The sequence below is a fragment of the Hylobates moloch genome, unplaced genomic scaffold (assembly GCF_009828535.3).
Source record: "Hylobates moloch isolate HMO894 unplaced genomic scaffold, HMol_V3 SCAFFOLD_19, whole genome shotgun sequence".
NCBI classification, from domain to species: Eukaryota; Metazoa; Chordata; class Mammalia; order Primates; family Hylobatidae; genus Hylobates; species Hylobates moloch.
The window spans coordinates 14,969,528-15,034,789 of record NW_026652294.1 but is presented as its reverse complement, the minus strand read 5'-3'; the positions used below and the strand labels follow the sequence as shown (position 1 = coordinate 15,034,789).

The 65,262-nt window shown below is 53.2% G+C and overlaps 3 protein-coding genes across 4 annotated transcripts; all 3 read left to right on the top strand.

Moving 5' to 3' along the window:
- Positions 1 to 10,058: 10,058 nt before the first annotated feature.
- Positions 10,059 to 14,574, top strand: LGALS1 (galectin 1). The gene is made up of 4 exons (XM_032139952.2): positions 10,059 to 10,144; positions 11,414 to 11,493; positions 12,941 to 13,112; positions 14,375 to 14,574. Exons 1-4 carry the CDS (start codon positions 10,136 to 10,138, stop codon positions 14,519 to 14,521), a joined length of 408 nt encoding a protein of 135 aa, XP_031995843.1. The 5' UTR covers positions 10,059 to 10,135; the 3' UTR covers positions 14,522 to 14,574.
- Positions 14,575 to 22,675: 8,101 nt separating this feature from the next.
- Positions 22,676 to 30,110, top strand: NOL12 (nucleolar protein 12). 2 transcript variants are annotated; one of them, XR_004245531.2, is made up of 7 exons: positions 22,689 to 22,808; positions 24,243 to 24,348; positions 24,642 to 24,690; positions 25,180 to 25,322; positions 27,279 to 27,376; positions 27,762 to 28,012; positions 29,903 to 30,093. XR_004245531.2 is itself a non-coding variant. In XM_032139951.2 (6 exons), the coding sequence occupies exons 1-6, from the start codon at positions 22,726 to 22,728 to the stop codon at positions 27,922 to 27,924; spliced, it is 642 nt and encodes a 213-aa protein (XP_031995842.1). In that variant the 5' UTR covers positions 22,676 to 22,725; the 3' UTR covers positions 27,925 to 30,110. The 2 variants fall into 2 exon arrangements, 1 of the variants encoding a protein (XP_031995842.1); XM_032139951.2 differs by having other exon boundaries at positions 22,676 to 22,808; positions 27,762 to 30,110.
- Positions 30,111 to 33,253: 3,143 nt separating this feature from the next.
- Positions 33,254 to 61,330, top strand: LOC116459410 (TRIO and F-actin-binding protein-like). The gene is given in 8 exon segments (XM_032139950.2): positions 33,254 to 33,335; positions 33,834 to 33,942; positions 37,553 to 37,726; positions 45,866 to 46,005; positions 48,624 to 48,825; positions 51,180 to 51,348; positions 59,089 to 59,691; positions 59,694 to 61,330. Coding segments are annotated over 6 exon segments (2,865 nt in total). The 5' UTR covers positions 33,254 to 33,335; positions 33,834 to 33,942; positions 37,553 to 37,612.
- Positions 61,331 to 65,262: the final 3,932 nt, after the last annotated feature.

Sequence of the window (65,262 nt, the reverse complement as noted above, 5' to 3'; positions counted from 1 at the left end):
GGGACTTCAGGGTCTGGGAAGTCCTCTCCAGTATGATTCTTGGGAAGGGGGGGTGCTTGGCAGAGCCTAGATGCTTTGTGAAGTAGGAGCGAATGTAGTGCAGTTGTGGAGACTCGTGTTCATTTCGGACACTCAGTTCAGCCCGGCGCGGTGGCTCACACCTGTAATCCCAGCACTTTGGGAGGCCAAGGCGGGTGGATCACAAGGTCAGTTCAAGACCACCCTGGCCAAGGTGGTGAAACCCCGTCTCTACTAAAAATACAAAAATTAGCTGGCCATGGTGGCAGACGCCTGTAATCCTAGGTACTCAGGAGGCTGAGGCAGATAATTGCTTGATCCCGGGAGGCAGAGGTGGCAGTGAGCTGAGATTACGCCACTGCACTCCAACCTGAGCGACACAGACTCCGTCTCAAAAAACAAAACAAACAAAAACAGGCCAGGCACAGTGGCTCACGCCTGTAATCCCAACACTTCAGGAGCCCAACGCAGGCGGATCACAAGTTTAGGAGTTCAAGACCAGCCTGGCCAACCTGGTGAAACTCCATCTCTACTGAAAATACAAAAATTAGGCCGGCGCAGTGGCTCACACCTGTAATCCCAACACTTTGGGAGGCTGAGGCGGGCGGATCACAAGATCAGGAGATCAAGACCATCCTGGCTAACACGGTGAAACCCTGTCTCTACTAGAAATACAAAAAATTAGCCGGGCGTGGTGGCGGGCGCCTGTAGTCCCAGCTACTTGGGAGGCTGAGGCGGGAGAATGGCGTGAACCCAGGAGGCGGAGCTTGCAGTGAGCCGAGATCACGCCACTGCACTCCAGCCTGGGCGACAGAGTAAGACAATGTCTCGGGAAGAAAAAAAAAATTAGCCAGGCATGGTGCGGTGTGCCTATAGTCCCAGCTACTTGGGAGGCAGGAGAATCGCTTGAAGTTGCAGTGAGCTGAGATCACGCCACTGTACTCCAGGCTGGGCGGCAAAGCCAGACTCCGTCTCAAAAAAAAAAAAAAAAAAAAAAGCTCAACATGGCTAAGGCTTAGGGGGTTTGGTCTGCTCCATGAGGTGGTCTAGCACCCTCCAGGTGTATCCTTCCCAGTTCTGAATCCCCAACCAACATCCTAGGGCAGATTCTCATTGGCCTGGCTTGGGTCATAGCCCATCTGGATGGGACACAGCTATTGGTCCATGTGACCCTACCCCCCTTCCCCTTCCCCCTCCACCAGTAAGGAAATGGTTGCCTCCACACAGTCTTGCCTCAGCCTCCCAAAGTGCTGGGATTACAGGCGTGAGCCACCACACCCAGCCTAAGCACAGAATTTTTTTTGTTTTTAAGATAGTTTCTCCCTCTGTCACCCAGGCTAGAGTGCAATGGCGCGATCTTGGCTCACTGCAACCTCCGCCTCCCAAGTTCAAGTGATTCTCCTGCCTCAGGCTCCCAAGTAGCTGGGATGACAGACGCCTGCCACCACGCCCAGCTAATGGCACCACGCGCAGCTAATTTTTGTATTTTGAGTAGAGGTGGGGTTTCACCATGTTGGTCAGGCTGGTCTCGAATTCGTGACCTCAAGTGTTCCCCAACTCGGCCTCCCAAAGTGCTGGGATTACAGGCATGAGCCATCTTGCCCTGCCTCTAAGCACTGAGACTTAATGAGTTTAAAGCTTGAGTGTAAACCAATCACAGTAATTTGATTCCTCCGGGTCAGTGATTGGCTAATCTTCTGACCAATGAAACATGAAGACAGGTCTGGAATGTTTGCCTCACTATTTTTTTTTTTTTTTTGAGACAGAGCCTCTCTGTCACCCAGGCTGGAGTGCAGTGGTGCGATCTTGGCTTACTGCAACCTCCGCCTCCCGGGTTCAAGTGATTCTCCTGTCTCGGCCTCCTGAGTAGCTGGGGCTACAGGCGCACGCTGCCATGCCCAGCTAATTTTTTTGCATTTTAATAGAGACATGGTTTCACCGTGTTGCCCAGGCTGGTCTCGAACTCCTGAGCTCAGGCAATCCACTGGCCTCGGACTCCCGAAGTGCTGGGATTACAGGCGTGAGCCACCGTGCCCGGCTGTTTGCCTCACTTTTAAAGGACATAGAGGAGGGAGTCACTTTTCCTGGCTTTGGGTGTGGTGCTGGGAGCCGTTGCAGCCATTCTGTGATCAGGAGGTATGGCTGAGCATTTAACTCAGGTGACCCTGCTGCAGGTAGCAGAGCAGAAAGACGGCAAGAACTTAGTGGGTTTGTTTTTCCCCAACTTGTAATTTAGAAAAGTTTCAAATTAATAGAAAAGGTGCAAGGATAACACAATGAATACCGCTACATCCTTCACCTAGATTTACCAGTTGTTAATATTTGCCCAGTTTGCTTAACTGCTCTTTATATATGTTTACTTTTTGTTACTGTTTTAGAGATGGTCTCACTCTGTTGCTGAGTCTAGACTGTAGTGGCGCAGTCACAGCTCATTGCAGCCTCGAACTGCTGGGTTCACGTGATCCTCCTGCCTCAGCCTCCTGAGTAGCTAGGAGCACAGGCATATGCCACCACACCCAGCTAATTTTTAAAAAAATTTTGGCTGGGCACAATGACTCACACCTGTAATCCCAGCACTTTGGGAGGCTGAGGCGGGTGGATCACAAGGTCAGGAGATCGAGACCATCGTGGCTAACACGGTGAAACCCGTCTCTACTAAAAATACAAAAAAAAAAAAAAAAAAAATTAGCCGGGCATGATGGCGGATGCCTGTAATCCCAGTTACTCAGGAGGCTGAGGCAGGAGAATGGCGTGAACCCGGGAGGTGGAGCTTGCAGTGAGCCAAGATCGCGCCACTGTACTCCAGCCTGGGCAACAGAGTGAGACTCCGTCTCAAAAAAAAAAAAATTTGCAGAGACGGGGTTTCCCTTTTGTTTTTGTTTTGTTTTAGAGACAGGGTCTCAGTATGTTGCCCAGGCTGGAGTGCAGTGGCTATTCACAGGCAGCATCCCACTGCTGATCATCGTGGGAGTTTTGACCTGCTCTGTTTCCAACCTCGGCCAGTTCACTCCTCCTTAGGCAAACTTGTGGTTGCCTCTCCCAGGAGGTCACCATATTGATGCCAATCTTAGCGCACTACAGCCTACGATTCCTGGGCTCAAGCGATCTTCCTGCATCAGTCTTCCAAAACGCTGAGATTACAGGCATGAACCACTGTGCCCAGCTTGTTTACATTTTTTAACTGAACCATTTGAGAGTATGTTACAGATGCTAACACAGTTCACTGAAAATTCTTCAGCTTGTATGACCTAAGAGCAAGGACAGCCTACACAGCCACCATCCAGGATTACACAAGAACCTAGATATCTGATGATTTTATTGAGTCACTGAATTAATCTGGTATGGAAACTCCCAACTGCAGAATTTTTTTTTTTTTTTTTTTTTTTTTTGAGGTGGAGTCTTGCTCTGTCGGCCAGGCTGAGTGGCGCGATCTCGGCTCACTGCAAGCTCCGCCTCCTGGGTTCAAGCCATTCTCCTGCCTCAGCCTCCCGAGTAGCTGGGACTACAGGCGCCCGCCACCACGCCCAGCTAACTTTTTGTATTTTTTAGTAGAGACGGGGTTTCACCGTGTTAGCCAGGATGGTCTCCATCTGGCCTCGTGATCCACCCGCCTCAGCCTCCCAAAGTGCTGGGATTACAGGCGTGAGCCACCGTGCCCAGCCTTTTTGTTTCGTTTTTAAGACAGGGTCTTGCACTGTCGCCCAAGCTGGAGTGCAGTGGTGCGATCACAGCTCACTGCAACCTGTGCCTCCCAGGCTCAAGTGATCCTCCCACCTCGGCACCCAAGCAGCTGGGACTACAGGCATGCACCACGATGTCCGGCTAATTTTTGTATTTTTAGTAGAAATGGGGTTTCACCACATTGCTGAGGCTGGTCTCAAACTCCTGAGCTCAAGCAGTCAGCCCACCTCAGCCTCCCAAAATGCTGGGATTACAGGCATGAGCTACTGCGCCCAGCCTAGACTTCTTATGAAAAAGTTTTCCTGAATTTTAAAGTGATTTCCATTGACTTTTCTATTACTTGCAGCCAAAAACCTTCCTGATACACAGGCCTCAGGCACATCATTAGAAAACATTAAAATCCACTCATATCCCACATTAAATATATATTTTTTGAAGTATGTTTATGCTTTTATTTGAGGGATTATTTGGCAAGCAGGACCTAATTTAGGACGGACTAACCTCTAGGAATACTTGGAAATGCTTTTGAAGTAAGAAGACCCAAGCTACAAAGTCGTTTTCAAGTGTGATGACATTTTTCTTACTACCCAAGTTAATATAAAGTTTGAGCACAATAAACATTTATTAATTTCAGCTTTGCAGTTTAGTATTTTGGAGCCAATACATTTTTTTCTTCAGATCTCAAATATTTTCTAAGCTTTTTGTTTGTTTTTTGTTTTTGAGACAGAGTCTTACGCTGTCACCCAGGCTGGAGTGCAGTGGCGCCATCTCAGCTCACTGCAACCTCCGCCTCCTGGGTTCAAGCAATTCTCCCACCTCAGCTTCCTGAGTAGCTGGGATTACAGGCATGCCCACCATGCCTAGCTAACTTTTTTTGTATTTTCAGTAGAGATGGGGGTTTCACCATGACGACCAGGCTGGTCTCGACCTCCTGGCCTCAAGTGATCCACCTCGGCCTCCCAAAGTGCTGGGATTACAGGCGTGAGCTGCCATGCCTGGCCAGATATTTTCTAAACTCTTTTTTTTTTTTTTTTTTGAGACAGAGTCTTGCTCTGTCGCCAGGCTGGAGTGCAGTGGCGTGATCTTGGCAACCTCCGCCTCCCTGATTCAAGCAATTCTCCTGCCTCAGCCTCCCAAGTAGCTGGGACTACAGGCGCACACCACCATGCCCAGCTAATTTTTGTATTTTTAGTTAGAGACAGGGTTTCACCGTGTTGGCCAGGATGGTCTCGATCTCTTGACCTCATGATCCACCCGCTTCAGCCTCCCAAAGTGCTGGGATTACAGGTGTGAGCCACCGCGCCTGGCCTCTAAACTCTTAAAAAGCTTTTAGATTTCCTTTGTGTCTATAATTATTTTCAAAATCAAATGCTTACTGGACACAGTGGTTCACACCTGTAATCCTAGCACTTTGGGAAGCCAAGATGGGAGGATCGCTCAAGGCTAGGAGTTAGAGACCAGCCTGGGCAACATAACGAGATCCTGTGTCTCCAAAAATAAAAATAAATTAGCCAAGCACAGTGGTGTGCACCTGTAGTCAGTCTGAGCTCCTCAGGAGGCTGAGTCAGGAGGATTGGTTGAGCCCAGGAGTTTGAGGTTACAGTGAGCTATAATCCACTCCAGCCTGGGTGACAGAGTGAGACCCTGTCTCAAAAGTAAAATAATAAAATATAAAATAAAATGCTAAAAGCATTGTAAAGGCTCAGGCCTGAGTCTGGGAGGGCTATGAATGAAAGGGCCTGGCCTCCACCCAGACCTTACCTGAGAGGAGAGGCGGGGCCCTAACCAAGGGCTGAGGCCTGCAGTCAGAAGAGATACAGACAAGAAGCGGGAAGGCCAATGGAAGGTGTGGAGGGGGCTGTCTGGACAAAGGCTGGGAGGCGAGAATGGATGAGCAGGGTTGAGGGGGTGGGCTGCGGTGCCACCTGGCTGGAAAAGGGCCCAGGTTGCCAGGGGCATCCCCCACCTTCCTAGAGTAAGAGGGAAAATATAGCTTTTCAAGCCCAGGTATCTTTAGCTCAGCAGATGAAAGAGGGTCGGCCCTAGCTACCTGTGTGACCTTGGTCAAGTGGCCACCCTCTCTGGGTGGTTTCCCCGACATTAAACTGCATCATTAAATGGGGGAACAGGGCAGACACGGTGTCTCAGGGTTCCTCCCTGCTCTGACTTCTAGGACTCAGGAGCTGGCTCTGACCTCCCCTACCTTCCCTGGCTGGAGCAGCCAGGTTGGCTGCGGGTGTGGATGGCGCCTCTGTGGGCTGCCGTCCTCAGCACCGCCAGCTGAAGGAGGTACAGCTTCCCTTTCCCCGCCTCTGCCCCCTGTCCCTGGCAGGGCGGGAATGACCAAGCTGGCCTGGATGACTTGTCTAGACCAAGCTGAGCCCATTTCTCACAGCAGCAGCCAAGATCCAGCCTAGGACAAAGGAATTCCAGAGAGCTCACTGCCTCTATTTCAGGACAGTTATAACGTGGGGAGGAGAATCCCTGGGGTGGTGGCCTTAGCCTTGGGGGACGCAGGAGAGAGCACTAACATCGAGCCCCTCCTTAGACATCACTCCTATAATCCTCCAAGCAGTGGCCTTATTCCCACCTTCCAGGCCTGGAAACGGGTTCAGAGAAGCCAAGGACCTCAGCTACAGCTGCGGCCACTCAGCCCCCAAATCAGAACTCACCTCTCGTCTCATCTCCTGATTCTTTTTTTTTTTTTTTGCAATGGAGTCTTGCTCTGTCGCCCAGGCTGGAGTACAGTGGCACTATCTTGGCTCACTGCAACCTCCACCTCCTGTGTTCAAGCACTTCTCCCTGCCTCAGCCTCCTGAGTAGCTGGGGTTACAGGCACCCGCCACCACACTCAGCTAATTTTTGTATTTTTAGTAGAGATGGGGTTTTGCCATGTTAGCCAGGCTGGTCTCGAACTCCTGTCCTCAGGTGATCCACCCACCTCAGCCTCCCAAAGTGCTGGGATTACAGGCATGAGCCACCGTGCCCGGCCTCTTCTCCTGATTCTAACTGCAGCTTCATTTCCCTGTGCAGAAATTCAACCAAGTTGGCAGACACAAAGTAGGGACGAGGGGAAGATGAGAGGGGAGATAATGAAAGCAAGGCGCCGGGCTCAGGGCCTGGCAAGATAAGTGGGCGCTGCCGCTAGGAGGCCCTGAGGACTAGGGGGAGGAGGCCCACGATGCACCTGTGTCCCTGCCTTCCCTCCCCGCCAGGAAAACCACAGCTCTTGTCACAGGGGATACTGGAATCTGGAGAGACTTCTTGCCCCAACGTCGGCAAGAGGAGACTGTTGGGGACCGGTTGGGGATGACGTGTAGACCTCCCAGAGGTGCTGCAAAGACCCGGGGAAGGTAACAGCCTGGGAAGAGACAAGAAGGAAGTGAAAACCTTCTGAGCCTCCATGAAAAAACGAATCATCTGTTTAGTACAACAGACCTCAGTTCCACCCTGTATTCACCTCGTGCGAGGAAAGCAGGATTTCATCTCCCCAATTTACAGATAGGGAGACTGAGGCAAGTGGGAGAAGCAGCTTGCCAGGAGGCTCTGAGGGGACATAGCAAGCAGGGCCAGCACCCGTGTGTCTAGACTCCCAAATAGGCCTTTCTGGGGACCTCTTCACCATGCCACCCTGCCTCCCTCCCAGCCCCACTCATGCCAGACGCTGCAGAGGAGTAAACTGTCCCTCCATCCAACAGCAAACAGTCCCCGGTGCTGGGCCCATTTTCCAGGGTGAAGGATGCAGAAGTAGCTCCTGAGGCCACAAGAACCCAACTACTGGGCTGGGCTGGGAAAGTGGCCACACCCACCCGCCCGCAGCCCTTCGAGGACCACACCAGAAGCGCCTCTGACCCTCGGTCTACAACTCTACCTGAGATGCCCCATTCCTTGATCTGGCAGAGAGGGGAGGCATGGGGGAGGGGCAGTGGAACTAGGCTGGGCCCCATCCAGCCCTTCCTACGGTTAAGGTTTTTGGGAGGCCCGGAGGAAAAAGTGAAGCTGCTGTGGTTGGTTTCCAAGCAGCCACTTGGTCTGGAAGGAGGCGTTAAGGCACTCACGGGGGTGCCACCCCATCCCCTCTCTGGGTCTGCCTTGCGGCCCTACACACTCCCCTCTCATCCTGTACCAGAGTGGGCTTTGGGCATCTGGAGGAAGGTGCCCCTCGGGGGCAGGGTGGGTGTGTTGGCCTGGCCTCCAGATGTGAGTCACTCCTGGTCCGCATCTTCGTCCCTCTTTGGTGCCAGCAGTTTCAGAAGGGGGATGGCCAGGTGGAGAAGGAGGTCCCTGTGACAACCCCCCAGCATGCCCCTCATTTCGCCCAGTGCTCCCCACGCCCATTCCTCCACCAGGTTCCTGAGTGTAAGGTGAGCACCCTTCCCACCCACCCTCAATTCTCTGCCACAGTGATCTTCCCTACAGCCCAAATCTGGCCTCAGTACTCACCCTCCCTCTAGCCCTGGCTCCCCAGCCTCCTCCCGTACAACCATGTCCAAGCCCTGTGCCCAGCCCATGAGGCCCTCCATGATCCAGGTCCTGTTGGCTTCCCAGCCTCATCCCCGTTTTTCCCCCACATGCCCGGAACACTGTTCCTCAGCCCTGGCCTTCTCATTCCGGAGCTTCTGCCCATGCTGGAAAGCCAGGCACTTCTCCGCCCACCCTTCACGACCCACCTCCTTTACTCATGCAGCCACCAGCCCACCATAGCACTTTCTCATGGCTTCCCTTAGAGCCATCATCATCTACCTTTTTTTTTTTTTTTTTTTTTTTTTTTGAGACTGAGTTTCACTCTCGTTGCCCAGGCTGGAGTGCAATAGCCTGATCTCAGATCACTGCAACCTCTGCCTCCTGGGTTCAAGTGATTCTCCTGCCTCAGCCTCAGGAGTAGCAGGGATTACAGGCATATGCCACCATGCCCGGCTAATTTTGTATTTTTAGTAGAGATGGAGTTTCTCTGTGTTGGTCAGGCTGGTCTCAAACTCCCAACCTTAGGTGATCCGCCTGCCTTGGCCTCCTAAAGAGCTGGGATTACAGGCGTGAGCCACTGTGCCCAGCCCATCATCTACTTCTTAAAGTGGTTGTGGTCAGATTCCACCCCAACTATACGCTCCTTGAGAGTGGGGACTGGGAGGGGTTCAGCTTTGAATCCTCAGAGCCCAGGGCCAGGTACATGGTAGGTGCTCAGTAAAATACCTGCTGAACACTCAGGGAAAGGAGGGCTGTGCCGGGCCTCAAAGGAGATGTGAAGAGAGAGGACAGGGTGGCCAGGCATGGTGACTCACACCTGTAATCCCAGAACTTTGAGAGGCCGAGGAGGGAGGATCAACTGAGGTCAGGAGTTCGAGACCAGCCTGGCCAACATGATGAAACCCCGTCTCTACTAAAAATACAAAAATTAGCCGGGTATGGTGGTGGGGGCCTGTAGTCCCAGCTACTCGGGAGGCTGAGGCAGGAGAATCAGTTGAACCTGGGAGGCAGAGGTTGCAGTTAGCCGAGATCATGCCACTGCACTCCAGCTTGGGCAACAGAGCAAGACTCCATCTCAAAAATAAATATATAAATAAATAAAAATTTAAAAAAAGAGAGGACAGGGTGCACAGACCAGGACCCCTCCCCCTCCTGGCCTGGACCACCCTGGGCCATCTCCCAGGCTTGACACTCTCAGGCCTGAGGCTGTCAGGCCAGGGCGCTTTGACTATCCCCTGCATGCCCCTGAAGGGGGCCAAGCCCGAGGCCTTAGCCAAGCCCTGCAGCCTCAGGCTTGGCGCCCGGCCCAGCCTTTCTTTAGCCTTCGCGAAGAGCCAGAGAGCGAAAGCGCTGCAGCAGCCGCAGTCCTTGCTTCCGGGGAAGGCCTGGGTGGGGCCAGGGCATGTGGTTAACTCAGTGGCCCTCTGCAGACGCGCACGCAGCAGGAGCCACGCCCTGGTCCCTGCCTGGGAGTGGCCTGGTCTCCCCCAGCTCTGATTCCTTGAAGGACCCTACACCTCCTCAGCCATCTTCTCTGGGCACCCCCTGAGCCCAGCCTGCTGGCCACAGGCCCCTTCCCGCCAACTCGTGGGCCTAGCTCATCATCAAACTATTTTCCACTGGCTTCCCCCAATCTCTGCCACAGCACAATTTTGGTGGGGGTGGGGAGAGGTGGAGAGGGATGAAGGAGACTAGGAGGTGGAGCTTGGACTCTGGCCGGGGATGGGGGGGCGGCAGCTCGCCACTCTGATTGGTCACCTCTGCTCCAGAACTGGCTTCAAAATTCCACAGACTCCGCCCCCGGTGGCCCCCAGCCCTGTCCTGACTTGCAATTGGCTGAACTTTCAGGGGGTGGGGCTCACCCGGTCCGGTCCAGTTAAAAGGGTGGGAGCGTCCAGGGGCCCATCTCTCTCGGGTGGAGTCTTCTGACAGCTGGTGCGCCCGTCCCGGGAACATCCTCCTGGCCCCAATCATGGCTTGTGTGAGTGTGGGGACCCCACCCCAAGGTCCAGGGGACAGGGCAGGAGCTGATGGCCAGAGGAGAGCTGGGCAGATCAGGAGCAGGTTCTAGCCCCAGCTGTGTGGCCTGGAACCAGTGTCTTCTCTTTTCTGGACCTCAGTGGCCACATCTGTAAAATGGGGGTGGGTGCCATGGTCCCTCAAGGCCTTCTCTGCATTGATAATTGTCTGGATTCCTTCAGGGTCTGAAAGCACAGTTATTTCTGCCCAGGGTTGACATTCTGCAGCTCTCTGAGAAGTGAGCGTGAGAAGGGTGTGGCCAACTGGGGGACACCCAGGCCACTATCCCTTTCCCCCTTCTCCACCCCAAAGAGCCTCCTGTCCCTTCCCCCCTGCAGCTGTCCCAATCACCAGGCCAGGGCAGAGTCACCCTCTGCTCCGGAGAACGCTGAAAAGTCGCCAGGACCCGAGACAGGCTGCCCAGGATTGGCCTTTCTAGGTTGGGGGTGGAGGGTGGTTGTGTCCAGGCTGGTGGCGGGAGGGCGGGGGAAATTCCCTTCCACCACCCCCAAGCTGGGAAGTTGGGGTGGCAGGGAGGTGAGAATCTTCCTCGGGCCCCAGGGAAAGGGTTCAAGTTTCTGGCCGAAGAAACCACTCAAACCAGTTAACTCTTGCCCACCCACTCGGGGTGCCAGGGAACAGCAGTGCCCAGCAGTTTGCTCAATCTTGTTAACCCTGAGCCAGCCCAGCCACAGCCCGACTGCAGGGCTATTCTCCCTAATGCAGAGAGGCCGTGTTCTTCAGGGTCTCCTCGCTAGCCCCTGGGCCTCTTTGCAGAGAGGGGCTTGAAGGAGAATAGTGGGGTCGCCCCTAGCCACTTCCTCTCCAGCAGAGGGGCCGACCCCTCCGTTCAATGTGACCGTGGGCCAATTGTCGGCCCCTCCCCAGCCTGATCCTTTCCATCTGTGATGGGACAGAGCACCCCATCTCCCAAGTCACTCTTGAGTCCAAAATTCCCAAGCCAATCTGCAAAATCTTCTAGAGCCCGTCTTCCAGAACCTTCACGTTACAGATTGAAGCCAACCCCGGTGGGAATAGGGACTTTCCCAGGACCACATAGAGAATCAGAGGCTGGAAATCACAGCCCAATCCTTTCCCCAGGATTCCCCTTGGCTTGGTCAGAGGATGCCGGGCGGGAACAACCCCACTCCCACCCCCAGCCACCCCCGGACACTTCGGGCAGTGGAGGCCTTGTCCCCTAACCCGGCTGGGCCGGGGCTTGTCTGTGCAGGGTCTGGTCGCCAGCAACATGAATCTCAAACCTGGAGAGTGCCTTCGAGTGCGAGGCGAGGTGGCCCCTGACGCCAAGAGGTGAGAGTTGAAGTCGGGGTGGTGGGCGGCAGGGACAGGGGCTTGGTCCAGCAGGGAGGGCGTGGCCGGCCCAGCCCACGTCTCCTCCCTGGCCGGGAGCGGGTTAACGGCCAGCCGCCGATGCTGCGTTTTCTGGGTGACTCACTTCCCCCGCAGGGTCTGGGCGCCCCCACCGTTGCCGCCCCCTCCCCCGCTCCCTCCCTGCTGTAGCCTGTTAAACTAAACCAGCTGCAGCCTCGTCATCTATAATACCTTGACTCCCCCGCCCCCACCCCTTTCCGGCCTGGGCGGGACCTGTCGCTGGGGAGGGCGGGGAGAGGAGTGAGGCGGGTGTCACGGCCGCCTTCCCCCTGAGTCCCTCCTTCCTGCGTCTGGTCATTCATTCACTGGCTCAGTCCGGTCCTTCTTCCTTCGTTTCTCTTTCACTCAGCCGGCTGCCTTATTTTCTCGGCAGTTAGGTGGCCTTGGACCAGTCAACCAACGTCACCTAGCCTCAGTTTGTTAGAAAAACAAGGGGGGGAGGTGGTTGTGTGGAGGAAGTGAGATGCGGATGGCGCAGTGACGATGAGGAGGATGAGGATCAGCTGATATTGTTAAGAACCGCACACTTCTCATGCACTAATTTCATTTCAACCAAACCCTCAGAGGCAGGTATTGCTATTATTACCACTCAACAAATGTATTATTTTATTTATTTATTATTTTATTATTTTATTTATTATTTTATTATTTTATTTATTTATTTTTTGAGACGGAGTCTCACCCTGTTGCCCAGGCTGGAGTGCAATGGCGTGATCTCGGCTCAACACAACCTCCGCCTCCCGGGTTCAAACGATTCTCCGGCCTCAGCCTCCTGAGTAGCTGGGATTACAGGTGCCCACCACCACACCCAGCTAATTTATGTACTTTTAGTAGAGACGGGGTTTCACCATGTTGGCCAGGCTAGTCCCGAACTCCTGACCTCATGATCCGCCCGCCTTGGCCTCCCAAAGTGCTGGGGTTACAGGCGTGAGCCACCGTGCCCGGGAGTAGTAGTAGTATTATTTGTTAATTTGCCCCATAATTACTAAGCATCTCCTTCTGGTGTGCCCCACTTGTGCTGGGCACCGGGAATACAGAGATGTACCAGACAGGACGGGAGGTCACCATCTGGAGGGAGTCTCTGACCTTGACCAAAAGGGCTAGGACGCTAATGACTTCAAGAATCAAGCAAGCCCTCCTGTGCAGCCCCCATTGTACAGATGAGCAAACAGGGGAAGAGGGGCAGGGACTAGCTCACACTCACACAGTAAGCAGGTGGCAGGGCCAGAGCTAGAATCCAGGTTTCTTATCTCCGTTAGTGAGTTCTTCCAGCAAGGTGCGTTCATGGGATACTGAGTGACAGATTAGTCAGTCAGTGGGGCTGGAGCTGGCCGAGGTGGCCTCATGCCCACCCGTTACCCCCCAGCTTCGTGCTGAACCTGGGCAAAGACAGCAACAACTTGTGCCTGCACTTCAACCCTCGCTTCAACGCCCACGGCGACGCCAACACCATCGTGTGCAACAGCAAGGACGGCGGGGCCTGGGGGACCGAGCAGCGGGAGGCTGCCTTTCCCTTCCAGCCTGGAAGTATCGCAGAGGTGGGCTGCAGACCGGAACCGAGGACCAGGGACAGGGGCTGGGTGGGCTGGGGCGGGGCTGGGTTAGTGACTAGAGACCTTGGCCCTGCCTGCTCTTTCCCCTCCTCTTCCCTCCCTTCCTGTGTGATGGCCAGTGTCTGCCCCTCTTTGAACCTCAGTGGTTGACTAGAATAAAACAAAGGGGAAAAAAAAAAAAGGCTGGGCTCGGTGGCTAATGCCTGTAATTCCAGCACTTTGGGAGGCCGAGGCGGGTGGATCACCTGAGGTCGGGAGTTCGAGACCAGCCTGACCAACATGGAGAAACCCCGTCTCTACTAAAAATACAAACAATTAGCCAGGTGTGGTGGCGCATGCCTGTAATCCCAGCTACTTGGGAGGCTGAGGCAGGAGAACTGGCTGAACCCGGGAGGTGGAGGTTGCAGTGAGCCGAGATTGTACCACTGCACTCCAGCCTGGCCAACAAGAGCAAAACTCTGTCTCAAAAAAAAAAAAAAAAAAAAAAAAAAAAAATTAGCTAGTGTGGTGGCTCATGCCTGTAATCCCGGCACTTTGGGAGGCCAAAGTGGGTGGATCATCTGAGGTCAGGAGTTCAAGACCAGCCTGACCAACATGGTGAAACCCCGTCTCTATGAAAAAATACAAAAATTAGCTAGGCGTGGTGGCACACAACTATAGTCCCAGCTACTTGGGAGGCTGAGACAGGAGAATCACTTGAACCTGGGAGGCGGAGGTTGCAGTGAGCCAAGATTACACCATTGTACTCCAGCCTGGGTGACAGAGGAGACTCCGTCTCAAAAAAAAAAAAAAATCTGTTATGGGATTAGAGTAAAAAGAAAGAAAAAAATATTATAAAGGCCGGGCGCGGTGGCTCACGCTTGTAATCCCAGCACTTTGGGAGGCGGAGGCGGGCGGATCACGAGGTCAGGAGATCGAGACCACGGTGAAACCCCGTCTCTACTAAAAATACAAAAAATTAGCCGGGCGTGGTGGCGGGCGCCTGTAGTCCCAGCTACTCGGAGAGGCTGAGGCAGGAGAATGGCATGAACCCGGGAGGCGGAGCTTGCAGCGAGCAGAGATCGCGCCACTGCACTCCAGCCTGGGTGAGAGAGCGAGACTCCGTCTCAAAAAAAAAAAAAAAATATTATAAATGCACCTCCTCAGGCTCAGCCACAAACTGGGGCTGTGTCAGGGCCACATGAGGAACGGGTTCTGGAAGGGCCCATGGCCTGTGGGCCCAGCTCACTGCTGTCCTCTACCCCCAGGTGTGCATCACCTTCGACCAGGCCGACCTGACCATCAAGCTGCCAGATGGATACGAATTCAAGTTCCCCAACCGCCTCAACTTGGAGGCCATCAACTACATGGCAGCTGACGGTGACTTCAAGATCAAGTGTGTGGCCTTTGACTGAAATCAGCCAGTCCATGGCCCCCAATAAAGGCAGCTGCCTCTGCTCCCTCTGAACCAGCCTCTTGTGTGTATGTGTACGTGTGTGCGTGTGCGTGTGCGTGTGTGTGTATGTGTGTGCGTGTGTGTGTGTGTGTGTGTGTGAGGGGTCCCCACCTCCAGGCCTGCCCCCTTCCTTCATTTCCATTCACTTTGTCCACGGGTACCTCCTCAGTTCCAATGATGTCTTCCGCTGGGTCCCCCAGATGAAGCACAGAGAGTTTGGCACACAGTAGGAGGGTCAGTGACCACTGAATAAAAATCAGTCCCTGCCCTGAAACTGCTTTTAGCCTAGTGGGCCCTAGCACACAGCAGATGCTCAAAGGATGTTGCATAAATGACATCAAGGGGGAAAGAGGCAAGGACAGACCAACTCGTTTGTGGTGATGGGGCAGAAGACAGGGAGGTGGAGGGAAGAATACGAGACCCCTCTCATTTGCCGTCATGAGCTAGAAAGAGATTTGGAGTCAGACAACGGGCTGCCAGCTATGTGGCCTTGTGCATGTTAACTGACCTGAGCCTCAGCTTATTCCTTTATAACAAGGGGGATAACGCAAACAGCCTATCAAAGAGTTGTTCCAAAGACCAGTCGCTTCTTGGCCTTCTGGCTGAGATCAAGTGTAGATTAAATGAGGTGTTGCATGAAAGAAGCCAAGTTCAATACCTGGCATATGGTAAATGCTCAGTGGATAGTGGTTTCCCATACCTCGTGCACGGCTTTTTTTTTTTTTAGAGATGGGGTCTTGCTATGTTGCCCAGGCTGGAGTGCAGTGGTTGTTCACAGGCATGATCATGGCATACTGCAGCCTCAAAGTCCTGGGCTCAGGCAATAGTCCTGCCTCAGCCTTCTGAGTAGCTGGGACCACAGGTGTGCATCACTGCACCCAGATCCCTGCACCACTTTTTTTTTTTTTTTTTTGAGACAGAGTCTCGCTCTGTCGCCCAGGCTGGAGTGCAGTGGCGCAATCTCGGCTCACTGCAAGCTCCGCCTCCCGGGTTCACGCCATTCTCCTGCCTCAGCCTCTCCGAGTAGCTGGGACTACAGGCGCCCGCCACCACGCCCGGCTAATTTTTTGTATTTTTAGTAGAGACAGGGTTTCATCGTGGTCTCGATCTCCTGACCTCGTGATCGGCCCGCCTTGGCCTCCCAAAGTGCTGGGATTACAAGCGTGAGCCACCGCGCCCGGCCCCTGCACCACTTTTGAGGTGCTATTACTCCAATTGAAGGGGAAGAAATGGGCTCTGATTGATGAAATGACTCCCGGATCTGTACCAGGCCCAGCTGAGCCTGCAGGGCTGCCCAGGAATCCTGGCTTTGTGGGCTCAGGCCATGCACCCCACTTTGCTAGATTGTATGGGGAACCAAAGGACTAGTCTGGAAGCCGCCGGCTCTCATTCCTGGGCAGACGCCCCCACCCAACAACGGACTTGGGTGATGACCCTGGCACCCCATTGCCAGCCCCTGTTTCCGTGGTAGGAAGAGCTGGGGTTGGGGGCTACGTCAGCCTCTGCACAGAACCAAGAGGTAAAAGCCAGCCGACATGAGGCCCAGCCTCCAGACTCCCGCAGCCTCCTCCTTGGGGTACGGAGTAGGGGTGACTCACTCAACCTGACATGAGGTCTCCATGAGCCTGTTCTCTCCTGCTTTCCAAAGACGGCGTCTCCTCCAAGACCAGTCCAGGCCGTTACCCTGGAGGGTAATGCTTAACCCAACCCCATCAAACCCACCCATCACAACTGATGGGGCCTGAGTGGACTGCTGGGGTGCCCCGCAGACTGACCACTTCCCTGCACCTTTTCCTTCCTGCTTGCTGCTGCGGTCAGATCTTCGCAGGGCCCCTACCTCCCTGGGAACCAGCTGCAGGAACTGAGCCAAAGTTCAGAAGGTTAGAATCAGAACATCATTAGGCTCCCCCCATAACCCCAAGGCACAGTCTCCTGAGGCATGGTGCGTGGGTGGGGGGGTCTTGGCAAATCTCACTTTTTAGGGCAACTGGCACCAGCTGTGAGTAGATCTCTTATACACTCAGTCTCAGTTTCCTCATCCATAAAATGAGACCCATGTTGGGTGGATGATTTCCATCTCAGTGGGTGCCCTGGGACCTGGGTGGGAGCCGGGGGCATATACCTCTCTATGAGAGGTCAAAGAGGATGGAACACACATGCTGAGAACTCCCATGAGCCAATCTCCAGGCTCTCCTGGGGCTCCCAGGTGGCCACCCAGAAACAGCTTCAGAAGCCTGGCTGTAGATAGAGTGCCCTCTGCTGGACATCGGAGAACACGTCCCCCAGGCTGCCCTGCCTGGTCCTCAGTTCACCCACACTGATTCTCCCCTACACTGGCTGACACTCACAAGACCCTAGGACTGGAGCCACAACCGGGCAGAGAAAAGTCCTGGGGCAGGTAAGAGAGGCCACTGGGTGTGGAGGAAGGAAGCCCGGCTTGGCGTCAGACAGACCTGTGTTTAAACCTCAGCTCTGTGGCTGTGTGCCCTTGGACCAGTTATTCAACGTCTCTGAACCTCAGTTTCCTCATCTGGCAAACTTTGTTAAGACTGCACTAGTTGGCCAGGCACGCTGGCTCACGCCTGTAATCCCAGCACTTTGGGAGGCCGAGGTGGGTGGATGACCTAAGGTCAGGAGTTCGAGACCAGCACGGGCAACATGGTGAAACCCCGTCTCTACTAAAAATACAAAAATTAGGCCAGGCATGGTGGCTCACATCTGTAATCCCAGCACTTTGGGAGGCCGAGGCTGGTGGATCATCTGAGGTTGGGAGTTCGAGACCAGCCTGACCAACATGGAGCAACCCCGTCTCTACTAAAAATACAAAAAATTAGCTGGACGTGGTGGTGAATGCCTGTAATCCCAGCTACTTAGGAGGTTGAGGCAGGAGGCAGGAGAATCGCGTGAACCTGGGAGGCGGAGGTTGCAGTGAGCCGACATCATGTCATTGCAGTTCAACCTGGGCAACAAGAGCAAAACTCCATTTCAAAAAAAAAAAAATTAGCCGGGCACAGTGGCACATGCCTGTAATCCCAGCTACTCGGGAGGCTGAGGCAGGAGAATCGCTTGAGCCCGGGAGGCAGAGGTTGCAGCAAGCCAATATTGCGCCATTGCTCTCCAGCCTGGGTGACAGAGCGAGACTCCATCTCAAAAAAAAAAAAAAAAAAGACTGCACTAGTATTGGCTGGGTGTGGTGGCTCACACCGGTAATCCCAGCACTTTGGGAAGCTGAGGCAGGAGGTTCATTTGAGGTCAGAAGTTTGAGACCACCCTGGCCAACAAGTGAAACCCCGTCTTTACTAAAAATACAAAAATTAGCCGGGCATGGTGGTGCATGCCTGTAGTCCCAGCTACTGTGGAGGCTGAGGCAGGAAAATCACTTGATCCTGGGAAGAGGAGGTTGCAGTGAACCGAGATCACGCCACTGCATTCCAGCCTGGGTGACACAGCAAGACTCCGTCTCAAAAAAAAACAAACAAACAAACAAAAAAAACAAAAAAAAAGCTTGCTTGCTTGCTTGCTTCCCTCCTTCCTTCCTTCCTTTCTTTTTTTGAGACGGTCTCCCTCTGTTGCCCAGGCTGGAGTGCAGCGGCATGATCTCGGCTCACTGCAGCCTCCCTGACTTGGACTCCCATGATTCTCCTACCTGCCGAGTACCTGGGATTGCAGGCGCACACCACCACACCTGGCTGGTTTTTGTGTTTTTGGTGGAGACGAGGTTTCGCTGTGTTTGCCGGGCTGGTCTCCAACTCCTGACCTCGAGTGATCTGCCTGCCTCGGCCTCCCGAAGTGCTGGGATTACAGACAGAGTCTCACTCAATGCTCAGTGTTGCCCAGGCTGGAGTGTAGTGGCGTGATCCCGGCTCGCTACAACCTCCACCTCCCAGCCGCCTGCCTTAGCCTCCCAAAGTGCTAAGATTACAGCCTCTGCCCAGCCGCCACCCCGTCTGGGAAGTGAGGAGCGCCTCTGCCTGGCCTCTGTGCAACCTTCCAAGTGTGAAGTGACAGCCTTCGTTGTAGAATGAATGAAGACACTGGCACTGATTATATAACACCTTAGCAGCTATCTCAAGTAGTTGATGGTGGAGGTATTGGAATTATAGAAGAAAGCAAACACGCAAATTTGACTAAAGGCGATTTTGTGACTTCTTTTTTTTTTTTTTTTTTGAGACAGAATCTTGCTCTTTTGCCCAGGCCGGAGTGCAGTGGCACTATCTCGGCTCACTGTAAGCTCCGCCTCCCAGGTTCACACCATTTTCCTGCCTCAGCCTCCCCAGTAGCTGGGACTACAGGCACCCGCCACCACACCCAGCTAATTTTTTGTATTTTTTTTAGTAGAGACGGGGTTTCACCGTGTTAGCCAGGATGGTCTCGATCTCCTGACCTCGTGATCGGCCCGCCTCGGCCTCCCAAAGTGCTGGGATTACAGGCGTGAGCCACCGCGCCCAGCCGATTTTGTGACTTCTATCTATTGGCCCTGGCAAACCAAGGTTATTCTGGATGGAAATAGCCTTGAAAAGGTGATATATATATATGAACATATCTGATTCTTTTTCCCCGTATAATTCTTACTTTGTGCGTTTGATATTCAGTTGTGTTTGTAATCACGGAAAAATAAAATTAAAAAAAAGAAATCACCATAAAAATGGGCAACCAGCAGCCCTCGGGCTGCTCTGTCTATGGAATAGCCATTCTTTATTCCTTTACTTTCTTAATAAACTTGCTTTCCCTTTAAAAAAAAAGAAAAAAGATTAGCTGAGGTGATGTATAGAAATGCATGGTGCCTAGCACGCAATAGGGGCTCGGTGAGTGTTGGTTCCCTTCACCCCTTTTAAGGCTCAGTGTGTTCCAAGGGCCTAGGAAACTAGGTCCAGATAAGTTAAGTCAATCTCTGTCCTTAGGCCACCTGCACCCCACCCTCAGCACCTGTTCTTGCCTGTGTGACCTCAGACAAGTGACTGCACCTCTCTGAGCCTCAGTTTCCTCCTCAGTAAAATGTGGATTGTACCTCAAAAGCGATCACTATAAGCCAGGCACAGTGGTGGGCACCTGTGGTTCCAGCTACTCCTGAAGCTGAATGGGGAGGATGGCTTGATCCCAGGAGTTTGAGACCAGCTTGGGCAACATAGTGAGACCCTCATCTCTATAAATAAATAAATAATAAAATAAATAATCTAAAGAGAGTAAACAGCTAAATAAATGTCAGCTGCTCTTGTTACTATTTTTCCTCATTAAGTTTATCATCACTTCTTTTCTTATTGTTTTTGTTTTTTGTTTTGAGACAGAGTTTTGCTCTTTTGACCAGGCTAGAGTGAAGTGGCGGGATCACGGCTCACTGCAAACTCTGTCTCCTGGGTTCAAGTGATTCTCCTGCTTCAGCCTCTCGAGTTGCTGGGATTATAGGCATGCACCACCACACCTGGCTAATTGTCATATTTTTAGTAGAGATGGGGTTTCATCATGTTGGTCAGGCTGGTCTGGAACTCTGAACCTCAATCGATCCACCCACCTCGGCCTCCCAAAATGCTAGGATTACACGCATGAGCCATTGCGCCTGGCCTGTTTTTTTTTTTTTTTTTTTTTTTTTTCAGAGATGGGATCTCATTCTGTCGCCCAGGCTGGAATACAGTGGCATGATCACAACTCAATGCAGCCTCAAACTTCTGTGCTTGAGTGATCCTCCCACCTCAGCCTCCCAAGTCACTGGACTATATGTCACCACGCCTGGCTAATTTCTAATTTTTTGTAGAGACAGGGTCTTACTATGTTGCCCTACTGTCTGTCGCCAGGCTGGAGTGCAGTGGCACGATCTCGGATCACTGCAACCCTCCCGGGTTCAAGTGACTCTTCTGCCTCAGCCTCCCAAGTAGCTGGGACTACAGGCGTGTGCCACCACACCCAGCTAATTTTTGTATTTTTAGTAGTCACAGGGTTTCACCATGTTGGCCAGGATGGTCTCAATCTCTTGACCTCGTGATCCGCCTGCCTCAGTCTTCCAAAGTGCTGGGATTACAGGCGTGAGCCACCATGCCCGGCCTGAGCCTTCACTTTTCATCTCCAACCACTCTGGGTGAGAGTGGAGCCCTGGTAAACCAGGCAGGTCGAAGCCTGGGACTGGAAGGAGACAGACTAGCTGCAGAAGGTGACTCTCTGGGCACCTTCAGCCAGGGTGATGCCTCTACCCAGGAGGGTGCCAAGGGTGGCTTTAAGGCACTGCCACTAAGGGGCAGAAGCAGCTGGTCAGAGGTGCAGTCCAGCACCCTAAAGGAGCCCCCTGCATTGCTCTGGGCCACAGAACTGAAAGACCAGGCCTGCAGTTTAAGGGTAACTTCTGGCCGGGCGCGGTGGCTCACTTCTGGCCGGGCGCGGTGGCTCACTCCTGTAATCCCAGCACTAAGGGAGGCCGAGGCAGGCGGATCACCTGTGGTCAGGAGTTCGAGACCAGCCTGACCAACACGGAGAAACCCTGTCTCTACTAAAAATACAAAATTAGCCAGGCGTGGTGGCACATGCCTATAATCCCAGCTACTAGGGAGGCTGAGGCAGGAGAATCGCTTGAACCTGGGAGGCGGAGGTTGCGGTGAGCCAAGATCGTGCCATTGCACTCCAGCCTGGGCAACAAGTGTGAAACTCCATCTCAAAAAAATAAGGTAACTTCCTCTCAGGATCCCACACAGATTTCCCCAAGCAAAGGAGCTGTATGGAATGAATTCAGCATTCTGGAGTGCTGCACTTACTGCCTGCCTCTTTCCAAAACTCACAGTCAGGATACAAAGATTAGTTGGCCGTGGTGGCAGGTGCCAGTAATCCTAGCTACTCAGGAGGCTGAGGCAGGAGAATCGCTTGAACCTGGGAGGCGGAGACTGCAGTGAGCCGAGATCACAACACTGCACTCCAGCCTGGGTGACAAGAGCGAAACTCTGTCTCAGAAAAAAAAAAAAAAAAAAAAAAAAGCGGATGAAGGATGCTGGCATACAATCCAAGTGACTAAAAATTCCCTTCAGACGTCGTTTCACAGAAGTCTTTCACAACCATGCCCTCATTCTCAGTCGAAGATGTTATTACACACTCATTCCACCTTTGGGCAAAGTGAGGCACAAAAAGGGAGGATGGCTTGTGCAGAAAACACGTGTATGCGCGCCTTATGTTATACAAACTTTACATAACTCACTTCCTCACAATCACAGCTGTCAAAGTTTAGTCCACGGACCAGCAGCATTAGCATCACCTGAGAACTTGCTAGAAACGGAAATCCACTCAGAAACCTCTACCCGATCAGAAACTCCTGGGCGGGGCCCAGAGATCCAGGTTTTAGCAATTCTATGCCAAAGTTCGAGAACCGGTGTCTACAACAACTCTATGAAGCTACTATACTTTTCCTTATTTTACAAATAGGGTGAGGCACCACGAAGGCCACTGGTCTTGGACCACACAACTGTAGGTGGGGTGCCAGTATACAAATCCAGGCAGTTTGGCTCCCTCTTGGAGACTACCAACGAGTTGACATCAGAATCTAAAGTAGGGGCCGGCACGGTGGCTCATGTCTGTAATCCCAGCACTTTGGGAGGCAGAGATGGGAGGACCACTTGCGGTCAGGAGTTCAAGAAGCCTGGTCAACATGGTGAAAACTTGTCTCTACTAAAAATGCAAAAATTAGCGGGGTATGGTGGCGCACGCCTGTAATCCCAGTCACTAAGGAGGCTGAAGCGGAGAACTGCTTGAACCTGGGAGGCAGGGGTTGCAATTAACCGACATCGTGCCACTGCACTCCAGCCTGGACGACAGAGAGGGACTCCATCTCAAAAGTAATAATAATAAATTAAAGAAAAAAAATCCAAAGTAGGGTTAGTACAGGAGTTTTTGGCCATTCACGAGTAACTCCATATTGAGTGTGTGCCAGGCACAGTCCTAGGCAATGGGGTCCAGGGGACCTCGCTCTCACTGAAGCGAGTCTGGGGAGGGGCTGGAGCTGGGAGTCACGGAGAGATCAGGGACCAGCGCGTCATGCATGGGAAGAGGGAAGAAAAGGAGCTGGGAGGTCCCTTTAAAAGGCTGGGCCTGGTGGACGGAACTGCGGAGCGACGCTGAAGGGTGCGCCCGGGAGGATGAGTACGCTACACCCGGAAGTGTCTCCAGGAAGAGGAAGCCGGTGGCCTCACTGCTATGGGCCGCAACAAGAAGAAGAAGCGAGATGGTGACGACCGGCGGCCCAGGCTCGTTCTTAGCTTCGACGAGGAGAAGAGGCGGTGAGTGGCAAAGCCGGACCGGACTCCCCTCGAGCTGTTCTTCGCGGCCAAGGCCAGGTCTGGGGCCGAGCACGCTCCCGCCGAGGGCTCTTCCGGTCCCGCCCCCTGGCGTGGCTAGAGAACCCCTCTTGGCCTCCCAGCCCGCGTTCCCGCTTTTCCCTTCTCGGCCTCCACGCTTCTCCTTTCTTGGCCTCCCCACCTCGCCTAGTGTCTCTGCGCCGCCAGACAGCCGGAAGCTCGGGTCTCAGAGCAGTGGCTTCGACCACCCTAGCCCAGCCCAGCCCAGTCCATCGGTCCGGCACACAGCAGGCGCCCAGCCATTGTTGGTGAATGATGAGCCAATGAAATGAGAGTGGCTTAAGTTCATTCATTCCCTCTCTAGACATTTATTGGGCTCCTTTGCTGTGCCAGGTCCCGTATCAGGAAGCGGAACCTGAGCCTCAGCGTCCGGCCAGACAAATAGCACATGGTAGCGGGTCAGCGAAAAGCCCAGTGCTGGACTGTGGGACAAAATGGGAACAGAGCAGCTAGCACTGTGGAGATGAGAAGGGGCTGAGATCAGACCGAGGGAGGGAGGGTGGGAGGGAAATGCCGGGTATCATCAGGAAACTCCTAGCATGCATCAACAGGCCCTACAGGCGAGTTTAGGGTCAGGTGTCCTGGGGACATGGGTGTTGGTCCAGTGCAGGGTTTCTGAAGGTCTGGATGATGGTGGCCCTGAAAACCCTGTTGAGAGAGTAATGAGGTTTGCAGGTGTGGAAGGGGTTACCTCATGTACTGTGTGTGCCCCCCGCCCTGACCTGGCCCTGTTGCCTGAACCTGAGATCCCTGGAGGGTATTGAGTGGAAAGAGGCAGTATCTCCCTTATTTTCCTAAATGTATCCTTTCTCTAACCTTGGGCAAGTAACCTAGACTCTGTGCCTCAACGTTCCCATCTGTAAGATGGAGATTGATACCCACTGCACAGGTTGTTGTGAGGGTTTTTTGGTTTTTTTTTGTTTTTGAGACGGAGTCTGTGTCGTCCAGGCTAGAGTGCAGTGGCGTGATCTCAGCTCACTGCAACCTCCGCCTCCCAGCTTCAAGCAGTTCTCCCCGCTCAGCCTCCCAAATAGCTGGGACTACAGGCATGCGCCACCAAGCCCAGCCAATTTTTGTGTTTTTAGTAGACACAGAGTTTCACCATGTTTGCCAGGCTGGTCTTGAACTCCTGGCCTCAAGTGATCTGCCCACCTCGACCTTCCAAAGTACTGGGATTACAGGCGTGAGCCACCATGCCTGGCCATTGTTGTGAAGGTTAAATGAGCCATTACTTATACATTTTTTGGAATGGTGCCCAGCACATAGCGAGCGCGGCATTAGCCATTTTTCTCCTAGAGCGAGCCCTTCTCTCTTTGTATAATGACTCTCCTGTCTCTGCCGGCTTCCTTCCTGTAGAGAGTACCTGACAGGCTTCCACAAGCGGAAGGTCGAGCGGAAGAAGGCAGCCATTGAGGAGATTAAGCAGCGGCTGAAAGAGGAGCAGAGGAAGCTTCGGGAGGAGGTGCGCAGGGGGAAGGTGGGAGGGAGGTCTTTGATTCTTAGGGCACGTGCAGCCTTGGATTTCCCTAATAGAGGCAGCTGCTGGCATGGGGCGGCGTGTGTGTGGGCAGGACTGGGGAACAGTTTATACAGGTGGAGACTCGGTGGGCCCGGGTCTGGGAGTGATGGAAGATGGAGTCTCCTAATCTTGCAGTATGGATCATGGTCTCCCTCACCCTGGGGGTGATTAATACCCCAGCCTGAGGTTGGACTAAGAGGCCATACTCACTGTGTTCCCTGCCCGTGTGGTTTCAGCGCCACCAGGAATACTTGAAGATGCTGGCAGAGAGAGAAGAGGCGCTGGGTAAGTGGCATGCTTGGCCTGACCTGGAGAACAGCTCACAGGCCTGGTTTATACCCTTGGTGGGTGGAAGGGATAGAAGCTGACCTCCTTGGCCCTAGGGATCTTGGGGGGTACCCTGGGGCCAGGGGTGGTCCTAAGCACCTCTAAGTGCAAGTGGAACAGAGACCAGGAGAAGGAGGCCCAAACCCCACGGTTAACCAAGCCTGAGCAGAGAGCCCAGTTTTTGAGGATGGAAAGGACTAGGGGTGGAGGGGAGGGACAGCAGTAGCTGTCACAGAGGGTTTGTCTGACATGGGGACCAGCTAGAGCATGAAGGAAACAGGATCATTCACAACATTCATCCACAGACCAGGCTCTACAGCCAGTGACCTTGTGGATGCGCTCCACGTCCACAGAGTAGAGGGGGCATTGCACTCCAGTGCGGGAGGGAGGCTGGAGCCTGGTCACTCGTTCCCCTGGCTGAGGCCAGGTCTGTGTCCACCCCCACAGAGGAGGCAGATGAGCTGGACTGGTTGGTGACAGCAAAGACGGAGTCGGTGCAGTACGACCACCCCAACCACACAGTCACCGTGACCACCATCAGTGACCTGGACCTCTCGGGGGCCCGGCTGCTCGGGCTGACCCCGCCTGAGGTGGGTCCCAGTCTCAGCCCTGGGAAGAAGGGGCGTGAGGGCAGACTGGCTTGTCAGGGTTGCTCAGTGCTGGCCCGTGTCGTGGGTACCCCACTGCCGGGGCTCCTTCCCTTTGGACCCTTCATTCCCTGCTTCCGGGGTGCTGCAGAGGCCAACCCCACTGCTGAGCGGCTGAGGAGCTTGGGCAGGCTCCTTCACCTTGCCTGCTTCCCTTTCTCCATCAGCGAACTGGGGGTTGCTGATGGTGGCACCTGCCTTGTGGGATTGGTATGAGGGTGAAAGTGGTTAATCCGTGTGAGTTACTTGGCACAGTGCCCAGCCCTGTTGTAAGTGCTTCACAAAAGGTAGCTGTTTGTTGTGATCGTTCCCTTTGTGCGATTCGCAGCCCTGGCGCGTCTGTGTGCACTAAGTGGGTTTTCTTTTTTTTTTTTTTTTTTTTGAGAGAGACTCTCTCTCTCGCCCCGGCGGGGGTGCGGGGGGCCAATCTGGGCTCACTGCAAGCTCCGCCTCCCAGGTTCACGCCATTCTCCTGCCTCAGCCTCTCCGAGTAGCTGGGACTACAGGCGCCCGCCACCACGCCCGGCTAATTTTTTTTGTATTTTTAGTAGAGACGGGGTTTCACTGTGGTCTCGATCTCCTGACCTCGTGATCCGCCCGCCTCGGCCTCCCAAAGTGCTGGGATTACAAGCGTGAGCCACCGCGCCCGGCCAACTAAGTGGGTTTTCAACCTGTTGGTTGTGAATCATGAGTAGGTTGCAACCAGCATAAAAAATATAATATAATTGAAAATATCCGAAAGTGTCATGTTAAATATTGTTTCATGAAACAGCTGTTTCCATTGGAGTTGTATCTGGGTGTGCCTAAGAATTTATGGACGTATATGCACACAGTTATGATATAAAACACATTTCCTTGTGTGGGTTACTGTGTTCTTAAATCCTGGAGCCACTCCCCTGTCACATCCATACTGATCTCAGGGCCGGGCATGGTGGCTCACACCTGTAATCCCAGCATTTTGGGAGGCCAAGGCAGGCGTATCACCTGGGGTCAGGAGTTTGAGACCAGCCTGGCCAACATGGTGAAACCCCGTCTCTACTAAAAGTACAAAAATCAGCCAGGGGGCCAGGCACAGTGGCTCATGCCTGTAATCCCAGCACTTTGGGAGGCCGAGGCAGGCGGATCACCTGAGGTCGGGAGTTCAAGACCAGCCTGACCAACGTGGAGAAACCCCGTCTCTACTAAAAATACAAAATTAGCTGGTTGTGGTGGCACATGCCTGTAATCCCAGCTACTCAGGAGGCTGAGGCAGGAGAATAGCATGAACCTGGGAGGCGGAGGTTGTGGTGAGCCAAGATCATGCCATTGCACTCCAGCCTGGGCAAAAAGAGCGAAACTCCATCTCAAAAAAGACTTAGCCAGGCATGGTGGCATGCGCCTGTAATCGCACGGATTACAGGAGGCACATGCCTGTAATCCCAGCTACACAGGAGGCTGAGGCAGGAGAATTGCTTGAACTCAGGAGGCACAGTTTGCAGTGAGCCAAGATTGCACCACTGCACTCCAGCCTGGGTGACAGAGCGAGACTCCATCTTAAAAAACAAAACAAAATCATACTGATCTCACACCGGTCTTTCATTTTATGCTCATTATTATGCAAGTTCTGATACAAAGACAAGTCTTGTCCCTGTTTTGGTAGGATTTTCATTCCTGAATGTTTAAGTATGTACTGGAAGCTTCTAGGGGCAGGAAAGGGTTTGCAAACAGGCCTTCCCCTGTGTAATCCTTGCTTTAGGGCAGATAGACTGTTCTTCCATCCGAGGCCTTCTCTAGTCCCATCTCAGGCCTGTGATGCAGCAGGGTGCACCACCACTTGCCAGAGCCATGGTGGCTTGGGGTGCCCAGCCCAGGTCCCCCCAGCTACTGCTCCATGTAAGTCATTGTCTTGTGCCTCTTTAGGGAGGGGCTGGAGACAGGTCTGAGGAGGAGGCGTCATCCATGGAGAAACCAACCAAAGCCTTGCCCAGGAAGTCCAGAGACCCCCTGCTCTCTCAGCGGTGAGTCTTGGCCTGCTGCCTCCCCAGTCCCACCCCTCCTGGCTGGCAGTAGTGACCTGGCCCTTAGGGGTGGTGTGGAGCAGGTGTAGGGCCCGGAGCAGCCCTCTGCTTTGCCTCTCCAGTGATCCTCTGCCTCTCCTCATTGCCCCGTCCTGTCCCACCCACCCCTGGTAGTGTCCGACCTCCAGTGCCTTTTGTGCCTGGGTGAAGGGCCTGTCTCTCTGAGCTGAGTTGCTGGCAGGCACTCTGGAGGTAGAGCAGGCCAACTCTGGCATGAACTTGGTGGTCCTGGCATTTGCAACCTGTCCTGACATCCCCTCCATAAGCCAGGTGGTAAGTCACCCCACAACGCAATCTTAAACTGAGGCTTTCTCTGCTCCCCTAGGATCTCCTCCCTCACAGCATCACTGCATGCACACAGCCGCAAAAAGGTCAAGAGGAAACATCCCCGACAGGCCCAGGACTCCAAGAAGCCCCCAAGGGCCACTCGTACCAGCAAGGCCCAGCGCCGCCGTCTGACAGGCAGAGCGCGGCACAGCGGGGAGTGAGACCGAGAACCAAGCGGTGCCCCAGCCTAGGCTGCGGGGACCTGTCCTTGCTCAGCTTGGCTGTCCCTGTAGCCCAGCCTGCACCTAGGTAATGACTGCACAGCTCAAGGTTGGGAAGCCAGGACCTCTCTGGCCTGGGGCCAGCTGCCTTTGCCTGGGGTTTGAATTCCAGAAGAAGCAGGCAGCTGAGAGCAGGCCTCCCCCAGGAAGAGCCTTCAGAGCCACGTTGGGGCATCTTCCCAAATGCGCACCCCACCTGGCACTCATCAGATTTGTGGAACTCATCAGAGATTTGTGCGCTTGTGATTTGTTTGTGCTTGATCCCATGCACAGGGCAGGTTTCTGGGGTGGTGGAAATGGTCAGGGCTCATGGGTCTGTCTCCAGCAGTCTGTCCTGTGGCTACAATAAAGCACAGTTCTCCCTGTGTTAAGATCCTAACCAGGCTTAAGGATCAGTGTGTCCATTGGTAGAATAGAGCCCACCTGCTCTGAAAAGCAGGCTCCTGAGGCCAGTTGGGGAGCAGTGCCCCCCATGCCCTTCACCGAGGAGCCTCTGTGCCTGTCCCTTGTTCTGGGCCCCAGGAGTCTCCTCAGCTGACACTGAAGATGTGGAAGCAGTTGAGTCCCAGGTCATTCCCCATCGCCACACTGGGGCAGCGTCCCCAGGCTTCCAGTAGCTCCCAGGTGGGGCCCAACATGAAAGGATTGATTAATTAATTCTTTCTAAGGCAATTGCAGCCAGGCTTGGTGGCTCACACCTGTAATCCCAGCACTTTGGGAGGCCGAGGCAGGCAGATCACTTAAGGTCAGGAGTTCGAGACCAGCCTGGCCAACATGGTGAAACCCTGTCTCTACTAAAAATACAAAAATTAGCCAGGTGTGGTGGCGCACACATGTAATCCCAGCCACTTGGGAGGCTGAGGTTGGAGAATCGCTTGAACCCTGGAGGCGGGGTCTGCAGTGAGCCAAGATCACACCATTGCACTCTAGCCTGGGCAACAGTGTGACCCTGTCTCAAAAAAACCTAAAAAAGCAGTTGCGTCTTGACTTGCATAAAAGTAGCCCCCCAGAGTAGACCCTGCGGGTGCCAGCTAGAACTCCACAAGGGGCCATGTCTTCACACTCCTTCCAGATGGATGAGTTGATGGAAACCTTGTCCCAGCTTGTCAGTCCTGGGCAGGAATGAAAGAATTTCAGGTTGTGCCTTGGTTAGAGGAGCTGTGTTGGGTCCTAAACACTAGGTCCACAAAGGGGAGTGAGCTGTATTCCCAGGGCTCGCTGATGCCCATGGACTATGGAGTCAGGATGACAGGACAGTGCAGTGAGGGGATCTGCGACAGGACTGCGGGCTCTACCCGCCCTGATGTGGGAGCTCCTGGAGCGGGGGTGAGCAGTGAGCCAGGGTCTGCAGGGCCGTCCTCTCTCCATAGCAACAGCCAGGCCTTTCAGTGGAGCAGGCTTAGTGACTGGCTCAGTTATGCTGTACCTGGGAATGGACAGGCCCTCTCCCATGTCACCATCAAAACCCACTGATGAAGGCTGGTGGGAGTCTGAGGGCTGCACCTGGGTATGGCGAGTGCCCCTCAAGGATTGTGCTGAGCGCCTTGGCCTGGCCTCTCAGCTCCGCCCACCTGCTCTCCATGCCACCTTTTCGTTGTCCTCCCCGGGTGGCATATGCCACTTGGCTGCCTCGTGCCTGGGCAGAGTGGTGCCTATTATGGGCCCTCGAGGTGGCTCTGGTGCTCAGCCTGCTGTGAGCAGGAGCAGCTGAGTCCCAGGGGTTCTTGCGCACAGCAGGGCTCAGGTTTGAATCCAGGCTCTGCTGCTTGGTCGCTGCATGAGCTTCTGCTGTGCTGCTCTCTCTGGTTTGTTTCCTCATGTGTAAGATGACACAAGATACCTACCTCTTAGGGCTACCCCGAGACTAAAATAAGACCATGTGCATGAACCACTTCCCAAAGCGCCTGTTGCTCTCCAGGTGTGCCTACCGCATGTTGCCGCTGCTGCTTCTGCTGGGACGTCTGACTCCAGTTCCTTCTCCCCTCTCCAGTGACAAGGTCATTTACAACTTATATTTACAATTTATAGTGTTTACCAGTATTAAATTCTCAGCCACTCCTTTCCAAGTGTGCCTTCATTTCTTCCAGCAGACTAGGGAAGTTGAGTCACAGTGATTTGACCAATTCTAGGATCAGGGTGGTGGATTCAGAACCCTCTGGAGAACTTGTCTTTTCTCCAGGAGCCCCTCACCATGCTGTGGAGGCACCTGGGCTCCTTCCTCCTGTCGCTCTCCAGAGTTGGGCCTTTGAGAGGTTTATGAAGAAGAGTTAGGTTTAGCTGCATATACTCTAAAACAAAATTGAAAAATAACTGGCTTGTGTAAAAGAGTTCCCAGGTTAACAAAGATGGGAGGTTCCTAGCCTGGAGCTGGGAAGGTTGGAGGCTGGGATGCTGAGCTTCTAACTCTATGCCTTGTTTTATGCTGTGTGCCATTTTCAACACATGGCCCCTGCCTCACGGCACAAGGTGGCTGCTTGAGCTGCAGCCATTATGTCTGCATTTCAGCCAGCAGGAAAGAAAAGGGGATGAAGAAGAACATGCTCCTCCTTTCGAAAACATTTAGGGCCAGGTGTGGTGGCTCACACCTGTAATCTCAGCACTTTGGGAGGCCGAGGCGGGCGGATCACCTGAGGTCTGGAGTTCGAGACCAGCCTGACCAACATGGAGAAACCCCTGTCTCTACTAAAAATACAAAATTAGCTGGGTGTGGTGGCGCATGCCTGTAATCCCAGCCACTCAGGAGGCTGAGCCAGGAGAATTGCTTGAACCTGGGAGGTGGAGGTTGCGGTGAGCCGAGATCGTGCCATTGCACTCCAGCCTTGGCAACAAGAGTGAAACTCCGTCTCAAAAAAAAAAAGAAAAAAATTGGCACTTGGCATGTCCCGTTGGCCAGGCAGGAGGCAAAGCATGAGGCAGAGGCAAGGGAGCTCCTAGCTGCAAGACAGGCTAGGAACTCTTTTATTTATTTATTTTTTGAGATGTAGTTTTGCTCATCGTCCAGGCTGGAGTGCAATGGTGCAATCTCGGCTCACTGCAACCTCTGCTTCCTGGATTCAAGCAATTCTCCTGCCTCAGCCTCCCCAGTAGCTGGGACTACAGGCACCTGCCACCATGCCTAATTTTTGTATTTTTAGTAGAAATGGGATTTTGCTTTGTTGGTCAGGCTGGTCTCGAACTCTTGACCTCAGGTGATCCACCCGCCGTGGCCTCCCAAAGTGCTGAGATTACAGGCATGAGCCACCCCGCCCGGCCAGGAACTCTTCTATTCTGGGAAACCAAGTGCCCACATGAGAATTGGGGATTGTGTTAGAAAGGAGAGAATGGGGCCAGGCACAGTGGTTCATGCCTATAATCCCAGCACTTTGGGAGGCTGAGGTGGGCCAATCACCTGAGATCAGGTGTTTGAGACCAGCCTGGCCAACGTGGCAAAACCCGATCTCTACTAAAAATATAAAAATTAGCCAGGTGTGACGGCAGGTGGTGTAATCCCAGCTACTTGGGAGGCTGAGACAAGAGAATCACTTGAACCCAAGGGGCGGAGGTTGCAGTGGGCCAAGATCACGCCACTGCATTCCAGCCTGGGTGACAACAGCAAGACTCCATCTCAAAAAAAAAAAAACAGAGAATGGGTGTTGGGGTATAATCAGCAGATTATTTCACAGAAGCCAAATATATAAACGGCTGTCATGAGGGGATCCATCTGTGTGGAACTAAAGTCACAGCAGGCATTTATCCATCCCCAGTTTTCACACCAAGGTCAGGCCCTGTGCTAGTACATGATGAGCTGTGGCCATAGTTACCTGAAGCTGGGCTCAGCCCGTTAAAATAAAACTTCTTTTGGTAGGATCTATTTTGGGGTGGCCTGAGCTCTCCCAAGGGAGTGAGGTGAGGAACTGTGGGGGCAGGTGTTCCGGGGTCATATAAGCCTCAGCGTCCATCCTTTCCAAGGTCCCAGTGGCGCTGACGACCTTGACGTCCCCAGGTTTGAGCCATTGACCTTCCTTTGGCTTGCAGGTGGCTCTGGTGACCGGGTTTGGTTCCTCCTGAGCTTGGAGAGCTCACTGCCTGCTCCCTTGTGAGGACTGCTAGAAATGCCCGCCTTGTTCTGAGCTAGCTTCGGCCTCCCACAGACACCTTCAGAGGTTTGCAGGCTGTTCTCAGCCTTTCTCGCTCTCCTCACCTTTGAGCCACCTCCAAGGAGAAGCCTTCTCTGCCTTCCTCCTTTCTCCACCTGACCTCCCATGATAGTAGGTGTTTCCTTCTTTTAAACACTGAACACAGTGGATCTTGGTTTGTCCCTCGAACCAGACCAGAGCTTTCTGAGTAAGAAGTTGTATCTTAGTCATTTCTGTTTCTGCTCTGGGCACAAGCTTGTGTCAATGTAGGTTCTCAGCCAATCCTGTCTGAATCCAACCCCCAGGTGATCCCCAACAACTCTCAATCTAAGATTTCCGTGACCCTAGTGCCAAGCTCACCTGCCTGCAAGTGTCTGAATCTAGTCCACCTTCCCTATCTCATTGCTGCATCCATCTCTCCTGGACTCCTGCTGCAACCTTCCTCCCTGTCCAGTGAATTTTGCCCTCCTCCTCCCATCCCAGTCGCCACAATTGGCAAATACCAACTAAAAGGAAAAAAGATGAGAAACAATTTTTTTTTTTTAAGGCGGAGTCTCACTCTGTTGCCCAGGCTGGAATGCAGTGGTGTGATCTTGGCTCACTGCAACCTCTGCCTTCCGGGTTCAAGCGATGCTCCTGCCTCAGCCTTCTGAGTAGCTGAGACTACAGGCGCACACCACTACGCCCGGCTATTTTTTTTTTTTTTCTTTTTTAGACGAGTTTTGCTCTGTCGCCCAGGCTGGAGTGCAATGGCGCTATCTCGGCTCACTGCAACCTCCGCCTCCCCGTTAAGAAAACTGTCATGACAGAGAGGTTAAGACTCTAGTCCAAGGTCTGTGCTAAAGCCAGCCCAGCGGACTGTCGCCAGAATGAACCAACGGGAAAGAGGTCAGAAGGAGCCAGATCCGCCAGTGCCAGCCCTCTCTAGGGCTCCTTGGGGACCCCCAGCGGATGAGGGCTGCGGGCGGCCCAGGCTAAACGTGCAGCGAGTCTCGCTCTCAGAGGTATCCGTGCCCCGCCTGCCTCCGCCCCGCCCCTTGTTCTGGCTTGTCCAGTCCCACAGAGTCCCACAGTCTTCATATAAATGAGGCACCCAGAGAAAGCCTATGCGAGCATGGCAGGGGCGTGGCCTGCCTTCCACCTCCCGAGCGTCGCTCTGATTCATTGTTAAAATAAAGAGGCCATGACCCTGGCACTCCCACCCCGGCAGCCCCTGTGCGTGGAAACCCAGCCAAGGTTAGCACTGGGCCGCAGAAAAGAGGAGCTGGTAGGGGGAGGCCTACAGGAGAGGTAGGGGTCGAGGGATCCGGGGAGGAACTGGCTGAATGCCTGGATGGAGAGGGTCCCGGGTCCATTCTCTGGGTGGGGCATGTGTAGCTGCTTAAGGTTTTGATTATTATACCCACATCTCAAGTGCATTTTAGAGAAGGATTCTGCCTGTTGGTTGTGGGTAGGGGATGAAACGGGAGCAGCGAGGGGCACGTGGAGTAGAGCCCGCTACCCGCCCCCAGGAAAATGAGCGGCGTTCTCCTGCTAGGCAACGCTCCTTTATGTGGCCGGACCAGGAGAGAAACGCCCAGGACGGGCGGGGCCGATGCGCCCCTCTTCCACCACCAGGAGTCGGGAGGACAACCGCCCGGGGAGGATGAGAGACCCTGGGGCCACGGAAGGGCCAGCGGGTGGCCCTCTCCCCACCGTGCCTTGCTGTCACCACCACCCCATTCCCTTCTCCAGGTCTGATGATGGAGGAGCCTTGGGCCTGGCTGTCCCAGGGGAGGAGGTGAAATTCCTCAGCTCTCCACCAAGATTGGCAACAAAAGCCTGATCCCCTGGAACACAGCAGGTGAGGATGGATGTGGGCAGGTGACCTGGGGGCACCAAAAAAAAAGCTGCAGGTGTTTTGGGATGTTGGGTTCCTCCCACCCCCCACCCTCCCCTTGGGGCTCTGTGTGGGTGGGGAGGGCATCTTTAAGTGACTCTCCTGACCCAGCTCCACTCCAGAGCATGGATGTTGGTGGCCCTAGGGGCACCCAGAAATAAGAACCCTTGCACAAGTTAAGACACCAGGGCGGCCAGGCGCGGTGGCTCACACCTGTAATCCCAGCACTTAGGGAGGTCGAGGTGGGTGGATCACAAGGTCAGGAGTTCGAGACCAGCCTGGCCAATATGGTGAAACCTCGTCTCTACTAAAAATACAAAAAAATTAGCCGGGCATGGTGGCAGGTGCCTGTAATCCCAGCTACTTTGGAGGCTGAGGCAGGAGAATGTCTTGAATCCGGGAGGCAGAGGTTGCAGTGAGCCGAGATCATGCCACTGCACTCCAGCCTGGGTGACAGAGTGAGATTCCGTCTCAAAAAAAAAAAAAAAAAAAGACACCAGGGTTTCAGAAGGGTGTGATGCTTCACACCTGTAATCCCAGCACTTTGAGAGGCTGGAGGAGGATTGAGGTCAGGAGGTCAGGAGTTCAAAACCAGCCTGGGTAACACAGCAAGAGCCTTTTTTTTTTCTTTTGAGACACACTGTTGCCCAGGCTGGAGTGCAGCGGGGCGATCTTAGCTTCACTGCAACCTCCACCTCCTGGGTTCAAGCAATTCTCTTGCCCCAGCCTCTCAAGTAGCTGGGATTACAGGCATGTGACACCACGCCCAGCTAATTTTTGTAGTTTTAGTAGAGACAGGGTTTCACCATGTTGGCCAGGCTGGTCTTGAATTCCTGGCCTCAAGTGATCTGCCTGCCTCAGCCTCCCAAAGTGCTGGGATTATAGGCGTGAGTCACCGCACCTGGCCAAGAGCCCATTTTTACAAAATAAAAAATAAAAAAATTAGCTGGGCGTGGTGGCATACACCTGTAGTCCCAGTTACTGGGGAGACTGAGGCAGGAGAATCATTTGAGCCTGGGAGTTTGAGGTTGCAATGAGCTATGATAGAGCCACTGCACTCCAGCCTGGGTGACAGAGCAAGACCCTGCCCTCACCTCCCCAAAAAAGACATTAGGGGCCGGGTGCGGTGGCTCACAACTGTAATCCCAGCATTTTGGGAGGCCGAAGGGGGCGGATCACCTGAGGTCAGGAGTTCACCTGGCCAGCATAGCGAAACCCCGTTGCTACTAAAAATACAAAAATTAGCCAGGCATGATGGTGCGTGCCTGTGATCCCAGATACTACTGAGGAGGCTGAGGTAGGATTGCTTGAACCCAGGAGGTGGAAGTTGCAGTGAGCCAAGTGAGCCAAGATCACATCACGGCACTCCAGCCTGGGTGACTGAGAGAGACTTTGTCTCAAAAAAACAAAACAAAACAAAACAAAAACACGTTAGGGTTTCTTTTTGGCTAAGCTCTGCCACAAACTTGCTGTGTGACTTTAGGCTGTTCACGTTTGTCAAAGACGTCGTCCTCAGCTCTGAAAATACCTGGCCAGCTTTTTGCCTCCCTCCCTGTGCTTCCCAAGGGACCTGTGCGAGTTGGCAGTATGATCCAGTGCTCCTCACTTCCACCTCCGAGAGAGCAGGCACACACACAGCCCTGGATTTGAATCAGCCACTGCGACCTTCAATGACCGAAGGAACCTCTCTGAGCCTTAGTTGCCTGATCTAAAATTGGCATTAATTTGATCTACAATGCAGAGTAGCTATAAGACAAGGACACTCAAACTGTTGGGTGTACTAGAATCACCTGGGGAATTTTTTTTTTTTTTTTTTTTTTTAAGACAGAGTCTCACTCTTGTCGCCCAGGCTGGAGTACAGTGGCGCAATCTCGGCTCACTGCAACCTCCGCCTCCTGGGTTCAAGCAATTCTCCTGCCTCAGCCTCCCGAGTAACTGGGACTACAGGTGCATACCACCACACCTGGCTAATTTTGTATTTTTAGTAGAGACAGGGTTTGGCTATGTTGGCCAGGCTGGTCTCGAACTCCTGACCTCAGGTGATCTGCCCACCTCCGCCTCCCAAAGTGCTGGGATTATAGGCGTAAGCCACTGTGCCTGGCCAGGAATCACTTCATTTTCATTTTTATTTGTTTATTTTGAGATGGAGTCTCGCTCTGTTGCTCAGGCTGGAGTGAAGTGGCGTGCTCTCTGCTCACTGCTACCTCTGCCTCCCAGGTTCAAGCGATTCTCGTGCCTCAGCCTCCCGAGTGGCTGGGACTACAGGTGCGTGCTACCACGCCCGGCTAATTTTTGTATTTTTAGTAGAGGTGAGGTTTCACCATGTTGGCCAGGCTGGTCTTGAACTCCTGGCCTCAAGTGATCTGCCCACCTCAGCCTACCAAAGTGCTGGGATTACAGGCATGAGCTACCGCCCCCAGCTGGAATCACTTCTTTAACACACACAGCCCCAGACCTCACTCTCTTGGAGATTCTGACTGGGTGAACTGGGAGAAAGAAAGGGGAATCTAGATTTTTTTTTTTTTTGAGATGGGGTCTTGCTATGTTGCCTAGGCTGGAGTGCTATAACTATTCACAGGTGCAATTATAGCACACTACCACCTCAAACTCCTGGGCTCAAGAGATCCTCCCACATCTGCCTCCCTAGTAGCTTGGACTGTAGGTGCACACCATCTTACCCAGCTGAAATCTGCTTTTTTTTTTTTTTTTTTTCCCTTCAGTCTGTTACCCAAGCTGGAGTGCAGTGGCACAGTCACGGCTCACTGCAGCCTCGACCTCCCAGACTCAGGTGATCCTCCCAACTTCAGCCTCCTGAGTAGCAGGGACCACAGGCCTGCACCACCCTGCACAGCTGATTTTTGTATTTTTTGTAGAGACGGGGTTTTGCCAGTTGCCCAGGCTGGTCTTGAACTCTTGGGCTCAAATGATCCACCCGCACTGGGCCCAGCTGGAATCTGCATTTTTTTGTTTTTTGTTTTGAGATGAAGTCTCACTCTGTCGCCCAGGCTGGAGTGCAATGGCGCGATCTCGGCTCACTGCAACCTCCGCCTCCTGGGTTCAAGCCATTCTACTGCCTCAGGCTCCCAAGTAGCTGGGATTACAGGCACGCGCCATCACACCTGTCTGATTTTTGTATTTTTAGTAGAGACGGGGTTTCACCATATTGGCCAGGCTGGTCTCGAACTCCTGACCTCAAGTGATCGGCCCACTTTGGCCTCCCAAAGTGCTGGGATTACAGGCGTCAGCCACTGTGCCCAGCCTGGTATCTGCATTTTTATGAACAGCCCAGGAGGGTGTAATGCAGAGTCCTTGGCGTGCACTTTCAGCAACACTGCAGTAAGGACTAGAAATCGCACATCAAATGCTGGCAGAGTGCCTGGTGCTTAGTAGGTGCTTAGTGAGTGTTTGTTGAGTGAATAAACAAACAGGAATAGAGGGAGAACAGGAACATCCAAAGGAATGGATGACTAACCTTATTTCCTTGGTCCTTGTCTGGAAACTGGGGCAACGGGCTGGGGTTCAGGTGAGTGGCCAGCCACTCATCTGGTCTTTGCCTCCCCCTCATTTTTGCCAGGCCTCACCTAGAGGGTCAGCCATTGGATCATAGGAACTGCCCTGGCCTGACTCACCCAATATGGAGGAGGTGCCTGGGGATGCCCCATGTGAACACTTTGAGGCCAACATGCTTACCCAGAACCACCATCAAAACTGCTTCCACCCTGAGGAGGCCCACGGAGCAAGATACCAGGTGGGCCAGTTTTCCACATGGTTGGGGTGGTTTGGGATGGGGGCATGGGTGAAGGACTGGGCCTATGGTGCCCGCTCACTCGCAGCTGAACCCAGATGCTGGCCTTCCTCCTGGCCAGAGCCTCGGTTTTCCCACATTGCAATGAAGTGGTTGAACCATGTGAATGTTTCACCATCCTCAGTCACTTTCCTCCTGCTTATATGATACAATTGTTACCATAGCCTCATCTAATCTGTTACTTACTTTGTTATTCTTTAAATCAACATCTTTTTCCCCTTCTATTGAAACAAAACTTCACGTCATCAACACAAGTAGAAACGAGCCTGGCCAACATGGTGAAAATTAGCTGGGCATGGTGGTGCATGCCTGTAATCCCAGCTACTTGGGAGGCTGAGGCAGGAGAATCACTTGAACCTGGGAGGCGGAGGTTGTGGTGAGCCGAGATCGCGCCATTGCACTCCAGCCTGGGCAACAGAGTGAAACTGTCTCAATAAACAAAACAAAACAAAACAAAAAAGAGAAGAAAGGTAGAAAAAGAAAAAACAAAACAGAGATGTCATTACACCCTAACTCGAGAGTATTTTCTTTTTCTTTTTTTTGAGACAGAGTCTCACTCTGTCGCCTGGGCTAGAGTGCAATGGCAATGGTGTGATCTCAGCTCACTGCAACCTTTGCCTCCTAGGTTCAAGTGATCCTCCCGCCTGAGCCTCCCAAGTAGTTGGGATTACAGGTGCCTGCCACCATGCCCAGCTAATTTTTGTATTTTTAGTAGAAACGGGGTTTCGCCATATTGGCCAGGCTGGTCTTAAACTCCTGACCTCAGGTGATCCACCCGCCTCAGCCTCCCAAAGTGTTGGGATTATAGGCGTGAGCCACCGCGCCCGGCCTGGAGAGTGTTTTCTATGGAAGGCTCTGAGCTTGCATCCTGCTGTCTCTCTGTCAAAAAGGGAGATTAGCAGATGTTAGAGAGATGTTAAGAATACACCAGCATCATCTGGAGATTTTCTTTCTCTCTCTTTTTTTTTTTTTTTTTTTTTTTGAGATAGATAGGGTCTTGCTCTGTAGCCCAGGCTGGAGTGCAGTCGTCCAACCTACAGTACATGGCTCACTGTAGCCTCGACCTCCCAGGCTCAAATGATCTTCCCGCCTTGGCCTCCTGAGTAGCAGGGACTACAGGCACATGCCACCACGGCCAGCTAATTTTCTTGTAAAGGTGGGATCTCACTATGTTGCCAGGGCTGGTCTCAAATTCCTGGGCTCAAGTGATCCTCCTGCCTCAACCTCCGTAACTGCAGGGATTACAGGTGTGAGACGCTGCACCTGGTCTGAAGATTTTCTTCTTCAAGTTATTGAAGGAGTGAAGAAGAGTCATTTTTTTTTCTTTCTTTTTTTTTCATTTGAGACGGAGTCTCTCTCTGTCGCCAGGCTGGAGTTCAGTGGCTCAATCTCGGCTCACTGCAACCTCCGTCCCCTGGGTTCAAGTGATTCTTCTGCCTCAGCCTCCTGAGTACCTGGGATTACAGGTGCCCACCACCATGCCCAGCTAATTTTTGTATCTTTAGTAGAAACAGGGTTTCACCATGTTGGTCAGGCTGGTCTCGAACTCCTGACCTCGTGATCTGCCTGCCTCGGCTTTCCAAAGTGCTGGGATTACAGGCGTGAGCCACTGTGCCCGGCCGAGATTTTCTTCTTCAAGTTATTGAAGGAGTGAAGAAGAGTCATTTTCTGACTTTGTGACTAATGTAGTCTGCTGCCAAGCCTCCATGCATGTAAACACAGAGCACCTGATACACACGCAATGAGAAACCTGGGACCCATGAACCTCCGTGGGCCCTTCCAACCTTGACCCCCATGGCTTCGTCATTCCCATTGGGGTCTGAAGGTCCTCTTTTTTGGGGGGGGGGACAGAGTCTCGCTCTGTTGCCCAGGCTGGGGTGCAGTGGCGCAATCTGGGCTCACTGCAAGCTCCGCTTCCCAGGTTCATGCCATTCTCCTGCCTCAGCCTCCTGAGTAGCTGGGACTACAGGCACCTGCCACCACTCCTGGCTAATTTTTTGTCTTTTTAGTAGAGACAGGGTTTCACTGTGTTAGCCAGGATGGCCTCGATCTTCCTGACCTCGTTATTTGCCCACCTCGAACTCCCAAAGTGCTGGGATTACAGGCGGGAGCCACCGCGCCCAGCTTCTACCAGTCTTGATACCTCCAATAATAGCTCTCCTGTGCTCACCTGCAAATTCAGGTTCAGGGAACAGATGCCTGGGAGTCCATCTTTCATGCAAATGACCTTCTCCCAGTGGTTGGGAGGATGGCAGGCATGGAATAGGAGAGCCCTGGATTCAGGCTGGTCTGAGTTCTAGTCTCAATCCCACCATTTCCCACCTGAGACCTTGGGTCAGCTCACAAATTCATACATACTGAATAGGTGCTTAAAATGTGCCAGGCATTATGTTAGATGATGGGGAAATCATGATAAATCAGAAAGGCACAGCTGGGCACAGTGACTCACTCCTGTAATCCTAGCACTTTGGGAGGCCAAGGCGGGTGGATCACTTGGAGTTCAAGACCATCCTGGCAACATGGCGAAACCCCATCTCTACAAAAAATTTAAAAAATTAGCTGGGTGTGGTGGGATGTGGCTATAGTCTCAGTTACTCAGGAGGCTGAGGTGGGAGGATCACCTGAGACTGGGAGGCAGAGGCTGCAGTGAGCCGTGATCGCATTACTATATTTCAGCCTGGGTGACAGAGTTGGACTCTGTCTCAGAACAGAACAGAACAGTACAGGAGGGGGGGGGGGGGGGGGGGGGGGGGGGGGGGGGAGAGGGAGGAGGAGAGGAGGAGAGAGGGACACATCCCTGGCTTGTCTTCATGGGGCACATCCCTGGCTTGTCTTCATGGGGCTTATAGTCTAGTAAGCGAAATGCACATGATTATTTAATCTTGGTTGTGATAAATGTATAAAGGAACAGTAAGTGGCATGAAGGTAAAGGATAGGGCATTGGGGAAAGTTTCTCCAGAAAAAATGACATTTCAGCTGCTTGGTAAAGGCTGTGCGGGCATTAGCATTAGTTAGTGAAATTGCAGGAAGAGGAGAGGAAGGAAGGAGAATGTGCAAAGGCCAGCCTGGCATGGCAGCTCATGCCTGTAATCCCAGCACTTTGGGAGGCTGAGGCAGGAAGATCACTTGAACTCAGGAGTTTGAGACTAGCCTGGGCAGCACAGTGAGACCCCATTTCTACCCAAAAAAAAAAAATTATCCAGGCAGGATGGTGCACACCTGTAGTCCCAGCTAGTCAGAAGGCTGATGTGGGAGGATTACTGGAGCCCAGGAGTTCAAGGTTGCAGTGAGCCATGAGCATGCCAATGCACTCCAGCCTGGGCAACAGAATGAGATCTTGTCTCAAAAACAAAACAAACAAGTAGGTCGGGTGCAGTGGTTCACGCCTATAATCTCAGCACTTTAGAAGGCTGAGACGGGTGGATCACCTGAGGTCAGGAGTTCAAGACCACCCTGGCCAACATGGTGAAACCCCATCTCTATTAAAAATACACAAATTAGCCACGTGTGGTGGCGAGTGCCTGTAATCCCAGGTACTCAGGAGGCTGAGGCAGGAGAATCTCTTGAACCCAGGAGGCAGAGGTTGCAGTGAGCGAAGATTGCACCACTGTACTCCAGCCCGGGTGACAGAGCGAGAATCCTCTCAAAACAAAACAAACAAAGAATATGCAAAGGCCCTGAGGCAGAAAGGAGGCTGCACATCGGGCTGGAGAGGACAGCAAGAGGCGGGCACAGAGGAGCTATAGGACAAGGATGGAGAATGGGGGGAGGCCTGGTCTCACTGGCCTCGTGCGACTTTGTGGACATGTTGAAGACTTAGGATTCTGAAGTTTTTTTCTGTTTTGTTTTTGTTTTTTTTGAGATGGAGTCTCGCTCTGTCACCCAGGCTGGAGTGCAGAGGCGTGATCTCCGCTCACTGCAACCTCCGCCTCCCAGGTTCAAGTGATTCTCCTGCCTCAGCCTCCGAAGTAGCTGAGACTACAGGCATGCGCTACCAAGCCCAGTTAATTTTTGTATTTTTAGTAGAGATGGGGTTTCACCATGCCGCTCAGGTCTTGAACTCCTGGCCTCAAGCATTCTGCCCTCCTTGGTCTCCCAAAGTGCTGAGATTACAGGTGTGAGCCACCTCGCCCGGCCAAGCCACGGAAGATTTCAAATAAGGGAGTGACGTGTTCTGATTTGCATTTTTCACAGTCACTCTGATTGCTGGGCAGAGAGAATGGAGGGCAGGGTGGTGAGAGTGAATCAGGTGACCTGCCAGGAAAAGGTGCACGTACTCATCAGTGCCAGAGATGATTGGGGCTTTGAGATGGAGGCAAATGGACACATTTCCGAACTAATTGAGCAGGCACCTCTACAGGATTTGGGGGTGAGGGAGGGGAGAAACCCATGGCTGACTCCTGTTATTTCTCCAGGCAGGGTACTTGGGTTGGGAGGTCTGTTTGGAGTTGTCTGGGGCATGGTGTGGGGTGTCGGCAGGAAACTGGAAATGAGGGGGTGGTTAGTGAATTGGGGGGGCTGGAGCTTAGAGCCAGACCATCACAGGAGATGGAGGCCTGCGAGTCTTCAGGATCTGTCACTGATCAAAGTCTTGCTCACGGATGAGCCTATCGTCTGCGGAGGAAAGTGTGGAATGAGATGAGAATAGGCCTGGGTGGAGGCCAGGGAATCAGCAGAGACAGCCAAGAAGGCCAGAGGCTAGGAGGCAAACCCCACAGTGTGCCCCTCCTCCCCAGGAGCCAAGATTTTACCAGAGATAGTTTCAAGAGAGGGGGCCAGGCACAATGGCTCCCGCCTGTGATCACAGCACTTTAGGAGGCTGAGGCTGAAGGATGGCTTGAAACCAGGAGTTCAAGACCAGCCTAGATAACAAAGTGAGATCCCATCTCTACAAAACAAAGAATGAACTGGGTGTAGTGGTGCATGCCTGCAGTCCCAGCTACTGGGGAGGCTGAGGCAGGAGGATTATTTGAGCCCCGGAGATCGAGGCTGCAGTGCACTGTGATCATGCCACTGCCAGAGCAAGACTCTGAAAAAAAAAAAAAAAAAAAGATCAGAGAGGGGCACGACATCAAATCCTCCACTTTCTTGAGCTTCCAGTTGCTCTGATGATGATCAAGGCTGTGAAACTCTCCTTTGGCAAATGCATGAGGGGTGACTGTTGTGTCTCGGAGCCAGGCCCTGGGACCCAACTCTGGGCAGGAAGCAGCTCCCTGTGAACCAGATGTGATAGTAAAAAACTGACACTGGGCTGGGCGTGGTGGCTCATGCCTGTAATCCCAGCACTTTGGGAGGCCGAGGCGGGTGGATCACCTGAGGTCAGGAGTTTGAGACCAGCCTGACTAGCTTGGTGAAATCCTGACTCTACTAAAAATACAAAAATTAGCAGGGCGTGGTGGCGGGTGCCTGTAATCCCAGCTACTCGGGAGGCTGAGGCAGGAGAATTGCTTGAATGCCGGAGGTGGAGGTTGCAGTGAGCTGAGATCTGGCCACTGCACTCCAGCCTGGACAAGAGCAAAAAACTCCATCTCAAAACAAAAACAAAAACAAAAACCTCCTGGGCCCCAGAAGATGGCAACTGCCTCTTCTGGCCTCTTCCACCTGCCTGCCTGAGCACTCCTCTGCCACTCTGGACCTATTCCATGGTGCCTCGTGGTCAGGCATTGAAGGAATGGGTGGGTTTTTTTTCCATCACCTTTAGATGCTGCTGCTGGGGTTGAGGCGGGTCTCCCCTGGCTGACTCTGTCTGCCTCACCCACTCTCTCCCCATCTCTCTGTCACCACAGGTCTCCAGGGACCAAATTTAGCCCATTTTTCCTCCAAGGATTCTGGACCCTTGGCCATATTTGCCTCTAGCTTTAGGTCAAGAGATTTCCAACATAGAGTCAAAAAATCTGTATGTTTAAAAAAAAAAAAAAAAAACTGTCTGGGCGTGGTGGCTCACGCCTGTAATCCCAGCACTTTGGCCAAGGCAGGCAGATCACCTGCCATCAGGAGTTCAAGACCAGCCTGGTCAACATGGCAAACCACTGTCTCTATTAAAAATAGAAAAATTAGCCGGGCGTGGTGTCGGGCACCTGTAATCACAGCTACTGGGGTGGCTGAGGCAGAAGAATTGCTTGAACCCAGGAGGCGAAGGTTGCAGTGAGCCGAGACCGTGCCATTGCACTCTAACCTGGGCTACAAGAGCAAGACTCTGTCTCAAAAAAAAAAAAAAAAAAGCCCTTTACAAATATTAACTTATTTAATTATCAGAACACCCCTAGGAGGTGGGTCCTGCCATCCTGCCGGTTTTGTAGTGAGATAACTGAGACACAGAGAGGATAAGTCACGTGGTCCAGGTCTTGGTCGCTTCTCAGCCTCCATTTCCGAGAGGCGAAAACAATGCTCCGAAAGGGGAAGTCTGGCCTGAGGTCACCAGCTGGGAAGCGGAGGAGCCAGGATGGGGACCGAGGTCCATCTGAGGCCAGAGCCAGTGCTGACCTGCCAGACAGGAAATCAGAGCTGGGGACTGACCGTGGGGCCCACTCAAGTGGGTGGTGGGGTGGTGACGGGGGCTGGGGTGAAAGCCAGGATGAAGTGTCACATCAGGCTAGGGCTCCTGCTGGGCCTGGCGGGGCAGAGACCCCTGGCTGATGCCTGGCAAGCCTCTCCTCATTTCTGCAGTGTCGTCCCCTGGGTGGCCAAGGCGCCAGGCCTGGCTGTGGATCTGACACCTCCTGCTGCCGAGCTCTGATCAGAATCTGGCTGCAGGGCAGGGGGCGAAACTGAATCCCGCCGTGCGTCCCCTGGCCTGGATGTCACGGCAGACATCCCAACCCCACTTCTTGGCACTGCCTGACCCCAGCAGTGGCCTTCTTGGAACCTGGAGAGCCTGTGCCCACCCTGTGGTGCCGACCAGGCTGCTGCCTTGGCCCTGGGCTCTGGGCTCCAGGGTCCCCAGGGATCCCAGGCCCAGGCTTCTGCCCCTCCCGGCTCTCAGGTGAGCTGCTGGGATCGGGTTCCTGCGGTTTCATGTCCTGCATTGTTCTTGGCTGGGCCCCGGCTTATGAAACAGTAATGAGGGGCCCCTGCTCCCGAAGCCAGCCTCTAAGGTTTCCACTGCCTCAGCTGCTGCTGCCACCACAGCCCGGAGTCGGGGCCTGGGAGGGCGGCAGCGTGGGGGCCTGAGCCAGAGCCCCCCGGGGATGAGGGTGCTGACAGCCGACAGCCGCCACCACCGCCAGAGCCCGCAGCCCAGGTAATCCGAGAGGAGGCGGGGCGCAGGGTGCCATGGCCGCTGTCTCCCACCACCAGGGGAGGGAACTGCCGCTCTCCAGAGGTGGGGAGGAATTGGGGGGGGGGCCCTGGAGGTGAGCAGCCATTCCCCCCTGGTGAGCCCAGCACCAGACCAGCCTTCACAGGTGTGGCCTTGCCAAGGGCGGAGGGAGAGAGGAGTGGGCAGCTGGCTCTAGGCCCCTGTGCTTTTCCTGGGGCCTTGACCCTCCAGCCCTGGAGCCCCTGCCTCTCCTTTAGTGGGGCAAATCTCTTCTGTCCTCCAAGACCTTGTTTTCCCATCTCCTCTACCATCAAACTGCCTCTTCCTCCCTCAGCCCTCTCCCTTCTCTCAGCCAGCCTAATTCTTCCTCCTTGCCCTTGTCTTTTGGCTGCAAAAGACCCTGGTGGATCCTTCTATCCACCTCGTTCTGGGGTGCACACGCATACATGCACGTATACATGAACTTGCACTGGTGCAAACATACGGATCGGTGTACCCGTGGCACCTGCGTAGACACGCATGAGCAAGAGCTCAGTCCACCTATGTGCACATATGTGCCCCCAATACCAGGCCTTTATCTACACACATACCTGCTCCAAGGCCCATATGTATGCACGCACGTGTGCAGGCACACACCAGGTACCTCAGCCAGCCCTCGGCTTGAGTCCCAAGGGGCGCTTCCAGCCTGATGGGCAGCTCCTTGAGAAGTGCAAGATCCTGGGAGGAGATGCCTGGAGACTCCCACACCACCGGGAGGGGCTGTGCAGGCGGGGGGAGCCCCCACGTGGGTGCTGAGCTGTCTCCTCTCTCCAACCCTGGCCCAGGAGCTCAGGAGCCCTTCAGGTGCTGAGGTGCCCTACTGCGACCTGCCTCGATGCCCACCTGCCCCTGAGGACCCACTCAGCGCCTCAACCTCCGGCTGCCAGTCTGTGGTGGACCCGGGCCTCAGGCCAGGGCCCAAGAGGTGGGTAGAGTCCCAGGGCCCAGGAAGGGCTTCATGGGGTGGAATGCCCTTGCCCTTCCCATTTGCACTCCTTCCCCAAGGCAGCACCTGTCTCTAATGGCTACTGGCATGGGTCACGTGGTCAGTCCTCCAAACCTAGGCACAGGTGGGTGGTGGGCATGCTCCTTGGGCCCACAGGAAGAACTCAGATCACACCACCCTGTTTGCACCTGGGTGGCTAAGCCTCCCCTCCCCAATCCTGGCTGTCTCTCCCAGGGGCCCTGCCCACCCCATAACCTCCCAAGACCGAGCTCAGCTTTGCCCCGGGGTGTGTGGCTGCTGTGCACCCACCTTGCAGTGGGCATGGCCACAGCCTACTCACATTTCCTGGTTCCCTTTGCACAGCTTTAGAAAGATTAAATAGTCCCTGCACCCAGGGGCACCTGCTGTCACCCACCTACCTGGGTGTGCACTGCTCCAGGCTCTGGGGTTCCTTCCACCCTCAGGCCTGAGTGGCAATCCCCCTTTAAGGTCATGGTACCTTGGGAGGCCATGGTCTGAGAGTCTAGAAACCTGAGTTCCAGCTTCAGATCCATCCCTGATGGGTCTTGAGCAAGTTACTCTGTCTTTCTGTGTCTCAGTTTCCCTGTCTGTAAAATAAGAGGGATTGAATCAAATCAGCATTGTGCTGAGATCATTCATGTGCTCCTCACAGGTAGGCATATTAAAACAAACAAACAAACAAACAAACAAAAAACAGGCTGGGTGCAGTGGCTCATGCCTGTAATCCCAGCACTTTGGGAGGCCAAGGTGGGCAGATCATTTGAGGTCAGGAGGTCGAGACCAGCCTGACCAACATGGCGAAACCCTGTCTCTACTAAATATACAAAAATTAGCCAGGCATGGTGGCAGGTGCCTGTATTCCCAGCTGCTCGGTAGGCTGAGGCAGGAGAATCACTTGAACCCAGGAGGCAGAGGTTGCAGTGAGTTGAGATCGTGCCATTACACTCCAGCCTGGGTGATATAGCGAGACTCCATCTCCAAAAAAAAAAAAAAAAACACAAAAAAAAAAAAAAAAAAAACAAAACAAAGACAACTTTTTTAATCAAGTATGTTTCAGAAAGTCTGGGATAAATGAAGTTGAATAGCTTTCCTGCAGGACTTGTCAGAGCCTTTAGCTTGCCTGTGTGCGTTGTGGCTTTTGGGTAAGGGAAGTAGAGAAGTATGTCATTTGACTACAGAGCTCTTTTTTATGGCCATCACTTATTATCATCGTGTAGGCCAGTCTGTGGGTCACTCTTTGGGGATACTGCCAGTGCTAAGCTTTCTTGAGCCTGTGACTTCTTTTAAAGCAGAGCCTTCTCTGCAGTTCCCTCCCTCAGCATCTGGGCTGGTGAACCTGTCAATGCCCGTGGAGCCCTGCTGCCTCTCACATCCTCATTAGCCAAGCATGAGTCTGTCTTCTTAGACTTACTGAACTTGGGGTCAGTAGACTAAGACTAAGACTCAAAGTTGGGGCTGGGGCAATAGTTTTGGTTCATAACACAGCTCTGCCCTTTCCTATCTCGGTGACCTTGGCCAGTTTCTTGACCTCTCTGAGCCTCAGTGTCTTCCTCTGTGAAATGGGAATTATTATTATTATTATTTTGAGATGGAATCTTGCTCTATCACCCAGGCTGGAGTGCAATGGCACGATGTTGGCTCACTGCAACCTCAGCCTCCTGAGTAGCTGGGATTCCAGGCATACGCCACCACACCCAACTAATTTTTGTATTTTTATTTATTTATTTTTGAGATAGAGTCTGGCGCTGTCACCCAGGCTGGAGTGCAATGGCACGATCTTGGCTCACTGCAACCTCTGCCTCCTGGCTTCAAGCGATTATCTTGCCTCAGCCTCCTGAGTAGCTGGGATTACAGGCGTGTGCCACCACCATGCCCATCTAATTTTTGTATTTTTAGTAGAGACGGGATTTCACCATGTTGGACAGGCTAGTCTCGGACTACTGACCTCAGTTGATCCGCCCACCTCGACCTCCCAAAGTGCTAGGATTTCAGGTGTGAGCCACTGTGCCCGGCTTAAAATGGGAATTATTATACTTACTTTAAAGGGATGCTGTTGCCGGGCGCGGTGGCTCACGCCTGTAATCCCAGCACTTTGGGAGTCCGAGGCGGGCAGATCACGAGGTCAGGAGATCGAGACCATCCTGGCTAACACGGTGAAACCCCGTCTCTACTAAAAAATACAAAAAATTAGCCAGGAGTGGTGGCAGGTGCCTGTAGTCCCAGCTACTGGGGAGGTTGAGGCAGGAGAATGGCATGAACTCGGGAGGCAGAGATTGCAGTGAGCCGAGATGGCGCCACTGCACTCCAGCCTGGGTGACAGAGCGAGACTCTGTCTCAAAATAAATAAATAAATAAATAAATAAATAATAAAATTACGGAAAAAAAGGGATGCTGTTTTAGCTCAATGAGGCAACCCATATAAAAAGCCTGACACAGAGGCAGCCCTCAGCACTGGCTCCCTTTCCCACACCAGCGTGTGGGCCCCAGGCTCCCTGTGTGAGTGAGTGCGTATGCCTGGGTGGGATGGGGGATACTCCTAACTCCCCATTACTTTTTGGGTCTGTCTCCTCTCCCAGGGGCCCATCCCCCTCAGCAGGGCTCCCGGAAGAGGGTCCCACAGCTGCCCCCAGGAGCGGGAGCCGAGAGCTTGAGGCAGTGCCCTATCTGGAGGGCCTGACCACTTCCCTGTGTGGCAGCTGCAACGAAGACCCCGGCTCTGACCCCACCTCCAGCCCTGACTCTGCCACCCCTGATGATACCAGCAACTCGTCCTCTGTGGTGAGCCAGGAGTGGGAGATGGGGGGACAAGAGTGGCTCACACCTCCATCTGCAGTCCTGGGTCCCACCTAAACCTCTAGGCCAGAGCTGAGCCTCACACCAGGGAATCCGGCGAGGTCCTCTGGACCATTAGCTGGCAGCTTGGGCCACCCCGGCAAACCCCTGGAGGGTGGGGATTTCTGCACAGGCTGGCCCAGGGCGGCTGGGGTCTGGCTGTGAAAGATGGGAAAGGAGTTTCAGCTGACAGGAGCTCTGGGTGAATCACCAGCAGGCTCGGGCTGCCACACACTCTCAGATTCCAGAGGGCTGGGGTGTTGGGTGTGGTGTCTAGAGCAAGAGTGGCACAGAGCCCCAGGGCCCTGCCCTCGCCACACAGTGCTGAGCCCCACGGCCAGCCCTGGAATAGATTTCCAAGGGACAGAGGAAAGGGAGCAGGCTGCGGGGGTCATTTAGCCACGAAGAGAGAAGAGCCAGCAGTCTTTCCTCCAGCATTTGCACTTTGAGGGGCTGCCGCAGAGCAGGAGAGACAGGTTTGTCCCAGGAGACCCCCCAAAAGGAAAATGATGGGGGGTGGTGATAAGACTCAGAATAAAACAACCCAGCCTCGCATGCTTCGTGGCCAGCTCCATGCTAAGGGCTTGGTGGGTGTGGGCTCAGGGGAGACTCACCACACCCTCGGAGGTGGAGATTTCAATCGCCCCATATGGGGCTGAGGCTCAGAGCGGGGAGCAACTTAGTGGAGGCCACACATCTGGGAAGTAGTGGGGCTAGGATTTGAACCCACTTCTCTCTGGCCCCTGGGGGTTTCTCACACAGTCCCAGATGCGGAACCCTGGGACTCTGGGCAAAGCTCTTGGCTTCAATGGACGTGCATGCCTCCTAGGTCCATTGAAGATCAGCGACTTAGCACTTAGCACCTGCTAGAGCCAGCACAGTGCCAGGCAAACAGCACGTGCTTTTAATTTAATTGATTGATTGAAGACTGGGTGCGGTGGCTCACGCCTGTAATCCCAGCACTTTGGGAGGCCAAGGTGGGTGGATCACCTGAAGTCAGAAGTTTGAGACCAGCCTGGCCAACATGGTGAAACTCCGTCTCTACTAAAAATACAAAAATTAGCAGGGTATGGTGGTAGGCACCTGTAATCCCAGCTACTTGGGAGTCTGAGACAGGAGAATCGCTTGAACCCAGGAGGTTGCAGTGAGCTTGGATTGCACCATTGCACTCCAGCCTGGGCAACAAGAGCAAAACTCCATCTTAAATAGAAAAAAAAAAGGTTGATTGATTGAGACAGGGTCTTGCTCCGTCACCCAGACTGGAGTGCAATGACGTGAACATGGCTCACTATAGCCTTGACTTCCTGGGCTCAAGTGATCCCCCCACCTCAGCCTCCTGAGTAGCTGGGACTATAGGCATGCACAATCATGCCTAGTTATTATTATTATTTTTTAAAATTTTGTAGAGACAGGGTCTCACTGTGTTGCCCAGGCTGGAAGTGCTTTTTACTGAGTCCATGGAGCGGAGTCTACACCACAGAAGGTGTGGCACCACTCACTGTCACCTCTCGGGGACAGAACTTGACAGTTTAGGAAGTGCTTTTTATTTTTTATTTAATTTTATTTATTTTTGAGATGGAATCTTGCTCTGTCACCTGGGCCGGAGTGCAGTGCCACGATCTCAGCTCACTGCAACCTCTGTCTCCCAGGTTCAAGCGATTCGCCTGCCTCAGCCTCTCGAGTATCTGGGATTACAGGCGCCCACCACCATGCCCGGCTAGTTTTTGTATTTTTAATAGAGACGGGGTTTCACCATGTTGGCCAGGCTGGTTTTGAGCTCCTGACCTCAGGTGATCCACCTGCCTCGGCCTCCCAAAGTGTTGGGATTACAGGCGTGAGCCACAGCACCCGGCAGGGAAGTGCTTTTTTTTGTTTGTTTGTTTTTGTTTTTGTTTTTTGAGATGGAGTTTCACTCTGTCACCCAGGCTGGAGTGCAGTGGCGCGATCTCCACTCACTGCAAGCTCCACCTCCCAGGTTCACACCATTCTCCTGCCTCAGCTTCCCAAGTAGCTGGGACCACATGTGCCTGCCACCACGCCCAGCTAATTTTTTGTATTTTTTAGTAGAGACGGGGTTTCACCGTGTTTGCCAGCATGGTCTCGATCTCCTGACCTCGTGATCCACCCGCCTCGGCCTCCCAAACTGCTGGGATTGCAGGCGTGAGCCACCGTGCCCGGCCAGGGAAGTGCTTTTTAATGTCAATTCCCTTCCCTTCCTTCTACCCCTCTCATTTGGGGAGTATATGTCCTGCAGCCTTTCTTCTCCCACAAACATACTTTCTCCTCCCCTTCTCTGGCAGGACTGGGACACTGTTGAGAGGCAGGAGGAGGCCCCCAGCTGGGATGAGCTCGCAGTGATGATCCCGAGGAGGCCTCGGGAGGCGCCGAGAGCTGACAGCTCCCAAAGGGCTCCGTCTCTCCTCACCAGGTCCCCTGTGGGAGGAGACACTGCAGGCCAGAAAAAGGAGGGTGAGTCCTTCTGCCAGGTTGGTTCCCATGGTGATGGCCTGGGGCCCCCAGATAGCCATCTCACTGGCCATTTGGGACTCTGGGCACGGCTGACTTTGGTGGCCTGTTAATAATAGTAACAGTTTGCATGTCATGATGGAGCAGCCACAATGAGTCATGCTACCCACTTCATTATTATTATTATTGTTGTTATTATTGTTTGGGACAGAGTCTTGCTCTGTTGCCCACGCTAGAGTGCAGTGGCACGATCTCGGCTCACTGCAACCTTTGCCTCCCCAGTTCAAGCGATTCTTCTGCCCCAGCCTCCCAAGTAGCTGAGATTACAGGCTCCCACCATCATGCCCAGCTAATTTTTGTATTTTTAGTAGACATGGGGTTTCACCATGTTGGCCCGGCTGGTCTCAAACTTCCAACCTTCAGTGATCTGCCCATCTCGGCCTCCTAAAGTGCCGGGATTACAGGCGTGATTACAGGCACGCCTGGCCTATTATTATTATTATTTTGAGATAGAGTCTCACACTGTTGCCCAGGCTGGAGTGCAGAGGTGCCATCTTGGCTCACTGCAACCTCCACCTCCTGGGTTCAAGCGATTCTCCTGCCTCAGCCTCCCTAGTAGCTGGGATTACAGGCATGCAACACCACGCCTGGCTAATTTTTGTATTTTTAGTAGAGACGGGGTTTTACCATGTTGGTCAGGCTTGTCTCAGATTCCTGGCTGGGGATTACAGGAGTGAGCCACTATGCCTGGCCTTAGCCAAGGAGTTTGGACTTTCTTCTCTAAATAGTAGGGAGCCACCGAAGGTTTTTGAGGAGGAAAGTCATGTAATTAAACCCGTGCCTCAGGAAGTTCCCTAGGTCAAAGGTGCAAAGGATGAATTGGAGCAGGGAGGGGTTGAAGGATGAGAAACCAGTTAAGAGACTGTTGCGGGCACTGTAGCAATAACTGGTTCAGGCATGAATCACTGGCGGATGCAAAATCGCTAGGGCAATAAGTTGTCAGGAAACAGGATAGTCATGGTCTCAAAGTATTGTGTCCGGAATTGGTGGGTTCTTGGTCTTACTGACTTCAAGAATGAAGCCGCGGACCCTCGCGGTGTTACAGTTCTTAAAGGCGGCGTGTCTGGAGTACAGTGTTCCTTCTGATGTTCAGATGTGTTTGGAGTTTCTTCCTTCTGGTGGGTTCGTGGTCTCGCTGGCTCAGGAGTGAAGCTGCAGACCTTTGTGCTGAGTGTTACAGCTCTTAAGGCGGTGCGTCTGGAGTTGTTCGTTCCTCCTGGTGGGTTCGTGGTCTCAGTGGCTTCAGGAGTTAAGCTGCAGACCTTCACAGTGAGTGTCACAGCTCATAAAGGCAGTGTGGACCCAAAGAGTGAGCAGCAGCAAGATTTATTGCAAAGAGCAAAAGAACAAAGCTTCTACAATGTGGAAGGGGACCAGAGCGGGTTGCCACTGCTGGCTCGGGCAGCTTGCTTTTATTCTCTTATCTGGCCCCCACCCACATCCTGCTGATTGGTCCATTTTACAGAGAGCCAAGTGGTCTGTTTTGACAGGGTGCTGATTGGTGCATTTACAATCCCTGAGCTAGACACAAAGGTTCTCCACAGCCCCACTAGATTAGCTAGATACAGAGTGTGGATGCAAAGGGTCTCCAAGTCCCCACCAGAGTAGCTAGATACAGAGTGTCAGGCCGGGCACAGTGGCTCGCGCCTGTAATCCCAGCACTTTGGGAGGCCGAGGTGGGCGGATCACCTGAGGTTGGGAGTTCGAGACCAGCCTGACTAACATGGAGAAACCTCATCTCTACTAAAAATACAAAATTAGCCGGGCGTGGTGGTGCGTGCCTGTAATCCCAGCTTCTCGGGGGGCTGAGGCAGGAGAATCGCTTGAACCCGGGAGGCGGAGGTTGCGGTGAGCCGAGATCGTGCCATTGCACTCCAGCCTGGGCAACAAGAGCAAAACTCTGTCTCAAAAAAACAAAACAAAACAAAACAAAACAGAGTGTCTATTGGTGCATTCACAAACCCTGAGCTAGACACAGGGTGCTGATTGGTGTGTTTACAAACCTTGAGCTAGAGACAGAGTGCTGATTGGTGTATTTACAATCCCCTAGCTAGACATACAGTTTCTCCAAGTTCCCACTAGACTCAGGAGCCCAGCTGGCTTCACCCAGTGGATCTCGCTCTGGGGCTGCAGGTGGAGCTGCCTGCCAGTCCCGCACCATGCACCCACACTCCTCAGCCCTTGGGTGGTTGATGGGACTGGGCGCCGTGGAGCAGGGGTGGTGCTCGTCCGGGAGGCTCAGGCTGCACAGGAGCCCACGGAGGTGGGGGGAGGCTCAGGCATGGCGGGCTGCAGGTCCCAAGCCCTGCTCTGCGGGAAGGCAGCTAAGGCCCCGCGAGAAATTGAGCACAGCGCTGGTGGGCCGGCAGTGCTGGGGGACCCAGCACACCCTCCACAGCCGCTGGTCCAGGTGCTAAGCCCCTCGTTGCCCGGGGCCAGCAGGGCCAGCTGGCCGCTCCGAGTGCGGGGCCACCAAGCCCATGCCCACCCGGAACTCCAGCTGGCCGGCAAGCGCCACGTGCAGCCTGGGTTCCCGCTCGTGCCTCTCCCTCCACACCTCCCTGCAAGCTGAGGGAGCCAGCTCCGGCCTCGGCCAGCCCAGGAAGGGGCTCCCACAGTGCAGCGGCAGGCTGAAGGGCTCCTCAAGTGCTGCCAAAGTGGGAGCCCAGGCAGAGGAGGCGCCGAGAGCGAGCGAGGGCTGTGAGGGCTGCCAGCATGCTGTCACCTCTCAGTATCACCCCTCAGATTCTGCATCAATTACTGAGAGAAAAGGCACCCTTAGGCTGGGGAGAGCGGAAAGATACCACCGTCACCAAGCGGCTGCCCAGCATCCCCAGAGTGGGGCAAACCAACATCAGATGCCTCCTGATGTGATGCATGGGGTCGGGGGAGGGGATGCTGGGGTGGGCACAGAATCCCTTCCCTTCTAAATCGTCCTGCTGAAAATGCATTGCCTACACCTAACCCCAGTGAGACATCAGACAAACCCGAACTGAAAGACATTCTGCAAAATGACTAGGCTCCTCATAAGACAAAAAGCGGCTAGGGGACTGTTCTTGATTAAAAGAGACTAACAGGACAAGGACGTGGAATGCCATGTGTGAGCCCATTGGGATCTGGGACAGGAGGAGACAGAGCTGTGACAGGCATTACTGGGACAACTGGGGCATTTTTTTTTTTTTTGAAATGGAGTCTTGCTCTGTTGCCCAGGCTGGAGGGCAGTGGCGCCATCTCGGCTCACTGCAACCTCTGCCTCCTGGGTTTAAGCGATTCTCCTGCCTCAGCCTCCTGAGTAGCTGGGATTACAGGTGCCTGCCACCACGCCCAGCTAACTTTTTGTATTTTTAGTAGAGACAGGGTTTCACCATGTTGAGCCTGATGGGATCCGCGACACGCCTGTAGTCCCAGCTACTCGGGATGCTGAGGCAGGAGAATCACTTGAACTTGGGAGGTGGAGGTTGCAGTGAGCCGAGATCGCCCCACTGCACTCCAGCCTGGGCAACAGAATAAGACTCCATCTCAAATAAATAAATAAATAAATAAATAAATAAATAAATAAATAAGGGCCATGTTTGTGGGGTGAGAAGGGGACAGAGAAGGAGAAAGGTTTAGGAGGCAGACTTGATGGTACTCAGGACAGGAGGATACACGGTCACAGCTCCTGGCCTGGGTGTCTGCATAGATGGTGTGCCCTTTGCTGACAGCAGGTGGCTGGGGAGCGGATGCGCCCAGCGCTAGCTGTGCTGTGTGGGATTTGCTAGCCCCGAGGAAGAGGTTTTGAGGCTTCAGATGCTCAGAGAAGCAGGGGATGGAGATGTGGCATCTTTAACTGAGGGGCAGCGCTAACTCAGGCACTCAGTGGATGTTTACTTACTGCCCACAAGTCAATCATGGCTGAATAGATGAGGCAGCAATGAGAACAGCAGCAGCATTACAACAGTGACCCGCTTTTCTCATGTTCCAGGCCTTGTGCTAAATAAATGTCTTGCACAGAATCATTCTGGGCTCCCCGACCCCTCACTCCTGGTCTGCCTCCTTCCTCACCGGCCATTCCACCTCGCTCTCCTTTGCTGAGGCCACCTCCTCTGCCTCACTTTTAAATATCGGATGCCCCAGATCCCAGTCCTGGGCCCCTTCTGTCCTCTCCCTGCACACTTAGCTGCTTGGCTTTCGGTACCGTCTGGGAAAAACCATGACTCCAGAGTCCACATCTCTGGCCTTGATTTCTCCCCTGAACCTGCCAGTTTATACAACCCAGCCCTCCACTGCATTAATCACACCTCAGGCCCCACACTGCACTCATTGTTCCACTCATTTCCCCCCCCGCCTTTTTTTTTTTTTTTGAGAAGGAGTTTCACTCTTGTTGCCCAGGCTGGAGTGCAATGGCGCGGTCTCGGCTCACCGCAACCTCCGCCTCCCGGGTTCAAGCCATTCTCCTGCCTCAGGCTCCCAAGTAGCTGGGATTACAGGCATGCGCCACCATGCCCGGCTAATTTTGTATTTTTAGTAGAGACGGGGTTTCTCCATATTGGTCAGGCTGGTCTCAAACTCCCGACCTCAGGTGATCCGCTTATCCGCTTGCCTCGGCTTCTCAAAGTGCTGGGATTACAGGCGTAAGTGACCACGCCCGGCCCACTGCTACAATACTATTAACTAAGCTACAGACTTGAAGGGATTCACCAGTTTTTCTACTAATATCCTTTTTCTGTTCCTGGATCCATTCCAGGATCCCACATTGCCTCTAGTCCCTCTCCTCATCTCCTCCGTCTCCTCCAATCTGTGACAGCTTTCCCATCTCTTCCAGTTTCCCCTGAAGGCTGGGGGTACAGCAATCTGCTCACCTTTGACTTTAGAAAAAGTCTCCCTGGATGAACGATGACATTGGCCCCACAGTGCCCAGGCTTGGGGGCTACTGCAACCATCCAGGAGAGAAGCAGTGGTGGCTTGGAGTAGGAAGTAGGTGTAGATGAGAGAAACAGGTGAATATGGAATGTATTTATTTTATTTTTCGTAGAGATAGGGGCTCACTATGTTGCCCAGGCTGGTCTCCAACTCCTGGGCTCAAGCAATCCTCCTGCCTCAGCCTCCTGAAATGTTGGAATTACAGGTGTGAGCCACTACCAGGCATGAAACGTATTTTAGAATGGCCATGGGACATCAGCCACCAGCAAATTTTTTTGTTTTTTGTTTTTTGTTTTCTGAAACAGAGTCTCGCTCTGTCACCCAGGCTGGAGTGCAGTGGCCACATCTCTGCTCACTGCAACCTCCACCTCCCGGGTTCAAGCAATTCTCCAGCCTCAGCCTCCCAAGTAGCTGGGATTACAGGCATGCACCACTGCATCCGGCTAATTTTTTTTTTTTTTTTGAGACAGAGTCTTGCTCTGTTGCCCAGGCTGGAGTGCAGTGGCGCGATCGCGGCTCACTGCAAGCTCCGCCCCCCAGGTTCACGCCATTCTCCTGCCTCAGCCTCCTGCCACTACAAGCGCCCGCCACCACGCCCGGCTAATTTTTTTTTTCTTTTTTTTTGTATTTTTAGTACAGATGGGGTTTCACCGTGTCAGCCAGGCTGGTGTCGATCTCCTGACCTCGTGATCCGCCCGCCTCGGCCTCCCAAAGTGCTGGGATTACAGGCGTGAGCCACCATGCCCGGCCACATCCAGCTAATTTTTGTATTTTTAGTAGAGACCGGTTTCACCATGTTGACCAGGCTGGTCTCGAACTCCTGACCTCAGATGATCCACCTGCCTCGGCCTCCTAAAGTGTTAGCATTACAGGCGTGAGCCACCGCACCTGGCAACCATACAAATTTTGAATTCTCTGCTAGGTGCTGGGAACTCAGACTTCACCAACACCAGCCCAGAGAGGCTGGATGGGGCAGTGGCTGCAAAGGGAGAGGACAGGGGATCTTATGAAGGCATGAAGAGAGGGGATCTGCATGAAGGCGACTGTGGCTACTTTTTTGTTTCGTTTGTTGTTTTAAGACAATGTCTTGCTCTGTTGCCCATGCTGGAGGGCAATGGCACAATCTTGGCTCACTGCAACCTCCACCTCCTGGGCTCAGGCAATCCTCCGGCCTCAGCCTCCTAGGTAGCTGGGACTACAGGCATGTACCACCAGGCTCTACTAAGTTTTAAAAAACTTGTAGTAGAGACAGGGTCTCGCCATGTTGCCTAGGCTGGTCTGGAACTCCTGAGCTCAAGTGATCCTCCCACCTTGGCCTCCCAAAGTGCTGGGATTACAGGTGTGAGCCACCACACCCACAGATGTGGCTCCTTTAAGGTGAGGCCATTATACCCTTTACTCTTCACCTAAAGCAGTAGCCAAGGGACGTGTACATAGGGGTGCTCAACACCTGCTAGGTGACTGAGGGATTGAGCGGGGTGGAGGGTGATACACCAAGGTCATGGCAACTCTGTCATGAGGCTAGGAGTTGCAAAGAGGGTCACTACTGAGGACAGTTACATTAATCCTTTAGGCCAGTGCTTCTGAAACTATAAGGTGTACAAATCACCAGACAGTTTTGTTAAATGCAGATTCAGAAGCAGCGCATCTGGGCTGGGACCTGAGATTCTGCATTTCTGGCAAACTCCCAGCTACCAGTTTATAAAAGGTTGTCCATCCCTGCACCTTTCCCATCTTCATGGCAGCCCTGGAAGAAGCCTCAGGGTAGGAACATTTGGATACAAAAAACAGGGGCTTTCTAGAGCTGTCGCACATGAAACAGGCTCATTAGAACCTGTCTCTACTAAAAATACAAGAATGAGCTGGGCATGGTGGTGCATGCCTGTAATCCCAGCTACTTGGGAGGCTGAGGCAGGAGAATCATTTGAACCCAGGAGGCATAGGTTGCAGTGAGCCGAGATAGCGTCATTGCACTCCAGCCTGGGTGACAGTGTGAGACTCTGTCTCAAAAAAAAAAAAAAAAAAAAAAGGCCAGGCACGGTGGCTCATGCCTGTAATCCCAGCACTTTGGGAGGCCGAGGTGAGTGGATCACCTGAGGTCAGGAGTTCGAGACCAGCTTGGCCAACATGGTGAAACCCTGTCTCTACTAAAAATACAAAAATTAGCCGGGCGTGGTGGCGCATGCCTGTAATCCCAGCTACACGGGAGGCTGAGGCAGTGGAGAGTGGCTTGAACCCGGGAGGTGGAGGTTGCTGTGAGCCGAGATGGTGCCACTGCATTCCAGCCTGGGCGACAGAGCAAGACTCTGACTCAAAAACAAAACAAACAAACAAAAAAACAAGAAATGGGGGGAATTCCTTGGATTCTGATTGAAGGAAATAAAACTGGGAAGGGCAGACTGTCAGGTGGCTGCTGCTGGGCCCACCTCTCCCTCCCTGGGGTCACATAGGCTATTGTCAACACTTCTCTCCACAAATTTGCTTCTTCTCTGTCTTGTCTGTGGATCCCCAGACCCTGTGGCCTTCCAGTTCTTGAACCCATCTCTTGACTGAGTCAGGGTCTCAATTTCAAATTCTGGACCTCAGCTCGAGAGAGGCATCCAAGCCCTGTCTAATCAGCCTTGGTCAGAGAGGTGGAGTCACTTGGTACAGACAGTGAGACCTGTAAGAGGAGGGTGTGGGGTCTGCCCTAATCACTGGTCCTAAGGGACAAAGAAAGGTAGAATGTGAGAGCTGCCTGGACCTCTCCCCTTACCTTGAGCCCCTCTCTTCTCTCTCCAGACACCGGCGGTGGGGGCCAGAGCGCAGGACAGCGCTGGGCAAGGCTCCGGGGAGAAAGTGGGTTCTCCCTGGAGCGGCGTCGGTCGACACTGACCCAGGCTTCCTCCATGACACCACACAGCGGACCTCGAAGCACCACGTTTCAGGCTTCCCCTGCCCAAAGGGACACTGCTCAGGCTGCCTCTACATGTGAAACCCCCAGAGCCTCCTCTCCCCACCCAATCACCCAAAGGGACACCTCCAGGGCCTCATCCACCCAACAGGACGCCCCCAGGGCCTCATCTACACAGCGGAACACCCCCAGAGCTTCCTCTCCCTCACGAAGCACCCAACAGGATAACCCCAGAACCTCTTCTACTCAGCAGGACAACCCCCAAACTTCTTTTCCTACTTGTACTCCCCAGCGGGAAAACCCCAGGATACCCTGTGTCCAGCAGGATGATCCCAAAGCGTCCTCTCCCAACAGAACCACTCAACGAGAGAATTCCAGAACATCCGGTGCCCAGCGGGACAATTCCAGAGTCTCCAGAGCCTCCTCTCCCAATAGAGCCACACGAGACAACCCCAGAACATCCTGTGCCCAGCGGGACATTCCCAGAGCCTCGCCCGACGAGACAATCCCAGGGCCTCCTCTCCCAACAGAACCATCCAGCGAGACAGCCCCAGAACATCCTGTGCCCAGCGGGACAATCTCAGAGCCTCCTCTCCCATCAGAGCCACCCAACAGGACAACCCCAGAACTTGTATTCAACAGAACATCCCCAGATCATCTTCCACCCAACAAGACAACCCTAAAACCTCTTGTACCAAACGGGATAACCTCAGACCCACTTGCACACAGCGGGACCGCACACAGTCCTTTTCCTTTCAACGAGACAACCCTGGAACCTCCTCATCTCAATGCTGCACCCAAAAGGAGAATCTGAGACCATCATCTCCCCACCGCTCCACTCAATGGAACAATCCCAGGAATTCATCTCCCCATCGTACTAACAAAGACATCCCCTGGGCCTCGTTTCCCCTCCGGCCAACTCACAGTGATGGTCCCCGAACCTCTTCCCCATCTCGCTCCAACCAAAATGAGGTTCCCTGGGCATCCATCGCCCTCCGGCCAACCCAAGGTGACAGGCCTCAGACATCCTCTCCCAGCAGGCCAGCCCAGCATGACCCACCCCAGTCCTCCTTTGGCCCCACCCAGTACAACTTGCCATCCCGGGCCACCTCTTCCTCCCATAACCCAGGCCACCAGAGCACCTCCCGGACTTCCTCACCTGTGTACCCCACTGCCTATGGGGCTCCCCTGACCTCTCCTGAGCCCTCCCAGCCCCCATGTGCTGTGTGCATTGGGCACCGGGATGCCCCTCGAGCCTCTTCGCCCCCTCGCTATTTGCAGCACGACCCCTTCCCCTTCTTCCCAGAGCCCCGCGCCCCTGAGAGTGTATCGCCCCACCACGAGCCTCCCTATATACCACCTGCTGTGTGCATTGGACACCGAGATGCCCCCCGGGCGTCCTCGCCCCCCCGCCACACCCAATTTGACCCCTTTCCCTTCCTCCCAGACACATCAGACGCCGAGCATCAGTGTCAGTCCCCCCAACACGAACCCCTTCAGCTCCCTGCACCTGTGTGTATTGGGTACCGAGATGCACCCCGGGCCTCCTCCCCACCACGCCAGGTCCCAGAGCCTTCCCTCTTATTCCAGGACCTCCCCAGGGCCAGCACAGAGAGCCTTGTCCCTTCCATGGACTCAATGCACGAGTGCCCCCACATCCCCACCCCTGTGTGCATTGGGCACCGGGATGCACCCTCCTTCTCATCCCCACCACGCCAGGCTCCTGAGCCATCCCTCTTCTTCCAGGACCCCCCTGGAACTAGTATGGAGAGCCTGGCCCCCTCCACTGACTCTCTGCATGGCTCCCCAGTGCTGATCCCCCAGGTGTGCATCGGGCACCGGGATGCACCCCGAGCCTCCTCCCCACCCCGCCACCCACCCAGTGACCTAGCGTTCCTAGCACCCTCACCTTCGCTGGGCAGCTCCGGGGGCTCCCGGGGCTCAGCGCCTCCCGGGGAGACCAGGCACAACTTGGAGCGGGAGGAGTACACTGTGCTGGCCGACCTGCCCCCACCCAGGAGGCTGGTCCAGAGAGAGCCAGGGCCCCAGGCGCAGTGCAGCAGCGGGGGCCGCACCCGCAGCCCTGGCCGCGCAGAGGTGGAGCGCCTCTTCGGGCAAGAGCGCAGGTGAGCCTGGGGGTGGGGTCAGCCAGGTGGGCTGGGGAGGAGGCTTGGCAGCAGGACAGGTGAAGGGTTAGGGTGCCAAAAGAAAGTGTTCCAATCCCCCTGGCTTGCCATTTACCAGCTGTGTGACCTTGGGCAAATTGCTCCGTTTCTCTTTTTCTGCATATTAGTAGTTTTCTATTTTTTGTGTGTGTGGTTAAGTGATGTCATGCACAGCCCAGTGGTTAACAGCAAGTCAGGAGGGCTGAGTCCAAATCCTGGGTCAAAGCCACATGTCAACTCGTGTGATCTGATATAGTGAGTTAACCTACCTGAGCCTCAGTTTCCTCATCTGTAATGGAGGGGAATATGAGCATATTTATTCAAATAAGAGTGAACTGTCTTTTTCTTTTTTCTTTTTTTTTTTTTCTTTTTTGAGGCGGAGTTTTGTTCTTGTTGCCCAGGCTGGAGTGCAATGGTGCGATCTTGGCTCACTGCAACCTCCACCTTCCGGGTTCAAGCGATTCTCCTGCCTCAGCCTCCTGAGTAGCTGGGATTACAGGGGCCCGCCAGCAGGCCCGGCTAATTTTTTTGTATTTTTAGTAGAGACGGGGTTTCGCCATATTGGCCAGGCTAGTCTCGAACTCCTGACCTCAAGTGATCCACCCACCTCGGCCTCGCAAAGTGCTAGGATTACAGGAGTGAGCCACCGTGCCCAGCCAAAATGAGAGGGAACTCTCAAACCCTTTGATCCAGACTCACGGGTTTTTTTTTTCTTCCGTGAATGAGGGAGAAGAAAGTACCCATGATTTTTTTCCTGCCTTGGCAAAGAAAACTCATGGGTCCCTATGCATTTCAGAAAACAGTTATGTCAATTTAAAATGTATGGCCAGGGCCTGGGCATGGTGGCTCAAGCCTGTAATCCCAGCACTTTGGGAGGCCGAGGTGGGAGGATCACGAGGTCAGGAGATCGACACCAGCCTGGCTAACACGGTGAAACCCTGTCTCTACTAAAAATACAAAAAATTAGCTGGGCTTGGTGGCAGGCACCTGTAGTCCCAGCAACTCAGGAGGCTGAGGCAGGAGAATTGCTTGAACCCGGGAGGCGGAGCTTGCAGTGAGCCGAGATCGTACCACTGCACTCCAGCCTAGGCGACAGAGCGAGACTCCATCTAAAAAATAAAGTAAAATAAAAATGTATGGCCAGAGCTACCTATTTTAAGAAAGAAAGCTCACAGAATTACGGATTTTTAGCAGTCAAACATCCTGGGACACCTGAAGTCCAGGTGTCTTTCGAGTCTCCTTGGTCAGCAGCACTGGCCCCCTGGAAGGGGAGCATTTCCTCCTAATCCGGCTGAGGTTTTTCTCCCCAGAAGTTCCAGCCCTCGAGTTTTCAAGAATCAGAGCTAGAATTCCATTAGTTAGGGTCAAGAGAACAACAGCAACAAAAAGCAGTCTGGAAGTCTCAAAACTTTCCGTGTATATAATTCAACGAATTTTTAGTATATTTACCAAGTTGTCCAACCATTGCCACAATCTAACTTTAGAACATTTCCATCACCCTAAAGGGTATGGAATATTTTGTATCTAAAATTCCTCTTTGCTGCTCCTTGGGAAAGTTTTCTCCTAGATTTGAATCTGCATGAGAAACCTTATCAATCTTGGCTGGGTGCAGTGGCTCCCTCCTGTAATCCCAGCACCGGAGCTTGCAGTGAGCCAAGATTGTGCCACTGCACTCCAGCCTGGGCGACAGAGCGAGACTCCATCTCAAATAAAAAAAAAAAAAAAAAGAAAAAAGAAAAAATTAGCTGGGCGTAGTGGCACATGCCTGTAGTCCCAGCTACTCAGGAGGCTGAGGCAGCAGTATTGCCTGAATTTGGGAGGTGGAGTTTGCAGTGAGCTGAGATTGCGTCATTGCACTCCAGGCTGGGCAACAAGAGTGAAACTCCATCTCAAAAAAAGAAAAAAAAGAAAGTTTATCTCTTGTTCTTCAAATTTCCTTTTCCAGTAAGCTTGATCATTTAGTATGCAGATGACAACTGTGTGGTCTCCAGCATTAGTATAATTCTTTCTTTGGCCTTAAAAACAAAAACCCAGAGCAGTTTTAGGTTCACAGCAAAATTGAGCAGAAAGTGCAGAGTTCCCTGCACAGCCTCTCCCACTACCAATATCCTGTACTAGACAGGTATGCTTGTTTCCAGCTCCTGGCCTCAAGGGATCCTCCTTTCTTGGCCTCTCAAAGTGCTGGTGAGCCACTGTACTGGGCAGTAGGGTGATACATTTGTTACAATCCATGAACCTACACTGACAAATCACCCAAAGTTTAGGGTTCACTCTTGGTGATGTACAGCCTATAGGCTTGAATAAATGTATAATGACAAGTATCCACCATTGTAACATCATGGAGTAGTTTCACCCTGAAAGTCTCCGGTGTCTTTAACTTTTTTGTTGTTGTTTGGAGACAGAGTCTCGCTTTGTCGCCCAGGCTGGAGTGCAGTGGTGCAATCTTGGCTCACTGCAACCTCTGCCTTCCGGGTTCAAGCAATTCTCCTGCCTCAGCCTCCTGAGTAGCTGGGACTACAGGCACACGCCGCCACATGTGACTAATTTTTTTGTATTTTTAGTAGCGACAGGGTTTCACCCTGTTGCCCAGGCTGGTCTTGAACTCCTGAGCTCAGGCAATCTGCCCACCTCGGCCTCCCAAAGTGCTGGGATTACAGGCGTGAGCCACCGTGCCTGGCCTGACCTTTTTTTTTTGAAACAGGGTCTTGCTCTGTCACCCAGCAGGAGTGCAGTGGCGTGATCATGGCTCACTGCGGCCTCAAACTGCCAGGCTGAAGCAATTCTCTCACCTCAGCCTCCTCAATAGCTGGGACTACAGGCGTGTATCACTATGCCCAGCTAATTTTTCTGTGTTTTGTAGACATGGGGTCTCACTTTGTTGCCCAGGTTGGTCTCAAACTCCTGGCCTCGAGCAATGCTCCCACCTTGGCCTCCCAAAGTGTCTTTGACCTTTTCATGATTACTATTTCTGGTCTAATGTCAATTTTCCTAACTTTGTCTTAACTAATAACTCAGCAGGGACATTAAGGTCTTTAAGCCAAAGTTAATTAATTTTCTTTCCTTTTTTCCAGGATAATTTCAGAGAGATAAGGTGTTTATATTAATAATAGAAACGAGAAATATGTTTACACTTTTATTAACCATTTGTTTTTATACGATCACTCCTATACATTTAATTCTACTCTCTTTGAAATAACTTATTTACCTTTTAGGGAAGTTTTCATAATTTTACTGAATAATTAAATTTTTTCCTCTTATCTGGCACCTTTTCCAAGTAGAAAAGCATTCATTCTCTGAATATGGAAAAGTTTAAAACTATGTAGTGTGTGTGTAAGGGACAGACTGGAGCTTATGAGCGGGTGGCTGTAGGAGTGTGCTTTTATTTTCTCCTATTTCCTCATCGATATGTATTTATTGAGCATCTACTCTGTCCAAGCATTGTCCCAAGTCTGGAAAATTTTTCTTAAAAGGTTATCACATCAAAGCATTGGGAGTTTTGGCTTGATCTTAATTTTTTTTTCCTTAGATGCCTTTGGCATCTCTTAGAGTCATGTAGCATTCTGTGGTCATTTGAATTCAAAACCCAGCCTTCACTGGATTTGCTAGACTTGATGGCTTTGCTCCTTTGATTCTCTCTGGAGGTCGAAGAGCCCATCTAAGCTTCCGAAGGAAACATGTTTCCTTTGTCATGCTTGGTGCGGCCACACCAACCCTCGGGAATAGGTGGCCCCGAGGAGACGCTGTTGCTTCAGCATCGGACAAGCCGGGTCTCTGTTGGGGTTTCAGAATCTTCTTGAGTCCCTCGCTCTTTTCTCTCAATTCTACATGGGGGAAAAAAGGAAGGCGAGTTCTCAGGAGGAATGCTCATCAAACAAGCTGGAGTTCATATGGAAAATG

Coding starts and splice junctions, on each gene's coding strand:
- LGALS1 (XM_032139952.2), top strand. Junction 11,494..12,940: donor GTGGCCCCTGACGCCAAGAG/GTGAGAGTTGAA, acceptor GTTACCCCCCAG/CTTCGTGCTGAACCTGGGCA. Junction 13,113..14,374: donor AGCCTGGAAGTATCGCAGAG/GTGGGCTGCAGA, acceptor CTCTACCCCCAG/GTGTGCATCACCTTCGACCA.
- NOL12 (XM_032139951.2), top strand. CDS start 22,726: ATGGGCCGCAACAAGAAGAAGAAGCGAGATGGTGACGACCGGCGGCCC. Junction 24,349..24,641: donor AGAGGAAGCTTCGGGAGGAG/GTGCGCAGGGGG, acceptor GTGTGGTTTCAG/CGCCACCAGGAATACTTGAA. Junction 25,323..27,278: donor TCGGGCTGACCCCGCCTGAG/GTGGGTCCCAGT, acceptor GTGCCTCTTTAG/GGAGGGGCTGGAGACAGGTC.